At 41.6% G+C, this 58,126-nt stretch overlaps 2 protein-coding genes across 2 annotated transcripts; both read right to left on the bottom strand.

The window, feature by feature from the left end:
- Positions 1 to 3,002: 3,002 nt before the first annotated feature.
- LOC306971141 (uncharacterized protein) lies at positions 3,003 to 33,742 on the bottom strand. The gene is made up of 10 exons (XM_079567299.1): positions 33,611 to 33,742; positions 33,344 to 33,410; positions 22,228 to 22,470; positions 18,915 to 18,989; positions 15,824 to 16,126; positions 12,153 to 12,270; positions 10,946 to 11,216; positions 9,479 to 9,610; positions 6,023 to 6,135; positions 3,003 to 3,831 (listed from the first exon to the last, which is right to left on the bottom strand). The coding sequence occupies exons 2-10, from the start codon at positions 33,393 to 33,395 to the stop codon at positions 3,819 to 3,821; spliced, it is 1,320 nt and encodes a 439-aa protein (XP_079423425.1). The 5' UTR covers positions 33,396 to 33,410; positions 33,611 to 33,742; the 3' UTR covers positions 3,003 to 3,818.
- Positions 33,743 to 43,127: 9,385 nt separating this feature from the next.
- Positions 43,128 to 56,812, bottom strand: LOC306971493 (transmembrane and coiled-coil domain protein 3-like). The gene is made up of 4 exons (XM_079567780.1): positions 56,578 to 56,812; positions 46,524 to 47,515; positions 46,262 to 46,397; positions 43,128 to 43,915 (listed from the first exon to the last, which is right to left on the bottom strand). The coding sequence occupies exons 1-4, from the start codon at positions 56,641 to 56,643 to the stop codon at positions 43,610 to 43,612; spliced, it is 1,500 nt and encodes a 499-aa protein (XP_079423906.1). The 5' UTR covers positions 56,644 to 56,812; the 3' UTR covers positions 43,128 to 43,609.
- Between the last annotated feature and the right edge of the window lie 1,314 nt (positions 56,813 to 58,126).

Raw genomic sequence — 58,126 nt, 5'->3', positions numbered from 1 at the left:
GTATTACCTTGCTTTGTGCTATGGATATGAATATAGATTTTTGTAGGGTTTTTTTTTCTTCTCATCATGGGCATTTTGAAATATGTGGCAGATTGTGTATTCTTTGTCGGGAAGGCGCACTCAGCAGGATGATAGAAAGGCAACAGCAGCCTCTTTTTACGATCAAAGTTAACTTAAGGCCTGATGTGGATTAATACAATGTACCAGTTAGGAAAATATATATTGATTAATGAGCCAGGAAAGACGAGCTCCGTGTCACTCATCCTGGCCACTTTTAGACGATCACTGCATATCCTCGGTAAACCATGACTCTTGATGACGGAGTAATGAGATGTACTAGGAAGACCCCGTGACACCCCCAGTCTGTCTGTCAGTCGTAACCAAACTGTTTCTGTTAGCTTACATCATGTCTCCCTGCGCACTTAAAGTTATAAATATCGCTACAACCCCAGTAACGTGATGCCCGGCCGGGGACAACTCGGTCTTGTGAGGGGTTCATGAATGGGATTCCTAGACTTGAACTATGAGAGCACTGTCTAAGTAAAGAAGCGCCTCGGAAAGTCTTGCAAGGAAGGTGTTTTTATTTTATTTATTTTTTCCAAGTCATTTACAGTACAAAATAGACCTCCAGGTAACAAAATAGCCACGACTATAATATTGCAAACATCAATCCTACCACATGTAAGCAGCAAGCAGAGAGACACTGCGCCGTATAGAAGCGCTTAATGGTCTGCACTTAGATGAGAAAGAGGTGCAGTCAATGGGCAACAAACTGATATATGATGTTAGCAGTCTTTTGTGGCGTTTTGTTTGCTTTACTGAAGGAACAAAGAAAGATGTTGTGTCATGAGTTTTGAAGCTTAAAGGGATATTTCAGGATGTTTGACATAGGGCCTCATTTCCTAGTTATCCAGAATGTTGGTGATTTCTGGAGATACATATTTTTTTTAATTCATGCAGTCCTTATATTTGAAAAGTTTAGTGGTGCTAGGCTAGTGCTAGGCTAGCGCATGTCTATGGTAACTAGTAGCCTGCATTAAAAACCTCTTCAAAATCATCGGGTAATCCTCCAAACGTTGCCATATTGATTTGTAGAAAGCTCTTTTTATGAATTCCACGTGTAGTAATGCCGGCCGCAGGTAAACAAACTACTGTAGATCCGGTAACCCAGCAGATCACTCCGCCGCTGTGTAGCTAACAACCAGGAAGCTGATGCTGCTCAAATATAAGTTCTTTTAAATGCAAAATGATTATATTTCAAATATCATTTAGTCAACACAGACGTTTATATCAGTAGTCTGGTGTTATAAGTTATTTGCCTCAGGTGCACTGTGCTTGGGTCAGACTGTTTTTTAATGCAGGCTACTAGTTACCATAGACATGCACTAGCCTAGCACCACTAAACTCTTCAAATTTAAGGACTACATGAATTTAAAAAGAATCTCCAAAAATCAACAACACTCAGGATAACTAGGAAATGAGGCCCTATGTCAAAAATCCTGAAATCTCCCTTTAAGTAGAATAGGCTCGGTGTGTGTTGCGGCTGACTTCCATATGCTCATTTCTTGTTCCCTATTTTTTAACAGAAATTAAAATTGAAACAGGATTAAAAAAGGCAATACCAGTCAAGCCCAATGTTTTTTTCCAGCAAATTAGTTTAGATTTTGGCGCTAATGTTTTTTATGCATCAAATTAACGTTATAGCCATTAGATTCGAGAATGAACGCTAACGCAGTTCGTAAAGTTTTTACCTTATTATAAGGGATTACCCGCCAGCTGCAGGTCGTGCAAAGTGACAATGACAAAGTAGTACGTGCACAAGCCACTCCCGCAGCATTCTTACGTTTATATTTACATCCGATTTGGGGGCCTAATGCTGTACTTGAGGCCATTTCAAATTTGTAAATTAGTTACTAACATGCCCTCAAATAGCTAAATGCTATTTTCCAGCTTGCATTCAATATTTAGCACTTGTCGTTATAAATGACTCCAAGGACAGGAAACTGTTATGAGCACAGGAAGATACAGAGCCTGTTACTATGTGGAGCATGGACCAAGCAGGAATACAATAGAATGATTAAGTATTTCTAGATTGTCATTTGTATTGTAAAAAGAAGAAACTATTTCATTCTATATTGATTATTAGGATGCTATAGGTGAGAGTGATGCAATGTAAACATGTAAAATGTCATGCAATGATAGACTGACGCTTCTAACTACCTTTAACCAGCTTTACCTTTTTCAATAGATTTTTTTCAACTTTTTTTGATCCTTATAATAATATAATCTGCGCCACCGAAAGTGACTTTGTCTGAGTAACATCACCATAAATAAACATTTATAACATAGCATATCATCTAGATATCAAATATACATTGCTCTTCCAAAAAATAATAAACTTTCTACAAAGCAAGTACAAATGGGTTTAAGAAATACAGTATCTCTCCCATTCTAGGTCTGTACTGTTTATGTCACATCTATTTACATCAAATACAAAGCAACGAAACATAAATAGTAGATTGTGCCCCTCTAAGGATTACCGCATGCTTTTTTTTTTCACTTTTAAAAGAGATCACAAAAATAACATTTCACAACTGTAAACATATATTCACATATTCAGACAGAACCAACGCTTAAAATTTGGACGCTTAAAGGAACGATAGAATTGCTCAGATGCTTTGGCTCGCTGCTTCAGAAAGTATTACTTTTCAAGGTCTGCAATAACTTTGAGAAATAATAATCATTTGTACCACTGTGAGAGAGATGTCATGGGAGATCGACTCAAGTGTAATGTCTGCAGCATTTATCCCTAATCCAAATTATATCTCTGATTCGAGTTTGCACAGAATTACGAGATTGACTATTGCGAGATCGTGTACTTTCACCAGTCGTCACTCATGATTTTTTTTTTTTTTACAAATGTAGAGTAAAAATCACATTTTAAAGCTTTACAAATACCAAGAATAAAACATGCCGCTCTGTCGTCAATGTTAAGTTTCTGTCGTTGTGTGTGAAGAGCATTTATTTCCTTGGCGATATAACAATGTTTCAGCCAATGTTCAGTAAGAACACGCAGCATGTAACAGAAGAAAAAAAAAACATTTACTAAAGGTCAAAGGTCACCACAAGGCAGGAGTGACAGCTGCTCTTTGACCTATATTTGCTGCGCCCTGTGGGCTTTACAATGTACGAGTACGCTCGACTCCCGTTTAGTATTCTGAGGTAATTTCAAAAAATAAATTATAATGTTGCAAAAAAACTAAACTAAACAAAGCGGTCGTTTTTAAAGGGACTGTGTCTGTTCAGTGCATTCAAAGTGCAGACTCTATATTTGTCATTATTATCAAAGACAGCTAAACAAAACAACCAAATAAATAAATTAAATACGCTGAGAAGCACAACAGTAAAGACCTTCATTTGTATTTTGGGCCGAGAGAGTTATCCACGGACAATGACACAGCAATAGCATAACATTACGAGGAGGAGTCAGTTCAGGCCATCTTCATTTTCGCAAATTTCATCAGACGCCAGTCAAGCGAGGCCCGGGCTTTTTCCTCAGTCTGTCTGCATGAAGTACCTTCTCATTACCAGGGCGCCGTTTCCCCCCATTCGTTTATATTATATTTTACAGAGAAAGAAGAAAAAAACAACCTTGCAGTCTATACACATGGCAGGAGAGGTACAGGGGCGTGCGTGTGTCCTCCTCGTGCGGTGGTGGTTGTTGCCATCCAATCAGCAGCGGACAAGAGCTCTCAACAAACCAGTCATCATTATGAGCACCGCTGTGGCTGCAGTGACAGTCAAAATGGAGCCCCAACCTATCTCACCCCCCTGAGGGAAAGACAGCAGAGAGAAAGAGGCATTAGCTCTCACAATTGGGCCTGCGCTATTATTAAAACCAGAGGTATTCAGGGTAATGTGGCCTTTTGCCTTCTTGCAGAGAGAGAGAGTAAAATGGGGGGGGGGGTGGATTAGCATTTATTCTGTGTTTAAGTGTGAAGCTGCTGCTAAAAATAGGAGCGAAGCAAGGTCTGCTCTCAGTGCTGTAATTAGCGTGGGATATGTCGACTGTATTTTTTGCCACAGAAATGGGAAAGTGTAAATAATACTAACCAAATTAAAGCGTCGAATAAAGCCGAGTGTTTGTTTTTGCGTGAAGCGGCAATTAAATGAAACAGTCTTATCTCTGCAAGACGGCTAGACACGATTTCAAAGTATGAGGCTGTATATATTTGAGTCCCCCATTTATTACAATTTGCCAAACTGCCCAAACACCCCATGTCTACATAACAAGACAACATTATTCCGCTGTATTTGAGTTGAAATGTTTGGTTTGCTGAATTTTTGCTGCTTTCTAATGAGTCTTTTGGTGCTTACATGTGTTTTCCACTCGCAGCCTAATCTTGCGGTGGTATTAACAGCCGAAATAGTTCTTTTTCTATCAGTTTTATTACAAAACATCTGCCCCTTTCTGCAATTTAGTGTTTAGTCAGGTTTACTTTGATACATAGGGAATTCATGTCGACACCATAGAGATGGCAGTGGTGCTGAAAAACATGTAGTGGCAAGAAAAAGTAAGTTTGGAATTTCTCATATTTCTGCCTAAATTGGTCACTATGTGTGGTCTGATCTACATCAAAATCACAGGAATGAATAAACAGTGTCTGTCGGAAGTATTACCACCCAAACATTTACATTTGATCATATTTCTGTAGGCCTTAACATGTAAACATTCACAGGAGAGCGTGGAATAAGTGAGTACACCGCCTGAATCTCGCTGAACTGCAGCAGTTTTGTAACGAGGAATGGTCCGAGATTCATCCTGATCATTGTGAGCGTCTAATCTGCAACTACAGAAAAGAAGTTGTTGCTGCTAAAGACGGGTCAGCCAGCTATTTAATATGGGGGTTCACTTACTTGTTTCACGGCGTTGTGAATGTCTCAGGTCTATCAAATATCTAGTTAAACATGAATTAATTTTTGATGATCGCACGTTGTCCAGGCCCTGAGGCAACAAAACAGCCCCACACCATGATTCTCCCTGCACCATCTACTTCAAAGTGAGCATAGCGTTTTGATGTTGATGTGCTCTTCCATTTTTCTTCCTCACATGACATTGTGTGTTTCTGTCAAAAATGTTAACTTTGGGTTCATCAGTCCACTGAATATTTTGCCAGTAGTGCTGTGGAGCATCCAAGCGCTCTTCCGCAAAGAAAAGTTGAATATTTTGGGAGAATGGGAAAATGGAACAGCACATCAACATCAAAGTCAGATCATAAAGACCTGAGACATTCATAACAGCGTGGAATAAGTAGCAGCAATAATTCTGTAGTTGCAGATTAGACGAAGCACACAACGATCAGGATGAGTCTCGGACCATTCCTCTTTACAAAACTTACATACTTATTCCACGCTCTCCTGTGAATGCTTACATGTTGTGGCCAATAAAAATTTTATGAAATGTAAATGTTTGGGTGGTATTAGTTGAAGCAGACTCTGCTTAATCATTCATGTGATTTTCATGGAGATCAGACCACATTTAGTGACCAATTTAGGCAGAAATGTGAGAAATTCCAAAAGGTGCGCTTACTTATTCTTTCCACTGTAGGTCTAAATAAGATTCTAAGCAAACTTTGTGCACCATAGTTTCTCTGAATAGGTTTCTTTCTCTTATACATACTCAAATGGCAGCATTTTATTCTGAAAACTTACTTGAGCATGGTATCAACACTGTAAAATCTTTTAGAAAAATGTGTTCATTTTACAGCGCAGTGATAATGGTAATAGAACGGAAATAGCAGTTGTAACAAACTGTGTCTAATTAGTGTTGCCGTCCTGTGTCAATAATATTACCAAGAAAACACTGACAATGTTCCCTTGAAATAGTGATTAATCATGTTACCAAGGTATTCCACTATTTCCACTCTATTATCATGCAAGCTTTACAGTGAAGTGCTGCCCAGAAAATGTAGATAAGCATGTTTTCCTATGTGTGTGTAGAAGTTGGGGTCTCCTCCCATACCTTGCTCTCTGGGACGCCAGCTCGGACAACCAGCACCAGACCACAGCCACTATTACAATCATTCCTATGAAGGGGATGGAGAGAACAGGGTGCTCAGACGCATGGAGGAGTCTCTGAAGGGACAAGCACAAGGACGATGGGCATGAGGGGAATGGATGAGCGATGGATACAGGCAAATCATAAACACATACAGATAAAACATGGCAACACATGTATATATGACAACAGAAATCATAAATTATAACTGGGGATTATGGCTGTGGTTTAAAGAGAGGTGGAGATGGGGAGGAGGTGAGCAAAGTGAAAGAAAAAAAGCATAATACAGTCGCAATAAAATTAAATAAACGGGATCAGAGGTGGAACTGGACATCTCTATTTTGCATGTTTTGGTTGTAAGAAGCTACTCCAGAATAATGTGTGTTTGGCTGTAACTAGCACATGTCAACAAAACGATTCATTAATAAAAGAAAATCAAAGAATTTAATTAAGTTCGAATTACTTTGAGAGAGTTTTTATGTACAGTCTGGCTCCAATCCCAGAATTCATGTTTACAAGGCAATTTCTTCAACACGGCCCAAACAAATGGAATACTTATTATTTACTTTGAGGTAGAGATAAGTGAGTGAACGCAAAATGAAGCTACTGTTGGTCGTCGCAATAACACAACTTTTAGCCTGACAATGTGCAGACTAATGTAAACACTCTGCATTGTGTTCCACCTCTGAAAAAGACTCGGTTGTGCATACTAGCTGCATGTGATATGAGAAAAACATAAAAAGACAGTGACACACACACAAGCACACAAACACACACAAACACACACAGTGGTAAATTTGTCTCTCTATCCTCATTGAATTGAATTGTAATTGCTTTTAATCAGGATGTCGTGCAGTTCAGGCTGAAGGGTCATGGACACTCAGAGAACAAGGACAGGGACGTTTGAACAGTTTGACAACACAAAACACCCCAAAAAAGACACAAGACACGTTGTTTTTACTAGACTACACACAGAAGTAACTGAAGGCCCTAATGTTACCTTTCAATGCCTATTTTCCACCGTGTGTTACTTTCCAGACTAAATCTGGTTTGAAAATAGGCATTGCAAGTTTGCATGGCCTGCAGGTTAATGGACAGACATAGTGATATGAAGTGACAAGCTCCATCTCGTCATATCACAGTGTTCAGGAGAACAGGGAGTGAGACGCAGACACAACAGGTTCAGTGGACACAGATACAGCCGTGAAGAAATGTCAACAGACATCTGACTGTGTGTTCGCCAAGAAAATTGTATGAATAGATTTACTTATCACCAAACAAACATGAATCTGTTCAGTCAGGCACCATTTGTGAAAGGGTGCTAGACTCACTCATAGAACTTCCCTTGTATCAATTTGAATTCAATCAATATTTACTCATCAATATTTACTTGATTTGAATTGGTTTGTACAACATAATGCATTGATTCGATACAGCTGGACATTTGCTCGTCGTTCCCAAAGCCAAGGTTGGTGACTGGCATCCACATTTGCAAAGCAATCTTGAGGGAACTGTGTAATTGGTTTGTATATAACAGGGAACTTAAACTATTATTCAGTAATTGTAAATTAACTTGGATGTTAGAGATTTTAAACACCTGTGCACGGTGGTGTTTAGGGATGCACTGATCCGATACTGGCATTCAGATATTGGAGCCAATACTGGAAAAATATGATGCTGGGTATCGGCTACAAATGTCCGATACTGAAACAATCCTTTTTTTTTCGTCTCTCACTGCTTAACTAAACCTCAGTGAATATGAACATGCTTTTTTTTTTTGTCGCTGCGCAAAATGCTGCGGCTAGCAACAGCATGCTAAAGCTAGTGGAAACATGCTAATGCTAACGTCAACAGGCTGGGACAGATTGGATCACCTAAAGTAAAAAAACATGGATGCTGGAGTGGGCAAGTGTTTTTTATTTTAGTTTATGAAATGATGATTGTTTAGGCTAAATGTAATCTAATTTGCGTGTCATATACCCGACAATATCCAGTCATTCTTGTTTAATGTTTTTTCCATTACAGTTTATTAATAAATAGTCTATAATTTATCACATCTTGTTTGCAAGATAAGATCACACTGTATTGATATCACACTGGAGAAAAGAACTATTCACTTTTTATTTAGAGAAAGCATCTTTTAAGAAAGTCTCTTGGCATCAGTTAATATCGGATATCGGTAGATACTCAAACCCCCAGTATCGGTATCGGAAGCAGAAAAGCTGGATCAGTGCATCTCTGGCCTGGTTATAGTCATGAAACGTCGACTTTTAGGTCCAGCTGTTTCGGCCGATGAAAGTTTATTTTAATTTGTCATGCTTATTGGGTATTTCTCACTTACATTATTTATTTATTTATTTATTTATTTATTTATTTATTTATTTATTTATTTATTTATTTATTTATTTATTTATTTATTTATTTACTTGCACTGCTGATTTATTGTATCATGTCAATCAAAATTTGAAATGAAAACAAATTTGAAACACAAACGAAAGATTAATATTGTGGCAAGTTGTAGATATTCTGGTGACAGATGACAGCAGACTAGAGAGAAAAACGCCACATTAAGATGTGATGTAATGTGTCCTGACTGAACAATACAGAAATGCAAATTGCAAAAACGTTGAGAAACAACATCTCAGATCACCAGCAGATTCACAACATCGCTCATGAATACAAATTTGCTGCGTATTGTCTTTCAGAAGAGAAATTTGAAGCAGACGACATGTGCTGTGACAGCCTGTACGTAACTCAAAACAGATCAAACTCTGGAGTTCTATTAAAATTATGAAAACGCCTTGTGTAAAGTACTACAAAGCTGCACAATATGGCAGTACCAAAACAAATCTGCCTTGTCCGTCCGATTCAGATCGTCCCGTGCAAAACTCCAATTATTGCCTTGTAAAACAAATGTGCTCTTGCTCTACTTGAAATGAGTCAAAATAAGTGGAAAGTGGAAAGCCAATTACATCCACCTAAGATTACACTAAGGTTGGGTGATAGATCTTCCGCATCATATTACACTTTTTTATAGAGCCAACATGCATTCAGCTTTATATTGCTTTAGCACCGAGAGCTGTCTGCTGTGACTGAAAGCTTATACTTCCCTGTAATTGGTCAAATCGACAGAGTGGGGTAAAGTGTGTTGCATGAAACGTGTAACCATGGACTGAATATGACGATCTCTCCAAATTGGCAGGTTGTCACAGGGATGGGATCATGTCATATCTGTCCAGATTTTGAAAACCAGATCATTATAAGAAAGCTCTGCGACCTTTTCATGCTTCCAATTTCATGTTCAAATTTTCAAGACTTTCTCTGTACTGCCTGTTATGTGCAGCCGTATGTTGTGGAAAAAAATCTATCCTGAGAATGCCTGTGTTTTACAGCCGTCCCCTGTCCCGTGGCCGGATGTACCTGGGCCCCTCCGGAAAGTTTCTCGAGCTCGGCCTTGCAGCGCTGCAGCTCCTCCTCCAGCTCGGTCCGCTCCCTCTGACTGCTCTCGTAAAGCTCCTGCAGGTCCTTCAGCTCCAGCTTCAGACCGTCACACTGCGGACACAGGCCATCAACATGCGAATAAACCAAGCAACTCCTCAAGCAGGTGGATGCTTGTGTCAAACGGGGAATTGCAATGCACTTCTCTGGTCTTAAATCAGTATTCATGAGAGCATCAAATTAAAAGACATTAAAAAAACCACACGCTTATTTAACCCCCGCCTTAACTAAGCTTCCAGGCCAGCCTATAGGCCAGTGTGACGCCTCATTTGAGAGCTAAGACCTACATTACCGATTTAAACACATCTTTTTCCTCGTGTTGTTATGGGTTTTTTATGCTTTTTTTAGGCTAGTTTGTTTTCCTCTCTTGATCCTTGTTTACGTCTAATTTTTGTCGCTGTTTAGACGCTTTTTTTTTTAAGAGGCTTTGAGACACACTTGATCGTCTCTATTACTCATTAAGTCAGAAAACTAATAAGTGGTGAAGTGCTGTAAGCTACAAATTAAATTTAATAACTTACCAGTACTAAAATCTTCTATCTGTAAGCAATATCTATGGGCTTTAACCTTTTTCTCCACTGAGCTACTTTTAACAAAATATAAACTTTGTTAAGCTTATAATTCAAGGACATTAGTAACCAAGGTAATATTTCAGCAGTAAGACAGAGACTTTGAACTTAAACACAGTATTTACCTATATGTTTGTAGATTTGGTTCAATGTGTTCATAATTTACCTAGTTGGTGCACAAATGCTATCTATATAAAAGGACCTTGATACATATGGTAAGTTGTATCACTAATAAATCTAGGTTTAGTTGATCATTTTCAAAATAATTGGAGACACCCTCGAGGTATAAATGAGTGACTCACGGGGGTTCATTTATTAAGACAAGTGCTTCGTAGCAAGTGCAGGTTGGAAAATACTAGCATATATAGCGTTTTGTGGGAATGATGCATCAATTTTGCCATTTGAAAATGCATTAGGGGCCCAAACCTGATATGTAAAAGAGAGAATGCTGTGTGAGTAAAAAATGCATAAATGACTCCGCTGCTGATCCACTAAAGTACGTGGTGTTACTTGCTTTGTACATGAACAAACGCTTGGTAAATGACCCACAAGGAGTACGCGAGACCAAAAAGATTGGGAACCATTGGACCAGACAATTAACAAAACTGACTCAAGCTTTTGTAGAAACACGGGAAACATTTTGGGAGCTATTACTGTGAACATTTTCGAAGTTGTCAGCTGAACTGAGTTGTTTTGAGTTGAGGACCTTTCGCCTCCACATATGTTTGCCATACTCAACTTATGGAGGTAGTTGGAAAGGGCGGAAGAGAGATTGTTGGAGCACACTTAATCATTGTATTGGTTGCTTCCAGGTCCATACCTCCCTCTGAACCTGCAGCGCCTTCTCCTCTGCCTGTTTGAGCTGGTCCCGTAGGGAGAGGATCTCGCCCATGCCACCGCTCCAGCTGCCGGGGGTCATCGGTTTCCCGTCGAATGAGATGTTTTTCTGGATGGAGGCGTCCCGCAGGTGGCAGTTCTCCGAGTGGGCCATGGTCATGTAGCTCTCCGTCAGGACCTCCTCAGAGTCGGGCACTTTGCCCTCCGGGGCGTCGCCGCTGTCCTCCTCCTTCAGGGACAGGTACACACTGGAGCTGCCGGGACAGGTGTAGGGCCACAGGTCAGTAATGGAGTATTCAGAGGTCAGGCGCTTTACATTCAGCTGCATCTTTTTACATTTACTTAGTAGCTTGTGTGACTCTGTATATTCCTGTGAAAGTTTGTACTGGAACATTTACATTTCTTTATTTGGGTAACACTGGACCTCTGTATGTTTGTGGCCTTTAGTGCTGCATTTGTTGTAAACCCACTGTTTTTATTTGCTGCTTTTTTTGGTATTACACGTGACTTCGCTAGTTCCAGTCAGTTCTGGCTTCTTTGGCTTCCTTATCAAAGCCTTCTGTTCCCAAAACGAGCATATATTTTGAAAACTAAGTTCCCGTTTGATCACATCACACCATCTTCCTACACAGATGGAGGCTGCTTTAGTTCACCATCTGCTAAATCCTCCTTTAAAATGGACCTCATGGAGAGACTGTTGTGTCTTCAGCTGTTTCCAAGGTCAGTGACGAATTTTACCTCAAATATTGCCATTAATTATGAGACTAATGGAGTGTAATAATCTCTCACAAGGTATTAGCGGATCAACAGGTGGTTAAGCCGGTGAACACGCCGGAAAGATTCTACTTTTGATCTGAGGAACTGCAAACAAGACAAGATTATGGTCTGGACTGTGTCAAAACTGAAACGACTGGACTGAAAGGGATTAAACCGGACCTCGCCCAGCAGAACAAGATCAGGACTGGACTGAACAAGGTCTATGTCAGTGTTTGTGAAGCACAAATAAAGTGACAAGTAAAGGAGAAACAAAAGACGAAGCCAATGGGGTTCTTTTCTTCGTCAAAAATTAAAAACATACCGTAACTAGGGCCTGATTCAGTGGTTAAATGCAGCAGAAAACATCAATCTGTTGTTTACGGTGAAGCGCCTTTGACTGAATACATATGTTTATTTGTTGATGCAGCCCTCACCTGGTCCTCTGTCTCTGCAGCAGCTGGAGTTTCTCTGACAGTCGTCTGTTGTCCTCTTTCAGGGTCTGACACTCCTCCTTCAGCACACGGCACTCCTCCTTTAACAAGTCCACATCACCTACATGCAGAATGAAGCAACAGCCGGTGAGCAGAGGGGGAGATAAACAGTCTTTCTCAAGTGGCTCAACATCTTTCAAAATATTTTGTTTTTCTTTGACAGAAATAGTCAAATAACCGCAAAATTCAGACAGCGTGAAGCAAATGCCACCATGCCAGTGCGCAGAACGAGCTCTACAGGTGAGCATGTGCCCCTGTTACAACAAAGGTCGTGTTTGTTTATCACTGCCACCAAAACATCAGTGTTTGCTGCCGGAGAAGGAAGGGGAGCGACGCGATCTGAAAGTGGCTGCACTAATTACGGAGTAATAAGCCCCAGGGAGGGTATACCATGTTGACATCTTCAGGCTGGCGTCCTGCACAAGTTGCCAGCTCCTACAGCTACAATTAGTGTTAAAGTGATATTGGTTAACTGCGAGGCAAAGCTCCTCACTGAAGTATTCTGGGCTAGGATGCTCAAGAAAGTGTAGTAGCTGTACTTCAGTAAGGGCAGTATGGACTTTTGGAAAGCTACATGAGTGTAGATAATTCTCAATGTGCTGTATAGTGTAAAGAATACGTTTATTTTTTTATTTAACCTCTTAACTCCCGCCCTAACCAAGCCCATTTTCTCCAGTTCATCTTTACCCAAATCCATAAAGCCACAGCCTCTGGGCCAGTGTGACGCCTCATTTGACAGCTAAGACCTACAAAACTCATCTAAATGTAGCTTTTTCTTAGCGTCGCTGCCACGTTGTCGCAACTTCATGGACATTTTTATTCCATCGCTTTTTTGTTGGGTTTTCGTCACATTTTTGCCCCATTTTTATCTCTTTTTGTCACTTTTCTGTTGCTCTTTTCTGGCTTTTTTGTTGCGTTTTCGTCACACATTTTTGTCACTTTTTCATCGCTTTATTGTCTCTCTTTTGTTTCATTTTCATCCCTGTTTTCATCTCATTCTTGTCGCTATTTTGTCACTTCGTGAAGCTTTTAGATATGGGTAAAGCCATACTGGAGAAAACGTGCTTGGTTCAGGTGGGGGTTAAGAGGTTCAAAAACTGTACCAGCATACATATATACACATGTCCTCTACAGCAGTGTTTTTCAACCTTTTTTGAGCCAAGGCAGATTTTTTTCATTGAAAAAATCACGAGTCACACCACCAGCAGAAAATATTAAAAAACGTAACCTTGTAGCCTATTTTTAGTCATTCACATCAAAGTGTCTTGAATAGGAACAGCGTATAGTCTCGCAAGCCTCTGTGCCACAGTCACCGCCACCTGCCGCATCCATGCATCACTAATTCTCTTGTTTCAAAGAAATTAGCGACCTAATATGGAGTATTTATTACATGGTTACTCTACTCTAGACAGCACAGACACTCAAAAACGGTACATTATTTGCGGATAATAATGAATGGTGAAATTGAAGTGAAATGAAGGTGAAATTGGATAATTTTCCAAGGCACACCAGACAATATCTCACGGCACACTAGTGTGCCACGGCACAGTGGTTGAAAAACACTGCTCTACAGCTCCACTGCCTCCAACATGTGACTTTTTTTTCTTCTTTGTTTTTAATAAGGCCACTGGCTGCTGTGCTGAATACCATCACCCCTCCCCTCATTACCTCATCGCTCATAAATGTCTTAAATGGAGATTAACACACATTTGCAGCTGCACACAAACACACCACGCCCTTCGCGGCCCTCTGCGATCGTATTTGTACTCTGTAATATTCATCGCGCTGGATGAATGATTTATACAGAGGCCGTCATGTTGTGAGCGCCATCCAAGACATGGCGCTTTGTTTTGCTAATTAGACACAAAGCTTCTCTGTTTTCCGTCGTGTTACTGATGAGCAGCAGGCTTTGAGGCTCTTAACTCAATAATAGCCACTTTGTATTTGCTTTGACGGATTGATTATTTGTGAATGCCCTGTCTTTGCCTGTTTTTATGCTCCTCACACCTCGGACAAATGGGTCCATCTTAAAGTAACAGGCCACCGTTTTTCTATACTGAGATATGTTCTTACTTGAGCTTAGACGAGTTGATATGTACCTGTCTGGTCTTTACGCGTGCGCTCAGAACAAGTTGTTAGCATTTAGCCTCTCCTCCGCTCCTCTATGGACCCAAATGGTTAGAAGTGACCAAGCTCTTTCACATTTTCCCTACATAAATACGTTTACGTGAGTAGTTACACGATCCGAGTATAGCCACACAAAATTAAACATGTCGATTTTCTAAGTGGATAAAAAGGGGTACTATATTATGAGGCGTAATAATATCTCGAAATGCTCCTAAGGTGTTATTATGTCGTACAATATAGTACCCCTTTTTATCTGCTTAGAAAATCGACATGTTTAATTTTGAGTGACTATACTTGGATCGTGTAAATACTCATGTAATTGTATTTAAATAGAGAAAAGTGGAAGAGCTTGGTCACTTCTAAGTAACCCCGTTTGGGTCCATAGAGGAGAGGAGGAGAGGCTACATGCTAACAACATCTTTGGTGACTGAGCGCACGCACAAAGACCAGATAGTTACGCATCAACTCGTCTAAGCTCAGCTAAGAACATACCTCAGTATGCAAAAACGGTGGCCTATTCCTTAAAATGTACAATTTGATAAATATTTCTGACATGTTTTAACTTCTCATTTATGTCAAATTGTAGCTTTAGAAATCTAGAGTGTTGAACATTTCTTTAATGAAAAAAAAGGATCTGTCTTGTCTGTGCTTGTTGCAATGTGTCGTTCAATCAATGCATCTGGTGAATCTTGCTCTCAGTATGCGAATGATGTGGATAGAACAGCACAGTATTAAAAAAAAAACACATAAATATTAAAATATCCATAAACTATCCTGCATTTTTTGAAGTATGTGCAAGTATCAGACCCAGTCCAACTTTTACATTTCTACTCCAAAGCTTTTAACGCTGTCTATCACATATCATGGACTAAATCGGAGCTGTTAGTGCTTTGCTGCCTGTGTATTGTTTTATATTTTTGTACTATAGACCATTTGTGAAGAACTTTGGTCAACAACAGTTGTTTTTAAATGTGCTATATAAGTAAGTTTGGTTTGATTTGATTTGATATGTTACATCATAGGGCTGCACCTGAGGGGAGTGAATTCTAAATTGTTTGTTTGTTTGTTAGTTTCACCTTTTAAGTTGAATTACATAAATAAATGTAAAATTGAAATATCGTTCAAAAGTTCGAGTTTCACCTGTAGCTTGATTTAAATATATATATATATTTTGAAAATTCTAATTTATCTGTAGCAGGTTTTAATGAAAAAATCCTTGAGTATATTCTGTAGATAGAAAACAAGAACAGTAAAAAGGACTGTATGTAGTGTTTCCTAATATGGCTTTAGTGGTACTTTTACAATTGGAGTTATTCGCCAATAATTAAACAAAGGCATTGAAATTTAACTATATCAATTACTCAGGCTGGCACCTGTCTAATACGATAGATAAGTCTTTAAATTTGTCACGTTACACAGTTGAAACACAAACATAGATTGTTAGATTTTGTGTCTATAAAAGTGTATGATGTGCCCGTGCTCCTCACCCTCTCTCCTCTCTGCCTCCCTGCGCTGGCTCTTCATGTTGATCTCGGCTCGCAGGGTGGTTATCTCCAGCTCGTAGGCCTGCGTCTCCTCGCTCAGCCGCTGCAGCTCGGCCCGGCGCCGACACAGCTCCTCCTGCAGACTGGCGATGTCGTTCTCGCGCTCGGCCGCCGCCTCCTCCGCCGCCTGCTGGAGCAGAATCACCTCCTCGTGGGCCACTCGCAGCTCCTCCTGCGCCTCGGACAACTCGCTCTCCTTCTCCTCCTCCAGGCTGTTCATCTCCTCCTGCACCGACCGCAACTGGGCTGAAGACGGTAAAAGAGATGGGTTTTGTGGAGAGTATATTGGGTCAGATTAAAAGTTTCCCAGTATTTTGCCCACCTTTAATTGAATTTCATTGTGTTATTGAGCCAGACACTTTCCTAACCTTACATGTGTTTGTGTGACCATAAGATTGTTGGTATAGTGAGAGGGTTAGGCGCAAAATAAATCCAACTGATCTGTCTGCAGAAGCCACAGCCGACCCTCACGGAGTGTGACTGAGGAATTACTGAGTAATAAACAGAAGCTCGGAGAATTGTGCTTAAAACGCTGCAAAGCATGAATAATTATGGACAAAATGTTGCATTAAATCAATCATAAACAACAAAACACAAGTCAAAATTTAAAGGAGGAAAGCAAGGGAAGACAGGGGTAAATCGAAATAACAAACCGCGGTTTTAGAGGGATTTGCGGATTTGTCCACAGCGGCGTGTTTACCTGATGTTGGGAAACTGTTTGCTTTAGTGGGTGGCGCGTGTGTTGCATGAGTGGGCCGCTGTTTGAAGGAGGCTGATGTAACGCATTGTAACAGACGTCTCACCGAATGAAAAACTCTCTTCCACTCCATGAAATATCAACAGGAATGAAATATTAATACATTTTTCCCAAACATTTAGGAGCGCCACGTTGGGATGAACACGTCAAGCCTCCTAAAAAATAGCACCATTACTTAAGATTCAGCGCTGCATGCTGTTCGCCTCCATTTCATGTTAGAGGTTAGTGCAGGTTGTAAATCTCTGGGAGAAGAGAAGCTGCACATTTTTATGAACTTTTTGCCTCATTTTGCATTCAGCAACAGTCTTGTTCCTCTCATTTTTTTTGCATGTGGGATTAGAAAGCCTTTTGATCTTATAGTTTGCATTTGTAGGGGTCAATTTTCTCAGGAATTAAAAAAAACAATATTGGATTCACCGGTAGATTAAAATTCTCGATCACCGCCAGTTTTGCCAGTTGAGTTTAATGAGACCTAGATCTGATTTTGTATACCATGAGAACATTCATCTGGGTTCATCATCATGATAACCTTGTGAGACCATGTTTTATATATGAATCTACATACCGATAACCATTAAAGAGGGGGTATTATGCTTTTTTCAATCACATAGCACCAGTCTATAGCTCACTACAATGATGACGAAACCTGCTGTTGGTCTGTAAATGCAGTAAATTAGCATAACTGCCTTGTATAAAATTCTCTCTCAAAATGGCTGTAGTGAATGTCTTGAAATAGGCCTCTGTCTCTTTAAGAACCTCTGAACCTTTCCGACACGCCCCCTCCACATGCTGTCTGTGGCATCAGTGGGGAGGGGGTTCTGCTGAGGAGCAGTGGTTACTCGGCTGGTGACGAAAGGTCGGAGGCGTCTCCAGGAGGTGGGGGCGTTCCTAGGAGGACTCAGGCAAACCTATCCTTAAAATGGCTGCCATCAGAGTTTTTACAGATTACTCAAAAATATGTGAATGTGCCAAGGCAACACTTCAGGCATGTTTTTAATGAGGGAATGATATGATAACATGATGTAAAGCTTGAAAAAGTAGATTTTGCATAATACCCCCCCTTTAATAGGTTAAAAAATGTCCTTATGAGAGACATTATGAAAAACCAAGGCACTTTTCTCGTATTCCTTCTGGGTGTCCCTGAAAAATTCTGTCTTGGCTCGTGGGATAAAGAAACACCTAAAGGCTTCTTTGAGAAAATATAAAGAAAGAATTTTTGATGCTGAAAGAGGGCCTTGGTTTTTATTCATTTCTCTCATACGGTTTTGCTCCTGAGACACCAAAGCGCACCTTTATTCAACAAAAACTGCCAGGCACTTTGAAATGTGACTTTTCAAAAACGTCCTTCCTTGCCGAAATGCAGCTAATAAAAGATTTAGTGCCTCATAACAGTTAATGTCAAGCCTTGTTATATACAAGATATGCTTCAGATTTAGTAAGTAAATCTTAGCAGTGTCAGACTTCAGTACTTATGAACCTCGGCAGAAACAGTGAGTAGTATCAGTATTATGTCAGTAATGTAAAGAAGCAGCAACCTCCCTCTCTCTTGGTACAGCTGCGGGGTTTTTTTACCTTTTTTTGTGAACAGCATTGGTTTCTGTCTTCCACATTGTTTTGCTGGATGCTTTTGTATGTCTTTGCAGTGTTTTGTGGGGTTCGGCTGATGTTGTTACTGCAGAGAGTTGGGCCTGAAGAAAGCAGCTTTTTAAAAGCAAATAAACCGCTAGCTTTTGCGCTAAAGACATTTGAGACCTGCAGATTTCTTCTTCTGAAACACTGAAGAGGCACAAGGAGCCCCCACACCTGCAGCACAGTGGAGGCGTCACAAGAGGCGCTACTGGAAACAAGGGAGGGACAAACAGGGTGGTATCCGGGCAAGACTCACCCCTCAGCCACACATGCCTTCTGTTGTTCTGGCTAATGGACGTTCACTAGAGAATAAAACACATTAACTGCTAAGATCGTGTCGGAAGATGATGAAAGACTGTTGTGGAGCGGAGGGAGCTGCTCAGGAGGAGGTGGAGCTGACCAGTGCAGGACACTACGCTCTGAAACAGGGACAAACCCAGGAGGTGCTGCACTGAGGATCAGAGGAGCACTGAATACAGCCAACTACGTTTCTCCATCTTTTTATTGATGTTTTTATTTTTTCATGGAGGTTATCTATCTGACTTTGAATTGACCTACTAAAATAAATGATGTTTCCACGTTATGTTGAAGCATTCCCACACCATGGGGTACTGTTTACAAACCAGTGTTATCTTGACTTTCCATTACCTTGTAGGTTCTGGATTTGGCGCGTGAAGGCCTCCGCTTGATGGGCACTGGCCAGACGTTCATCTTCCAGCAGTCCTGACAGACAGAGAGAGAAGGATGGGAGCGAGAGGAGGGGAAAGGGGGTGAGAAAATGAATCACAGGTTCCCCGAGATAAGAGAAAAATGTCAGTTCAGTCCGCCAATGGAAAGATGACAATTTGATAAGCGCTTCAACCTTGAAGCGGAGACGTGAATGACACAAGCAGGTTTGTATCTTTGTGCGTGAAGCCAAGTCTAGAGGCTGCTGTGTTCCGTCGTTGCTAAAAGGGCTTTGAGAGTCCCCTAATGACCTGTTTTGGAAGTGAAATGCCAAAGCGCCTTCGGATAAGTGTGTTTTGTGTTGTGATGTGATTAGTTGCACTAGATGGCTTCACGGGGTTTTTTCCCTCTTAAGTTGCACCCACGCAAATGCCACCAGCGCTTTACGTAAGTTTTGGATTACAGAAATAAGCCCAAAAGCAGCGCTCAAATAAATTCTGGCCACGGGGAAAAGCCTAAAAGTATATTTAGTAAAGGTCAGGATGAGAATAGAAATACAAAAGTGTAGCAGGCTTTGAAGATGTGTGGATCTAACAGCTCAAGAAACTATTACATGTTTTTTCTGTTTATTGTAAGATTTTCGCAAAATTATGGTCAAAAATGACTATATATTGTAATTAAGGCTATACCGTACATATTCAATACCAACCAAATCAAACTGTGTCCACTTTGTGCCTGAAAACATGACGTAAAGGCAGTTTAATGGACAAAACACTCAGTGAATACAACTCCTTAGTATTTATATTAGAGTGGCTTCTATTCAGTATACATTTATTTTTTCCTCGTGTGCCCTGGGATCTCAGTAACCTGACCAGCTGCTGTGTCTTCTTACTTACTCTCATATTGGTCGGTGATGCACTATCTTTATCACAGTCTGGAAACTGTTCTTGACATGTGATGACAAATGTTTAGACCAGTGACTTGACAAAAGCTGCTTGACCGGATCTAGTCATGGATTCCCATATTAAGTGTGTTTCTCAGGCAGCAGAAGATCAAATACAGCTCTCCTTTTATTGCACATCTTTCCTTCTACACACGTTTTACCGTGGCTACACATGTTTCTTTCGCTTTACATGTCAGTCTGGAGTCTTATCAAGAGCACTGCAGCCATTCCAAACAGCTGGCGTTAAGAGCGGTTGTATCCGATGCTTCTCTCTCATTCCCACAGTCTGGAAGCTTCTCTCCGCATGTGCACAGTTGTCTGAGGAATGCCGCACAAACAGCTGAGGCCCAGGCCGCCATGACACACACACAGTTGGCCGCGGCCTCATACCCAAGGCCTTACTCACTGTCCCGAACATTAGGTACATCAATTCTAAGACATGACGTGATGGTGCGTTCAGCGGCCCATGGGGAAGGGAGCGTGTCACCAGCTCCGTATAAACATTGACACAAGCGGCTCGGTCTCTCTGTTTATCTGCAGCTTTTATTTTGAAGATGACTGAGGAGCTTATGTGTTAAATGTTACAAGGATGCGGTCACGCTTCCTGTCTCGGCTGTAATTTGCATGTGATCTGACTGTCATGTCGCCTTTAGATTTTCTCTCCACGGGACGTGCGCTTCTGGTTTTTGCAGTGACTTGAAAATTAATTTGCCAAAGGTTAGATATACTTTCCGATTTGAGACTAAATTGGCGCTCCGGGGCTTGTTTTCATGACCACCTACGGCTGGACGGGCTCCGACTCTGATGGTGATTTGCCCAGTTTCACTGTTTTCTTAGTGAAAGAAGAACCAATAAAAATGTACACGTTTGAGAGAAAGTAATCACTTCCCTGGAGCAATTCTTCAGCTGAAATTAAAAAGAACAGTCGATTGCCCCGGAGATGAAATGATTTCTTATTAGATGTTCTTAAAAAGTCAAAAAGTTAATACTTAAGATACAAAATCTAACCCAGGGAACAATGATTACATTTTTATGGCCCGAAGCTTGTGTCTTAAAAATAATTCATCACGTAGAATTGCAAGGCATCTAAATATAAATTGAAACAGCCCTGTGTTTCTTTGGAAAAGTAGCTGTTGGCCAATCCATATGGCCACTTTTTGGGATGCCAAGACCAAAAGTTATGTTTTTAAAGATAAAAAAGACACTCAGAGTGATACGGTACAAACTGTTGGAAACTGGAGGCAAAATCATATATAACTGATAAGTCCTTACAAAATCCTAATCCACTTTATTTATATATTATATAAATATCGACCGCTTCATAACTGCTGCAGATGTAATTGATATAAAATACAGTATTTAAACTGGACATTTCTCTATTTAGCTTCTCCAGCATTGCAGTTTGGGACTGAATTGGGAAAGATATGTTTGAGATCAGAATCAAAGTCTCTTGTACTTCTGATGTAGGGTGTGTGCAGTTGTGTGGTTCTTTAAAGGCACACTGCGTAACATTTTGGACTATACTATTGCTATCAATACAAAAACATGCTCCTAATGACCAGCTCAACACAGAATATACTTTTACTGCAGTGGGTTATCAGAGAATGGCTTTGAATGAGCACATAACCTGTTCAAATCTCGGCTGACTTTAGTGAACATCTTCTCCATGGAGATGAGCTGGAGACGTACCCACTCCCAGTAAAGTTCTTACTAAGCTGAGCCGCTCTCTTAAGAGGTATTTTTCAATGATAAAAACATCTGTCATAAAATAAATGGTTGTATTTCCATTGTATTTACTGGATTAGAATTCTATGCGTGTGGCTTTAAGTAGTCCTGCTGGGGCTTGTTGACCAGGTCATGTCTGTAAACGAGGGCCTGTTGAGTGTTACTGTTGAACTCCATTAGTACAAGACAAGTGTGTCTAAACGCAACAGAAAGTCAGTCGCCCATACTGTTAGAGTTAAATATACAATAATGGTTTAGATGTTTTATGATTTCCTGTTGAGAAACAGCAGGTCTAAGGAAGATAAACTGAGAGCAATGGCCTGTGATCAGCAGGCATTTACTGTACCCTCATAATCATTCTCTGGAGCCATTTAAAAGCATCAATTCAAAATGTTTTTGCTCATGTCAAACCTAGATACAATGCATGCTTCACATTTGACCCTATATTTTTAGTTTATGAGAGAACATTGCTCCTATGAATCAGAAATCAGAGAATTGCAATATGACCCTCAAGAGAGATACATGGCTTTGGTTTTATTTTGAAGGATCTATCAAATACAATAAAAAGATGTATAGTGATTGTCAATAGGTGTACCTCATCTAATTAAACTGAACTGCTCTCCTCACCTTGCAGTTCATGAAAGCTCTCCTGGTGTTTGTTGGAAGTCTCCCGCGCCTCGTCGAGCTCCAGCAGCAGCTGCACTACCTGTGCCCTGAGCTCCTCCAGCTCCAGCTCCTCCTCCTCCTCCGGACTTCCCTCTCCCCGAGACACCTCCTCCTTCTCATTGTCCTCCAGCACGCCGCGCTCTTTGGCTGTCATCTCATTGTCCATGGTGGGGCTGCAGTCGGCTTTCAGATCGCACAGGTCATCTGGCAAACAGCGACAAAAGGTAAGTTAAGCAGACAGATCCACAGGTTGTAGACGAGTCTTATGAGCCACGATTCAGCAGCTACGTTGAGTCAACAGCACCATCTTGTGATTAGTTTGGTCAGATTTAACATATGGACATTTATAGCACAAACACACAATGGGATGAGAGATTTCAACTTCAGTGATAAATAACTAATTTCCTTCTTTTTTTTTTCTTGCTAAAGTCACCACACATGAATCCTATGCTTGTACACTTAATGAGTCTAGATTGTCCAATTTAAGGTCACAAATTCTTATTCTATCTATATCTTAATATTATTGGATGATTATTCACACACAGAAAACATATTGATTACTTATAAACCAAGTAGTAGAAAGTTCGTATATCATAATCTCTGCATCCCTAATGGGGACAGGGGCAAACCAGAAGAATAGTAGAACTTAAGTTTCTTTGGGGGGAGCCGAAATATTGTCAATTAAAAAAGCAAATAGTAACACAGTTAACTGCTATTTGAAATGTGATCCTATGTCCCCTGACTTGAACTCTTAAACCTCAGCATCCTTCTTTTGTCCATCCCTTTGTTATCCATTCCACACACTACATGTTTCTTGCCAGTAGGGGGAGTGCGTTAGCCAGGCAAAATGCGCAGAGAATAAAGGGGGGGAGAAAGGGCCACTGTGCTGAGGCAATCATATGAGTCACCACTCAGCAATGCACCTCTAAGGCCATAAAAACATGAGCTACTATTCATCCTAAGAGGGCCATGACAAAACATAATTGTAGCACATTGTGGCAGCAGGTGAAATGTAGGACTTTTTTTTTTTTTGCGGATTGCAGAAAGCTGTACCTCCCATTGACTGCACGGCTATTTGAATAAATTTGAGTCAACAGTACAATAGCTGTGAGGAGAGGCTGAGAGCGGGTCAGGAGGCAGTGAAAGACGTCATTTATTACGTGGTTATTATCAGATCAAATTGCTGTCTCATGGCGGCGAACACACATTTGCCATTACTCAGGCAATTGCAATGGGGCCCTGGTCAAGAGCAGAGGTGGGTGGAGTAAATATTGCGCAAAAGAAAGACTCTGGTGGCTTATAAACGTGATTTAGAGAGGTAAAAAAAAAAAGTGTGTACAGAAAGGTTTTCATCTTCATAAAACAACAAATGAAAGTCTTTTGAAATGAAGAAAAAAAATAAGCAATTCATCTCCGTCTCTCTCTAAATAGACTGTAACAGACTGAATATAACTTGATTTCATTCCCCTCTGATATAGATTAGTTTGATTAAAAGCGGCTTCTGTTTTGATTTCACAAGCCTTTACAGGGTCAAGTCCTCCAACAATCAAGCCGTAAAACCACAAATCATGTTGATTTGTACCGAAGTGCCCTAAAATGTCTGGTGCAGTCCTTCAGTTTAGAAACAAGTGTTCTCGCTGTGATGAGCAAGACAAGACCAGGAAGCGATAAGACGTGGCAGCAGAGAGGGAAGGTGCAGCAGGAGACCTCGCTAAGCATTAACTAAAGATCCAGCTAATTAGGACTGATTCTCACAAGTGTAATCTTTGCTCAAGGGAGGCGTACGCTTGTGCGGTTAATTATTTTTTCAGCCTCTGTCTCTCATGATATTTCCATCAGGGTTCAAACTGTTTTTCATCGCATTATAGTACAGTAGTTTCTTTCCCCCACAGCGAGAAGTGAAACAATGCACGGCCCAGAGAGGCGCGTGCGAGCAGTTTCATAAGCACGAGGCTATTTTGTCGTTAAACTTTGATGTCGGGGTAATGAGTTTGTCATAAAGAAAATAGGGAGAGAGTGGATTGTATGGCCAGCGGCGGCTTAAGACCAACGAGAGAACAGAAGCTTCATTGGAAATAACTCATGTTGAACTCATACACAATTAAGGATATAGAGGGATTTATAATAGAAAGGAAACAGAGCTCCCGTTAGATGTAAGTAGGTTAAAACAATATGAAGTGTGGAGGGGATAATACGGAGCTTGTGAGTTCAAACAAATGTTACAATCTACAAAAATAGAAATGCAAATACAGTCACAGCCAGACCTTCGCTGCTGCCATTTTCAGCTTTTCTATCTGAGGTTATATTGTGCTGGTGCATAGCTATGGATTACAGAATTTAAATCCTGATCATTTAAATCCAGGCAATGAATTGATGTTTATAGTATTGATGGTTTCTTGCAACATTGTGAATTGCGCCAATATGAAATTTTGAAAAAGGTGTATGATGACTGTATGATGCAGCTAATCATGTTGGCTATTATTTATCTTCAAACTTTATGAAGGGCGACAGTGGTGCAGATGGTAGAGCGGGTCGTCTCATGATTGGAAGGTTGGGGGTTTGAATCCCGCCTCCTGAAGATGTCGTTGTGTCCTTGGGGAAGACACTTCACTGGCCTTTCCTCACATTACATTGGTGTATGAATGGGTGACTGCTTCCTTGTTGTAAAGCGTTTTGAGTGCCTAATGTATGTAGAAAAGCGCTATATAAGTTGAGACCATTTACCGTTTTACCATGAACACTACCATTTATTCCCAATGTTCGGTCACCTGCCTTGACTCGCTTAGAAACTTAAGTGGCCATCCATTCCTAATCCATAGCGTTTATAGATTATGCTAGTAGAGGACTTATTATTACTATAAAACTCCCTATTCATCACTATGTGGTATGTCCACACTCATATCTGCTGCTAATACTTAATGCACCTGCACATCTGTAAAATACACTCACACTGTTGTTCTGTGTCAAATTGTTGTTGCCTTTATCATAGTTTAAATTTAACCTTCTTATGCATGCCCTTATAGTCTTTTTTAATAGTTTTTATAGTTTATTATTTATCTAAAGTGTTACATGTTACATGTTTTATGTTGCATGTTGCACGACTGAACCAAAAAAAATTTAGTTGTGAATCTGTTCATAACAATAAGACAGTTCTGATTCTGATTCTGGTTTGACATACAGTGCAGCTGGAATATATTTGCACCTCAACACTTCCCCCACATTTTGTTATGTCACAGTCTCATTCCAAAATGTATTAGTGTTAGAAAGTTGCCCTGCTGTAGCGCTGGATGAAGAATGGGTCAAATGCAGAAAAGGAAAAAGATTCACGACAAATACAAACTGTAGAACTACCGGACGATAAGTCACACCAGCCAGAAAATGCATAATGAAGAAGAAAATAATATATATATAAGTCGCACCCGCCTTGCTCTACCTGGACATGGAGGCGTAACTGCACCGTTGACAAGCCTCTCCCGGCAGCATGTTGTTCAAGCACTCATTGGCAAACTTGTTCCTTTAGCTGTGACCATCTAGCTTTTAGCGCGCAATTAGCTTTTATGTTTTCTTCATTGCAGAAAGAATAACCGCTGCTTTTCGCCAGTCCCTCACAAGTTTCTCGCTCACTCCACACTTCACTGTTTTTCAGTGGTACAGTAAGTAAGTGCTTTAATTGTCATTGTCCAACCGTACAGGAGTAGCAGATCCTAGAGCCTAGAGCCAAGCCTAGAGCGCCCTCTAGCGGCTGTCAGTGTGAAAATAACAAACATGAAATGATATATTTTGATATATAAGTCGCACCCATCGCCAAACTATGAAAAAAAAGTTGTAATCAAGTTGTAATCAATAACAATTGTAATAACTCTTCATGTGTGCAAGTATGGGTATATTTTCTGTCAAATTTCCCTTGACTGTGTGGAAGAAAACTCCATATCTCATTGTTATTCAAAATTCAAAATATTATTCTTTGCCAATCATCTCCGCTCAGAACCCCCTGGGGAGCGGAGCTGTCAGTTTTACCCCGACAACGCTTTCACAAACATTTATCATCTTCACCTCGCGAGTCACCAGCGCATGTCAACCACATAGTTTTGTCCAATCAGCTGTTGCGACACCTATATCCACTCTGCTATGAGCCAGCGTCACTCTTTGGTCCTTTCTGGAAGCTGGATTACATTAGATATGGCTGCTCCGTGCGTACACAAGAGAGGGGTGCGTGCTGGGGTAATCATCTCAGGAGCAGCGCTAGCTTTAGGCAGACGATGGCTTTATCTGGACACAGCACATTCCTCCATAATCACGTTGCAGCACAACACATTGAGAATGCCATAGTGAACCTTGTTCTATGGCGAGCAGGAGCCAAGCTGCAGGAAGGAGAGCTGTCTGAGATTAAATTTAAACATTAATGTGACAACACCAGCCTCTTTGTTACAGCCTTTGATTGGGAGCTCATCCGCGGAGCACGGGCACTGATGAAAAATGCACTTTGCCAAATTGAGGAGAGGATTTTGAACAAACAATAGGGGGGGAAAAAAGTCACAGGAAGAGAGAGGCAGGAATGTGGGACAGAGTTTTGGCACAGAAGAACAACCTATCAAACTATCCAAGTGTCATCAACATTGGCAAAGTTTCAGATCTGGTGGTCATACCGCCTTTGCTCTGCCCAATCCCGTCAGACCTTGGAAGCTAAGCAGGGAAGGGCCTGGTCGGTACTTGGATGGGAGACCGTTTGGTAACACCAGGAAGCCTAGCGAATGTAGTGAGTGAGTGAGTGGTTGGTGGTGGTCGGAGGGGCCGATGGCGCAGACTGGTTGCCTCGCTTCCGTCAGTCTACCCCAGGGCAGCTGTGGCTACAATAGTAGCTTACCACCACCGAGTATGGAGTGAACGAATAGTGCAATGTAAAGCATCTTTGAGTGTCCAGACAAGCGCTATATAAAACCAATGCATCATTAGATCTGCTGTATGTGGGACAGTGCAAAAAGTAAAATCATCAAGTAGTGCTTGATCTGCAGAGAAAATATCACTTTATATAGTATTACTGTAGATCCAGGACAGTTTTAAGACAGTGGTACCCCTATGGTAACCCATAGAGTCCCCACGCAGTCCCCCACATTTTGTAGCTTCAGTATCATAAGAAGATTTTTCTTTGGCGAGGTTGATTTATTAGGCATTAGGCATTTGTTTCTGCGATGTCTAAGCAAATAAATCTACTGGAACACACAAAAGCTGGGGTACTCTACATACACAAGGCAAAAAGTACACAAGCACTTTGGGGGAGCTACTATTTTAACCAAAGATACTGACTTCCCCTACGTCCAGAAGTAAGTAATTTTCTGGTTTAATGGAAAGCGCGTCTTTAGATCCCCGCACTGAATCTTTACTTTCTTTGTTCTTGTTCGAAAACTTCTGCACTGTACTATATTTATCACCGCAAACCAGATTTTACCCGGTGATGCAACGCTTAATTCTCCACAGTGCCTGCCAGTCTTCTATCTAATCTCTTCCGACTTCATTCAAATAATACAATCAAGTTTCGTGTGAAGATGAAAGAGACGAACAAAACACGGAGTCTTCCCTTCCCGGTGCCGGCTGGATCCATCCAATCAAATATCTCATGTGGGGGAGAAAAAAGGAGCATCTGGACTCAAATCAGCTGTGTAAAGCGCTTACAGCTGGAGGTGAAGCGAGAAGAGGGACAGGTGTTGTTTTGAACTACCGCTTTGACAAACATGCGTATACGTAGACGTACCTGTCTGCTTGCAAACGCGAATGTCAACAAGCTGTGCGGCCCACGTGTGTCCATATAGTTCAGAAGTGTGCCACGCTTTGTAACTACATGAATATATGGCCTAAATTGGTTCAGCTGTGTGGGAGTCCATGCATAATGTACACCAACCCTCCTCCTCCTCCTCGTCTTACCCCCAGAACAGCTTTGAAGCCAGGCCCAGCGCTGATGTTGTAGCTTTTCCCTCCGCTATGGCACATTCCCAGCCTCTCAAAGCACACAGCAGTGGAGAGGAGTCAGGAAATTGAGGCTGAAAGTGATGGAAAAGGGAAGGAAAGGTATCTCATGACATCGGTGTCGGTCGGCAATGTCAAGTTCCCTCTCAAGGGTCTCACAAATCCCATGTACTGAAACTATTAACAAGAGCTCAAGAACAAACGTTAGGGTTAGTTCTTGTCAATGATCAGAAATATACAGTACAGGTCCTAAGTTATTTCTATTATCAGTTTAAAGCCCCCTGTTGTAGTGGTTTGTTTGCACTCCTGACCCAAAGCACAAAACCTTTCGCTCAATTCTGGCACTTTGGCGCAACTAGTTCTCAGGAGTTTTCCTCTATTATCATGAGAGCCGAATCGATGTGTCTGCATAATTTATCGTAAAAAATGTGAGAGCGAGAACTGCTTTTTTATTGGCGCTGGTGTTGCTGTAATGCATGCTGTGAGCCTGGTGAGTGCCAGTCGTCTAGGCCGGGGTGTAGTGCAGGTCTTAATGCACGGAAAAGCTGAGAGAGGCTACTTTCAGTCCATTAAAGACAGGAAGAAATCGTGGACAATTTCGCATCCCTTGGCACAAAAAGACAACATCATGAGGGTGGTTGAATTTGCGATAATAATATAATAATAACAACAACAACGCAGTTTTGGTTCCCTGTCTCGCTGCTGCCTTGCTTTGACAGCAGGTTGTGAACATGAAGTTTAAATTCATCCCATCGTCTTACAAATGATTTATTTTGATAACCGCTGCAAAAATGTAGCTGTCTGTATCTGTGTCTGTATCTGTGTTGTCGGAGCACGTTTGACATTACTGGCATGTTTATCTATTTAACAATTGTTTAGCTGCACATGTTACATAGCAGCATACGATCAAGAATGTTCTGCAGTGGGACTTTTACAATGGACAAAACTAGTCATCTGGTGAATTTGCCAAGACCATACAATAAGCTCATGCTACAGAATTGTTTGTTTTAATTCCAGTTTGTCCCTTTTCAAAACTCTGGACACAGCACAGACCTCGATCTGTCCTGAACGAACTCAAACCTACTCTTTACTCATCGCCATGGGAACCAGCTCCGGACCATATGGACATGAGCCCTGTAATAGACCTGGGCTTGGTCCAGGGTTTTCTTAGCTACGGAAACCCTCTGTCTGCGGTTTCCCCCCCATAGACAATGATGTTATCAGATGCCCTCCCGCTCGCAGGAGGTCACCCTTAAACGTGCTGATCAATAGGGCTCCATCTGTAAAAGTCTCATAGGGAAATCAGAGTTTACGCTTCTCATCTGCGATATCAAAGCTCCCGGGACAAAGGCCGAAAGAATGGGGGAGAACAAAGGGTCCACAAGCACCTCGGAGCTGGGGCTTGAGCTAATGAGGCCCTCTGTTCCTGAAATGGAAAATCCATGTTTGCGTTTTGAAATCAGAGGAAGTGGGTCAGCAGCGCCGTGAAGATGCATGGCAGAACGTTGCAATAATTCGGCCTGATTACCGTGCTAAAGATGAGCGTGCAGGGAAAAAGTGTGTCAGTGGGCGCATCCCATAGGTGACTTGATTTAAGTTGATTACGAGAGCGTTCGTCAACAGCAATTGCGTAGGGAGATGTGAGTTGCTACAAAGCGTGATAACAGGTGATGCGGTAATAAGCCGTTTGATTACACACCTGAAAGTCTTTTACATGTCAAAATCACAGAGAAAATGTTGGAGAGAGCACAGTTTAGTGAGTGGCTGCCAAATCCCAAAGAATAAAAGCTGAACAAATGGAAGGGAGTGGGGGGGGGGGGGGGTTTGTAATTATAGGCTTCTTATGCTGTACTGTGTGTGAATGGAAGAAAAGTTATGGCCAATCCATATGATTTTGTACAGAAGTTCACAGAGCGTCCTGTTTTTATCCGAGGCGCACAGACTGTTTCATTTCGAGTGTGAAGAGAGGGGCATATGGTGCTCTGTGCCTGTCAGGTATACCCACTGAGAGTCTGGGGGCGGGGCCAGGACACATGTCTCACTGTGGGAGGCATAGGCTCAAAAAAGACTGATCAAAAACACGTTGAGCTCCCTGGGTTGGGCACTAATGAGCATTACCTTAAACAGATTGCTGAGTAGAACATTTTCACCAAAACAGTTATATGGGGGGGGTGTATTATTTATCCTTGGGCACGAGGAGTGGCACACATAGAGGTACAGTATTTCTTGACACCGGGTTTTTTATGTGATTCATGTGGATAATGGAATTTTTGGAATATTCTGTCAATGTGACCTGGTCACTGGAGTTGTTTACTGGTTTCCAAGCACTTGGAAAAACCAGGGGGCCCAATGGGAGTATCACTGCAGATGCTGTTCCAACGTGAGGGAACAAACAGAGGAGGAGGATGGGAAAGAGCGGAGAACACAGGAGAGGGCAGGTAGGCAGGTGCTTAGCTTTATGAGCTCTATGCGTGCTCTTGGATCAGTGTGTGGGTGTCGAAAGCAAAGGGTGTCAAAACAGAGAGAAAACGCTGTTTTGTGTCTGTTGCCAGTGGGAGTTACAATATGAGAAGGCTACAGATTGTTAACTAATGGAAAATTGTGCACGGGGGAGGAAGGAGCATCACATTAACTATGAGGTTTCACCATAAATGTAAAAAAAAAAAAACACAATTCAAAAAGAGATTAAAAAAAATCTATAAAGTTGGTAACAGGAAAATTAAAGGTGGATTATGCAACTCTCTTTTAAAAAAAGAGAAAGTTGATATTTGTGCGGATTTGCCCTTGTAGTGACCCAGCGGCTGTATAAGTGGTCAGCATGACGCCTTAACTTTCCATCACCGTGGTCTCTGGAACGCTCCAGGATCAGCTGTTTGGAAGGTTTTCTCTGCTGACAGACCCTCTCACCAGAAAACCTACAAAACAATTGATCCTGGAGCGTTGTAGAGAACACTGCGATCAAAAGTAAGGGTGGCATGCTGACCACTCATACAGCCACTGGGTCACTACAACGTCAAAGATGCACAAATATCAATTTTAATTTTCACATAGAAAGTTGCATAATACACCTTTAAGTTGATATTAAATTCATATTTTGTTTTAATCCACATTTAGTATAGTGGGCATTTCTAATTCAGTGGTTCAGATCCACATTAAGATTACACTTGGCTTTCCATATTTCCTATTGGTATGTTGGACGAACAAAATCTTAATTCTCATCTAATCTTTCGGACAGGTAAGAGCAGAACGTGGAAGTAACACATGGCAAGGATACACATTGTTAACGAATTACAAATAGCATAGATGTTGCTATTGTGGCTTCAGGGAGTGAGAAGCATCTGTATTTCCAAGAGATCGATGGTGAGAAAGTTTGTAACGATTTGCACCAGCCAGAAGACAGAAAGCCGCACACAAAAGCCCCCATTTGCAAACAATCGCGTCTCGCCAGATCTGACCTCAACCAGGACAATTGACTCTAATCCATTTATATCCCTGTGTGAGTGTGTGTAATTCACTATCCGTGGCTCAATCTCCATCCTTCTACTGTTGTTATGGGCAATCAGGTAGTCAGGATTCACACTGCATTTAGCCACACACTTCCATGACCGTGTTGTTCTGTCTTGAAAAAAGCATATGCCCAGTGTTATGATGAAAGAGGAGAGCTCCCATGGGTCAACATAACAGGAACTGGCTTGTTAGATCGGAAGAATATGCCTCCTGGGATAGTGTGTGAGTTGTCATGGTCATCGGAGGGGAAAACAGAGAAAAACAGCTGTCTTTGAAATGAAGTACCGTATTTTCCGGACTAAAAGTCGCTCTGGAGTTTAAGCCAAAAAAATGCATAACGAAGAAGAAAAAAAACATATATAGGTCACTCCGGAGTATAAGTCGCACCAGCCTTGGCAACTACCTGCGCATGGAGGCGTAGCTGCTCCATTGACAAGCCTCTCCCGCCATCACGTTGTCCAAGCACCCATTTGCAAACTCTTTCCTCTAGCTGTGGCTATGTCCGCGATTAGCTTTTTTTTTGTTCCTTCAGTTAGAGTAAGAGTAACATCCAAACTATGAAAAAAGTGCGACTTATAGTTTGAAAAATACGGCAAAGTCTGCAAATGAGTTTCAGAGAGCTACAATGATTACGATAATTAATGTTTTATGATCAAATAAATGTCGGAAAATACTAAAGAGGCTCAAATCAGGTCTAACTCAGACTAAAGTGACAGAATTAGTGCTATTTTCAAGCATATCTTAAGCAAAATAATACCATGCTAAAACCAGCTCATCACTTGAAACGCAAAAGACACTGACTGCGCATTAGTGGTACCACAGTTTTAGAACTATTGCACGGGTTGTAGCTGAACTTAGTTGGTACATCAACCCCATTATTGCAATATTCAACCATTGCTCATCCTGTGTTTTCTGCAGTCTCCGTTTTAATCTACTTGAGAAGTTCATTTTCAGGACAACAGGAAGTCCCGTTCTGGCAACCTGCGCGGGCCGGTCATAGGGCAGCTGACCCTCCGTCCCTCCACGGCCATAAACATCCTCCTCCCAGCAGCATGTCCCGCGCACGCCCATTCAAAAACACGAACAAAATGAAGAAAGCATTCCGAACATTCCTCCCTCCGACACACTACTGACTATGTATGAGGCTAAGCATCGGGGGCAAATACAAAATACATGCCACATATGTTAGTAATCATAGCTGCACAGTCAAGATGCAAAGTCATTCACTCACTGAGAAAGTATAACACAACTGAGTATGGAATGAATGATAGCAGCTAAAAGCAGCACAGCCCACTAATATCCACATTGTTTTGCGAATGTGGCAGACATCCATGTCCATTACCTGGCAGCTTGCAGGCTCCATCAAACACGCGCAGATGCCATAGATGACTGTAAAGCCCACTCGTCTGTCAGCTTCTAATAGAGCAGCTTCAATATACACACGCACACACAAAAAAACTGCCCACCTCCCCGCGCCACCTGACTAGCACTCTCCTCCCATCCGAGCGCTGCAAGAGTTTTCCCTCAACGCTAGAAAAAGCTCTCCAGTGATCATATCAGTGCAGTAGTGCGGGGCTAAAAATAGACATAGCATAACAACGTGACAGACCTGTAGAGTCCAGAGCCTCCTCGATGAGTGGAGGTAAACGCAGTCCATCCATAGCCCCCAAAAGAAGCTGCAGCCAAACACACACACACAGTGAGAGAGAGAGAAAGAAACAAGAAACAAAGTGGGCGATCGAGGGTCAGAAGCTCGCACGCCCACCGCAGCTGCAGGGGAGAGAGAGACACGCACACACAAACACACACACACACAAAAACAAACAGATCCACAGCAAGGACAACCACAGAGCAGGCACTATAGCAGGCTGGATACCTCAGGAGGGTTGGGGAGGGTCCTGGAGCGTGGGAGCGATTGCCGAGAGGGAAGAGGGGAGGAGCGGATCGTAGGATAGAGAGAGAGAGAGAGAGATGCTATATTCCAGCGGAGAAGCACACACACGCACACACACACACACACAGACCGCCCTCTCGCACCGCCTCTCTCTCCTCAACGCTCCCTCACCACCGCCTCTGAGCAACTTTTCACCTTTATGTGACGCGGCTATATACGGGAGGTTATTATAGGCAGAAATTGGACTAGGGATAGCATCATCATGGAGTAATGGTTTGTGTTGGGTATGCAGCAACGGTCAAGCATATAGCAGACCAAGTCATATTCAAAGACACAGCCGAAGGATATGTGAAATATGCAGCCTGAAGGTCATTTTGGTGGTTCCTTGCCATGGAAAGCATGGAAAAAGAATACTAGATCTGGAAAATGTTGTGTGTTGCAGTGAGAAATGGTGGGGCAAACTTGAGAACTTCAACTATTTTGCATGTACAGTAGTTTACTTAACAAAATGCAAACAGCGATTAAGTATTGTTGGAGGTGTAGTGGTTGCAGACTAAAATGTTGCATAATATGAAGACTTTCAAGACTGATTTAAAGAAGCCGGCTTTTTGCCACCAATCAGGGCTTGTAATTGTAATTGTAATTTGAATGAATAGATTTAGTGCGGTTTTAACTTTTAGCAACTAAATGGGTCTGTTTTTAATATAAAGCCGACGACTGAAGGGACTATTCCCCAATTCTTGAATCGCTGATATAAAAACACAGTAAGTCTCTGAATAACTGTGAATTTAACTTATAAAAAGGCCCTATAGTAAGGCGTAGGTACACTTAGCATGCAGGCCCCTACTGAATATGGACATCCTTACATAACCCATAAAGCACATGAGAAAGAGTTGTAGGTGGGTGGCAAGTGAGTAAACAGCAGAGTAGTAGTAAACACAGCAGCCTCGATTTGTTGATGTTAGAAAATCACACCTTATTTTTAATCAGGCCCATTTGTTATTGCGAGAAGCCTTTTTGGATGTAATATAATGAATTATTGGCACCAGTGATCACAATGCTTTCTACTGTCATCATCTTTCACGATCTGTTCCAATGGAAGGAAGCAGCTGCTTGTATAGCCTTGCATTAGCTTTAGCACTTGGGATGGGGGAAGCTCTCAGACAGGGTGAGTGTGTGTACATCACTAAAATCAATAGTTGCTTTTCAGAACAAGGTCAAAACTTGATTACAGCAACAAAAACAACACGGCCAATGCCACCTTGTCTAGCAAATCCATTCTATCTCTGGCGGTCTCCGGGCCCAAATGAATTTGGCCGTAATGAGATCCAGACAGGCTTTTGCAGATTACTGATCACATCTCGTCCATTGTTAACACCCTCCCCTAAGCTGCCGTCTATTCTGTCTGTTTATCACAAATGTAAACAGATTTGGCTGTAAAAAGCAACACATTCCTTAAAGTGTTTTGTTTTTTTCTGTTTACATGTTTTGTTTCTCTCTCACCGTTTTAGCTGTTGCCACTTTTGGCCACTCCGCTGACGTCTGAGGAAAGGTGGACCAGATTTGCAGAGGATATTCCTATCATAGCACTGTCAGAGACCAGGAAGTGCACTGCAGACTCATACAAACAATATGGTCACACACATTTTCATATGGAAACTGTCTATAGTGCAAAGAGGAAGCAGATGAAAGGCGGAAGTCTGTGCTACGGAAATAGTAACCCTGACATGCATGTATTTTTTCAAGGTACTTTATGTTAAAAGGCTGTCACATGGCTTGGTTGTAAATAATCGGGAAAGTGCAAAAAGCATTCATCCCTCACCATTCCTAGTTACTATGCAATTTCCACCCATTACTATGCTATTGCTATATATACTGTATATACAATACATAAAAGAAACTAATTAACTAACTAATATATGATATAGACTCATTGCATGCAAAGTGACATTTGTGAAGCCTTTGTTTGTTAGAATTTTGAGGATTTTGGCTTACAGCTTGTACAAAGAAAAAAAAAAAAAATCCAGCTTTTTGCACGTTAGGCAGGGTGGGCAGGTGCCAAGTCCTGCTGGAAAATGAAGTCCGCATCTCCATAAAGCTTGTCTGCTGAAGGAAGCAGGAAGTACTTAAAAATCTCCTGATAGACGGCTGCATTGACACCGGCTCCCCAAATCATCACAGACTGTGGAAACTTGACACTGGACTTCAGGCATCTTGGATTGTGTGCTTCTCCATTCTTCCTCCAGACTCTGGGACCGTGGTTTCCAAATGAGATGTGCAATTTGCTCTCCTCCGAAAAGAGAACTGTGGACCACTGAGCAACAGACTAGTTCTTTAGTTCTTTAGCCCACGTAAGACGCTTCTGACGTTGTTTGTAGTTCAGGAGTGGCTTAACAAGAGGAATTTGAAATTTGAAGCCCATGTCCAGGATCCGTCTGTGTGTGGAGGCTCTTGATGCACTGACTCCAGCCTCAGTCCACTCCTTGTGAAGGTCCCTCACACTTTTGAATGGCCTTTTCCTGACGATCCTCTCCAGACTGCGCTCATCCCTGCGGCTTGTGCACCTTTTTCTTCCACACTTTTCCTTCCACTTCACTTTATTTTAATGTGCTTTGATACAGCACTTTGAGAACATCCAGCTTCTTTTGCTATTACCTTTAGAGGCTTTTGTCAATGATGGTTTTCTACACAACTGTCAGGTCAGCAGTCTTCGTCATGATGGTGAACTACTTTACCAGACTGAGAGACCATCTAAAGTCTCAGGGACCCTTTGCAGGAGTTTTTGATTAATTTGCGGATGAAAGGATGACATTTTGAGCTGACAATATAGTCCCTTTGCACAATATTCTAATGGTCTGATATTTTGAATTTGGAGTTTGTGAGCCAAAATCATCAACATCATAACAAACAAATGCAATGAGTCTTCATCATATCATCCGTCTCACATTTTAGGTTGAATTACAGAAATAAATGAACTTTTCCTCGATATTCTAATTTTCCGAGTTTCACCTGTATTTCCAACACAATCAAAACTCCTTTATCTCAAATAAATCACAATGGTTCCATTAGAAAGGGCATCTGATGTTTTAAAGCAACCTGTGCGAGTATAGCTGGAGCAGTAATCCCTCAGACCGGCTGAGCGTTAAATTAGAGCAACAGCGGTTTCAGAACAACCGACACAAACACTGATTTTCTTTCTTTGCTTTCAAAAAACTTTTCTTGTGTTTTTCTGGATGCCGCAATCCCCAGACAATTGCAGTCAACCAGGCGCTGAGGCAAGTCAAAGTTGTCATACTCACAGACACACGCTTCATGCAGATAGCTGTGAGAGCGAATGACAAGGTGCTGATAATGAGCTGACAATGTCTGGCTGCATCCCATCAGTCGAAAGTGGAGCCTGGTTACTCACGCACCAAACCTGGAATGTGGAAAGATAGCATCAAACCAATCAGAGGAAGATTATTCTTAGTATTTGCTCAACTTCGAAAAGGGGAATGATCACTTCAGCTCAGGTAGTTTTACTGAACCTGCGTATCATGGGAATATTCCATCAACTTTTTTTCTTAACCATAAACAGGACTGTGGCTCTTCAAACTATATTAGCCAATTAGTGTTCTGTTCGCACAAGGTTATAAAGATGGATTCATAACACACACAGCCGAGATGAAATCCAATGGTCCAAGTCAAAGAGACCCTCGCTCAAACAGAAATCTGTCAGGCTTTGAGTGGTTGGTTTGTGTGGATGTAAAGTGATTCCCACCTACTTAAAAAGGAAAATGTAGATTTTCTAATATGTTGCATTCACAGCTGTCATAATATCAGCAGAAGAGTGTCAGCCTAAAACTGTGGGTGATTTAAAGTTTTTGAAGAAAAAAACAGGCCAGGTCACTCTTGTAAAAGAGATTGTAAATCTCAGTGAGTTTTTTTTACCTGGTTAAAAAAAGGAATAAAGGGAAAAAAATGGATATAACCAAACAGAAAATTTGCACATGTTGAAAATCTGGATTGTTAAATGTCATTTTTTTTGTTTAGTATTGGATCCACAAATTTGCCATATTGATCTCATGACTTCAAGTTCAACTGGGAACAATCGTGCCTGTGTGTTAAAACAGAGATATATATTTCACTGTAGGTCATTTTTGAAGATCAAAGATCAAAAATTATGCCGGATTTTGTTTCATGTGAATAGATTATAAACATAAATCAGGTGGCCTGCATTTGGACAAGTAAAAGGCAAATTCTACAGTTGAATTCTGCCCTATCCTCCACTTCAGTATTTTTTTAGAATGTTATGATGTGACATGAATGCAACATATTGTTCCTCTAAAGCAAGTTCTTCCTCAACACAAGCATGACTAGCACGTGAGGTCATAGATGGGGATCTGTAACTCCGCCCTCTTCTCAAAGTGAACTCTTTGTTTTGGACAAATTCAGCTCTTGGTACACAAGACGCTCTCTGACTGAGGAATGCTACTCTAGCTGAGCACGCACTAAACCACACAATGGTCTTATAGTTACTCTAATATTTGCCATGTAGATCACAATCTAGGTCGAGTCGGACAGAGAATATTTGAATAATGAAAATAAATAATGAAAAAAAGAAAGATGAGATGAATGTAGATGTCATATTGAAGCTGTTGAAGCCATCTGCAGATGTGCTTTTACAAATAACTGATTAGAATAAATGAAGCACACCTAATGAAGATGCTCGCAATGTATTCAAAGAAACGAATGAATAGATCAAAGCAGACCTCAGGACCACTGAGCCTCAGCTGAGAGGTCAGTTCATTAAATCTGAGCAGCTTCTGAATCAAGTCATAGAAAACATGACACATGTTGGTCGTAGACTTTTATAGGCCTGAATGCTTACTGTTCCTGCATCACAGCAAGAAGGTCCCAGGTTTGAATCCCTTACCGGACAGGGTTTTTCTGTGTTGAGTTTGCAGGTTGTCCCTGCCTCTGTGTAGGTTTTATTCGGATGCTCCAAAAACATATGCTCTGCATAATTTTGAATAATGACCATTGAAGTACTTTGCATTTAAGTGTACGGCGATGCCGCCACAGAGAGAAGGGTAGATTTGTTAATGATTTGGGGCATTTTTTATTATCTTAATGGTTTTCATGATGATGATTGGTTGATGAAGATCCTGTCAGTATTGTGGACTGGTCCGATTGCAGAGGTGGTACTAGAGTTGACATCATTTGCCCTCAGACGCAGAGTGGGTAATTACTCCACATAGACAGAGTATCATTGTCACAATCAGTTGGCTGGAGCAGACCCTCTGCACAAATGGATCCAGCTCCGTATTACAGCCTAGTCCTGAACTCGGAGCATTGCGCTGCTGCTCTATCGTTGCTTAGCAACTAACGGAAATTGGAGGTGCCTTTGAATTAGGGCATTTTAAGACTTGATTTACTCTCAGGCCTTGATGATAAATGAGGTTATAAACGTGTAACATTTTACTGGCTGTTTTCCTGTGTACGTCATGAGAACTTCTAATTCTGGGCACACACTCTGTCTCCACCATGTGTGCTGTTTATGTCTGAGCGCTGTCATCCTGCTGTATCCACACTGCATTTTTATGTCCTAGTGCTAAAGCAGGGAGGAACGTGGTGTGTTTCCATGACACCACAAACAGGAAATGGGAAGGGCCCATTGCTGCCCCATTGCTGCGACAGGGTCTATAGGCTGTAGAAGTTTTCAGAAAGGTCATATACTATTCCCATGCGAAAATATACATTCAACATTAAAAATGCACTGGTTTACCAAAACAACCCACGGATGAGTTTAGTTGCAGTAATACTATACTGTTGGCTGTTCTTCTGCTTAATTAAGTGTCGTGTCCTTTCTTCACAGAGCCTTGAGGCTGCAGTGGTGCCTTTGGTGTCCGGCTCTTGCAGGTCCCATCAGTAGTCACCATGCCAACCTGTGAGAAGAGGGCCGGCCCAAAGGGACTGATGAGGTCCTGGGATAATTAGCAGCTCATTATGGAGCCAGTGAATGGGCCAACTTGCTCCCAAAGCCTCATGGGAGAGTTGAGTGGAAAATAGTGGATCAAAGGGAAGTGCTCACTTTATAGATCACTTAATCAACCCAAGGAAGAGAGAACCAGGGAGAAAACGCTGTGTCTTCTGTTGACACCTACAAAAATAGCTTATAATCCCAATTTTAAGCTTTTGTGTGTGCAAATGTGTAGGTGGCAGTATGTGCATAATGTTGCGCACGCCAAGATCTCTGTCACACTGATTGGAGCTTGTTCTCTCCCTCCCAGGGGCTTCAGAATCCACAAATGTACAAACGCTGCCAGTCCTCCCACACAAACACTCCAGCATATGTGCACACCGGACCAGTTGCACCAGTTCTTTTTTTAATGAATTTGCGCAATTCTCCTAAAGTACAGGGACACAGTGTGAGTGCCAGAGATCCGCAGTTAAGCTATCTGTCTATCATACCCACCTCTGCTGTGCACGGAGGCAGGCACAAGTCACGCAGTGCCAGCCGTGCGCGTCGAGCTGTGCCAGGTGACCCACATCGGTGTCTGAAGGCTTAAACCAAGCACAGCCTGTGCGAGTGTGAAGTGTCAGTGTGTGCGCAGCCTGCTGCAGGAAAGCAATAGAAATGGTGCTTTTAATTATATATATATAAGCTTTTAATTAAGACACTTGAAAGAGTGTGCCTTCTTCATTTGCAATTGAGAGTAGAAATGAGTCCTTTGTGCTAATACAGAAATTAAATATGCAAATAATTGTCCTAATCTGGCCAAATCTTATGTGACAGTGTTCATAACTGATGAAAATGGACACAAAATACAGTACAGAGAAAGAATGGGATTGAAAAGGCTAGAGAAAAGGCGGCAGGATTCTTTTTCTGCTGTTGCTAGACTTGAACAGAAGATGGCGCAATTTCTACAGTAAATACATTTCGCATGTTGACGTTCCCAGGACTCTGCGAGCGTGCATTTAAAATTAAATTCATTTAGAGGGGATTTGAAGAATGACTTATGTGCTTACAATATTTAAATACTTTGTAGTTCTTCATTCTTTTTTTTATGCCTGAGCTTGTTCTTTCAAACCTGATACAACTCCTCCCCCTAGTGGTTGTGCAAGAATCCTTTTGTGCTTGACCATTTTCTAACAAAACACTGGAAGGCAATGCTGTATTACATACTTTGAAAATGTAGGCCATCATAGATATTTAACTGCTCAGCTCCCCCATTTAAATAATAAAAGCACATTGTGGTGTGACCTAACATTTGTTGTTTGCTTTTGGCAATTCCATATAGTTCTACATTCCGTTTTAGCAAAGTATGAAATATGTTTACTACTAATTAAATCTGTATTTTTAATTTCAGGAAGGGGCAGTTATTGGGAGTAAATGGACAATCCAGTCTTGATTTCAACCTCTTGACCCCCACCTGAACTGAGCAGAGCACACTGTCAACAGTTCGGCTTTACCTAAATCTTGAACTGTCTTAAAATTTCGTCATTGTAATCTCTGTAATGATAATGTTGTCAGCGATGAGTTTCATCTACTGTTTGAATGTTCAAATGCGGAACTTGTCATTAATAGAGAAAAATAATTGCCAAAATGTTATGTAAGACACCCTTCAATGTTTACATTTATTTCACTTATGCAAAATCAAAGTCAAAATGTAATCAGTAAATTTGGTACCTTTTTGAAAAAGGTTCTTTGTTATTACTTTGTTCTTTTTTGTTTTGTGAACTTGTGCTCTATACCATGGGTATGGTCGTGAGCACTGAAATAAAGAAAGAAAAAAGCGCCAAAAACAAGATGTAAACGAGGATGAAAGCGCAACAAAGAAACATCACAAAATCAACAAAAACGTGACAAAAATGAAAAAGCATCAAAAATACAATGATGCAAAGTGACGACGTGGTCATAGTCGGTCTGAGCTTTCAAATTAGGCATTACACTGGCTCTACAGGCTCTAGAGGCAAGAAGCTTTTCAGAGTAAAGTTAAAAAGGGCGAAGAAGTTAAAAAGGTGAAGAAGTTAAAAAGGGCGACAAAAAAACGGGGGGGAAATTATGAAAACGCCACAAAAATACGACAAAAATGTCACGACAACGCAAGGAAAAAAATCTTAGATCAGTTTTGTAGGTCTTTCAGAGCCATTACTCTGGCTTGTAGTCTGTGAGCTTTTAGATTTGGGTAAAACTGAAATGGAGAAAATGGGCTTGGTGAAGGCTAAGAGGTTAAAGGGACTATATGGAGTATAAAAATCCAACAATGAAGTATTTTCATATAGAAGCTTCACACAGAACCTGCAGTTCCGTGAAAGACCTGAGGTGGCAGCAGTGAGTATGAAAATCACCAACTTGCATCTAGTCTTGAGTGAAATGAATGTACACGTCAAGGTCTCCGCACCTGTAGCCGAGTGTGTATATTTTAGTACTTTGCAGCAGATTTGTACTTCTTGAAAATACTAAGACAGTACTGCACCAAGAATCACTTTCAGTCAAAGCTTGATTAAAAATTATGGTTTAATTTAACAGACAAAGGCACGTAAATGCTTGAAATCGTATGAGTGATTGGTCATCGTAAACCAGTGTAAACCATTCTCACTGTCCCACAGGTCAAACTTCTGGAAACGTTTACAAGAACAAAAGCATGATACGTACAATCAGTAGACAAACAACACATTAAGATCATTAACGAACAAAAAAAGAAAAACATGTTATGGCGGACATGTATTTAAAGTGTCTGTAGTATCTTCATGTAACATCTTCATAGACAGTGTTCATGAAATTGGTCAGTCCATAGTAGGTTCTCCTTTGTCAGAGCTGTTGGGAAAGAAACAGCTCGTCTTTCATCATTGGAGCAAAAAAAAAAAGGCCATAAAAAAGGAATTGCATTTTCCTCAAAAGGCCTTGTATCACAGTATCAAAGCTAAATCACATTACGAAGACATTTGAATCGAATGTTTAGGGCCGCACAATTCTGCAGTAACGTTGCAGCAAGATGAATATGCAAACACCGTACCCACATGGAATAAATTATTGATAAAATCGTCCATGTGATAAAAAATACATACATTAAAAACACTGTTTGGAGTGTATGTATAAACCTATTTTGAATATGCTTAACTATTAAAAAAGGTAAATCCAAGCACCGCGAATACCATTTTTTCCATATTCAGCATACACGCTAACACATACATATTGTGCAGCCCTAAATGCAATCCACTTGAACGTTACATTACTTTGTATTGGCTGGGGGTGTGTGCATATGCGAGAGCCAGTGAAGTGTGTCTGGCAGTGATATGGACATGGTAGCAGCGCTGTAATGGGGTTGGATTGATTTTTGGCCCTTGAGAGAGGAGACAGCTGGCCTTATCATCGCCCAGCAGTGGCTTCTGTGGTTATGGACCCATCATGCCAACATTAATGACAACCTCACACGCACCCCCCCCCAAAGCAACACCCTGTCACTCCGCTCGCTTCTGGAGGAATCATTATCAAAACTAGTGCTTTTTTCAATCAATCAATCAAATACTGTATATTGCACTTAAAAAATAAACTTTGAAGTCTTGGAGAAGGACATGGAAAAATAATGAATTTCCTTTTATTCTGTGCTTTAGGTTGTTTCCTTATTGGTAAAATGAGAAGCAACAACTGAATGTTTTGTGCAATAAAATATAGTGGAAAGTATGTGCCATCTTTTTCTTTCTTCATAGGTCATTTTGTTAATTTGGTAACGTCCCAGTTACTGTAAAATTCAATTCAGCCTTTTAATCCTTGCATTGAAATTCGAGTGGAACCGCTCAAACGATTCAATGTACTACACTGTTATTGTTCTAGAAAACTGTTAGCTGTACAGATTCAAGTTCTAGGCGAGGAATCTTAAAAACAATGGGATTTGTAAAAATGCTTGGTGATCGTGTCTTTGACGATTGTACAACCAATCCTCTTGGACACTCCTATCCCAGTCTGTGTATTAGGTCATTGTTGTGCATTTATTATTAGGCAGGAAGCAGCATTCGGTCGATGACATGCTGCAAACGCTCCCAGTTTTTCCAGAAAAAGGTCAAAAAGCAGACTCCTAAAATAGTGGCTACGACATGGTGCCTACTCCTCATCAGGGGAGCGGCGAACTTGGCGGCGGTGGAGACACACACCAGGATGACGGTAATGATGGCCAGCATGATGTTTATGGTTTTTCCCAAAAGGACTCGTGCATCGTGGCTCTCCAGCTGCACGGTCTGCTGTTGCTGCTGCTGCTGCAGCTCCAGCTTGGACACGCGTGTCTGACACGACTCCAGGGCTTCCTGTGTCAAGAGAGGGGACAAAGAGAGAGTGAGTTAGGGAGAGAGCAGTTCAGGGTTTGCTTCAAGGCACTGGCTGACATTTTACCAGATAATTACTCGAACTGCTCACAAATCACTGGGGATGAAGTAGAAGGCACAAAAGGGCACTTGAGTTGTCTGATTTGGGTAATTGTGTTGAACTTATATAACACAATTAAGCATGAAATGGATCTCATAAAATAAAATAAATAATACAACAGCAAATCCGTTGGGGTCAAGGTATTACAAAAGTAACTTGCTACAAAAATATATACTTTTTCTGTAACTAAGGAATATAACATATTACTTACACAAAATACGGGAATATATTACATTTGAAGTAACTTCAGTTACAAGTGCACTTATATGTATGAACAAAAAATGCCAAATTCCCCCCAAATAAAATGCAGCAAAACAAATCAAGTTGGACACTGGTGCATAAGATCTGCAGTCTGTAGTTAATGTTGTCAAAACAAAACAGGAGGGAATGGGGGAAAACAAATTAAAAAGAAATCTTTGGCTGCACTTTTGGTTGGTGGCTTTATTACTATTTTCAATTTAAATTTTGCCAAATTTTACTCAAAAGTAATTCAAAGTAGTGTAACTCAGCTACATGTTTTAAACAGTAATATGTAATACAAACATATTACAGGTCCTCAAACTACAGCCTGAGATGATTTAACCTGGCCCCTGAAAAAAAGTAAGCAAGTCTCTAGTAAAGTAAGTCTCTCGCCCATTCCTGTGCAGAGTTATGATTTTGTTTTAACTAAAAAAACAGTATACTAATTCCAGCCACTAAGGGGCAACTTAAACTAGAAATGCAATGGCTGCGCCATTGCGATTGACTGCGGATTGCTTAATTTGCATAATCTGATTTGCATAAACTGGTAAAATGCATAAAATGTCATGTTGCATAAACTGTATAAACTGCATAAAGTGGTAAAATGCATGAATGGGTTAATTTGCATAAATTATGTAAATTGCATAAGCTCTTTAAAATTCATAAATTCTAAATGGCATAAACTCTTAAGTTGCAAACTGGTTAAATCCCATAAAGTGGTTACTTTGCATAAATTATTAATGTTGCATAAACTTTTATATTCCATAAACTGGTCAAACGGTTGAAATGGCCTCAGTGCTTGATTGGCAGAAGCTGCACAAATGGCTGAAAGTCCTGGAGTCTCCCCATTGGCTGGATTCCCCTATACACACCAATGCAAAAATTTCAAACTCTCGTATAAAAAAACTGGAAATCTGCAGAAGGCCAATTTTTTCTCAAAACCCACAAGTTGCAGAAGCTGAACATGCACAAAGTGCAGAAATTGCAGAAAATGCAGAAAAAAGTGCAGAAAAGCATGGATTTGCGGCAGCCCCATTATAAGTCAATGGGAAAAATCTCCGACATTTTGGCCGATTGCGGAAAAACCGTAAATTGCAGAAGTCCCAAAAGTGCGGAAGAATTCCGCAGTCAATCAATAAATACAAAATAATTCCACACGTGTCCAGCAGAGGCACTGAGTGTGGAGTGAATGAATGACCACAGTGTACTTTGAGAAACTAGTGACACAGGCTTGTAAAGCACAGTGTAAACAGTTATTACTTTGGTCACATTACACGATGATGTTTTATTTGAAAATAAAAATAAGCGGAATACCTGTGGTATTTCAAATTAAACAAAGTGTGAAGACTTGATTACTATTTTTGCAAACCATTAAAGTTAAACAAATATGTGCCTGTAATCAAGTGTTGATCTTGTGGATATAGTAGTGGGGACGACTGTGCCAGGGTAGTCATCTCTACTTCACAATGAGGCCTGCACCATTTTGGTCTGGGTCATACAATTCTATGTTTTTGCCAACACGGCCCCCCATCACAGTCAGGAACGATAATGTGGCCCCCAGAGAAAAAAAGTTTGAGGACCCCTGATGTAGGGGGAGGAAAATACATAATTTTAACATTTTTAAACTCCGTGTAGTGCCTTTAAGTAATTTGCCCAACACTGGTGAAAATAAGGATCAATTTCGGTCAAAAACTCTGGTAATGGTATGATGAGAAAAGTTTTATCACACACTTTACTATTGCTATTTTAAATATTTGCTATTCATTCTGCTTTTTTTTATTACCCTGTTCAAATGTGTTTATTATTCAGTTGTTTACTTTGTTGATAATAAGACTGTTTAAAGGATATTACTGAGCTACTGTGAAATGCATTTCCCTTCGTGGATCAATATAGTTTGTCTAAGTGTATATAGTATTATAATAAAATTCAAATCTGTCTATTGTATCTTCCTTCATCTTGTGCTTTCTGCATAAATCACATGAATGCACCTGTATGTCCCGGGCCCGTTCGTGAGCCTGATAGGCCACTCGCTCTTCAATGCTTGCCAGCTCCTGCTTCAGATTGGCCATCTCATTCTGGTGCAGCTCTGTCATATCATTGAGCTGGTCCTCCAGTTGCTCGTACCTAATGGAAAAAACAGTGGTATTTTTAAATAACACTTCATTTGAATAGGTAAAAGCAAACAGATTTGAATGAGATAAACACAGCAATAACAATAATATGGCGTAAAAAGAAGATCATAACCCTAACCTGAACTTCTCCTCTTGCAGCAGGCCATTGAGAACTTGATACTCCCTCTTGAACTGCGCCTTCAGCTCATCCAGGTCCTCCTCCAGCTGGTTCTGGGCCTCTTTGACCTCCTTCACCTCCTCCAGACACAGCGCCAGCCCGCCGTGTCCCTCAGCCCCACTAGCCTGCTCCTGTCCTGGGCCGTGACCGCGCACCTGCGCCTCTGTAGTAGCACCACCACCTCCTCCTGCCGCCACTGCTGGTGTGTTCCCATTACTGTCAGAAATAGAGGCACTGCCCGAGGAGCACTCATCATCACTGGGATATTTGGGCTTGCCGACCATGGAGGTGCTGCTGCTCAGGCCTTTGGAGGTGCAGTCGGTGGGAAGCGGAGAGGTAGAGTCTGCTTGTGACTTGAGGTGGTCAATGTTGTCAGCACTGCCGAATTTGTTTCTGATGAGATTGGCAAACTCTCTCGGCTTACTGAAAAAGAAAGGTGGAGACAGAGAGACACCAGGTCCTATGGTCTTGACTTTGTCCATGGTGGGGTGTCTTCCGCTGCCCGTAATGTCCCTCAGCAGCTCCCTGGACGACTCCCTCGGTATAGTGCTGTGTTTGACTTTAAGGGGCTGTGGAGGCGTGGTCACTTCACTACCTTTCATCTTTTTGTGGTACTGTTCTAGCTTCTTCTGCATCTGTGCAATGTTTTGAGACGACTTCTGGTTCTTCTTCTCGAAAACCTGTTTAATTCTTCCCATTTGTTGTTTATCGGCGCTGTTGACCAGCTTTAAATACTCGGCCACGTTCTCGTCCCGCGCCGTCTGCTCGATCTTCAGCTGCTCCGTAACTTTGAGGATCTTCTGTTGCAGGTTGTCCAAACAAGAGCGGCTGCGCTGGACCTCGCAGCCAAACGTCGACCCCCCGCCGTCGAAATCCAAGTCCAGGTTGTTCTCAGAGGAGCCGCGGCGCAATGCAGGTATGTCCAGAAGACTGGATTCAGAGCTCCGGTCCATCTGCAGAGACAAGATATTTGTTTACCTTTATGAACCTTTATTTCAATGAAAATGGTGTATACACATTTAAAATAATGAATGCCAAAGCTGCTATTGACAAAAGAGTTCTGAGCATTGTTCATTCGATAAACAATCCTGGGACAGAGTGATGGAGATGTGGCTGCCTCCAGGAGGTTCTTTGTTGCTTTGTGTGCTTTGAGTGCACAGTGAAGGTGGGAAATATGTGACCTCACGCTTCAATCTCATTTTTTGGTTCAAAGTCCAATACCAATTGTTTTATAATTGTTGTTAGCATTATACAACAGTTCAAAACTAGCTCTGCAGCCAATACTGACACATTAACGGACATGTTCGTTATGTGTGCCGTCCCTGTCAAATACATTCAGTACAATAGAGTTTTGTTACTGCCACTGGATTGGCTGCAGACCCATTGATAAAAAGCAAATAAGAAAAAGCTCCATTAATTATGAACAACCGTGTTCTTGTTCATCTAATATGTTTGTCCTGACACTCACTGACCATCTGCATATCAGTGTAATGCTCTTAAGCCGCGCATCTGTTTCATATTTAATCCTGTTTGTTTACACAGAATTGAGCACGGGTGATTACATTCAGATAGCCACTGTTAACGGCGTATGAAAGAAGTGAGGCGTGCGCGTGTAAAGTAGGTCATTTCGAATAACTCAAGCCCAGGAAATCCCTCTTCCAGACAATGTCTCCGTTTTTTACAGTTAATTGCCTCATGTTGGCTTCATGTCACTGTCAGTCGGTCTGATGAGTTGAATTAAGTCTTGGTGTCTGGACAATTTTAGGGAAGTGAAATGCCCCGACTAGGCAAAAGTGTCTCTAAAGAAAAACACTAAGTAGGCGGAATAAGCAAAGAAGAAGATTACAGGGCCCAAATTCTACTGTATGTCATCTCTTTTGTTTCCTTTGTAATCAAGGTGTAAAAAATGTGTTTTATTTTCATGAGTAATTCAGCATGAACCTATCTCTTCCTCAAAATGTCAAACAACTGCCTGCACCGAATGATGTCACGAGGTGGTGCTCCTCTGTATTTGATTGCCCTGACAGATTTCAGATTTGAGTTTGATTTAAACTCTCCTCTGCGTCAGCACAAGATAAACTCATGACCAGTGTGTTCTTTGCTCACGAACAAGTAACAATGTGAAATGTCAAGAGCCAGGTGTCCAGACATACTTACAAAACCTACATAGCCCACATTAGAGGACTTTATAGAACAAATAAGAGAGATTTGAGCCCCTAAAGCCTGATAAAACAACATGTCGAACTGCAGACATGAAGGCGCTAATCCTGAACAAACGCAACACTGTGAGTTTTGGGTAAAAAGGCCCCAGTCTCAATCCTGCTTAGTATTATGGCAAAGTCTGTTACCGCACAATAGACGAGCACAAGAACACGTACAGTTTCCTCTGACATAAGCAGGGAAAATGCATACCTGTGAACTTATGGCAGATCGCATTAGAGGCTGGTGTTGAGCACACAATGCAGTTTCAGTTGGGTTTAGTAATCTAATTTCACAAGCAGCTCCGTAATGTTTGCTGCCGCGATGGTGACATCACACCCAACGAGTCAAACTTGTTTCTGTGGCAGACAAAGGGAACACGAAGAACAAAATGCTGCTCTTGGCACTTCAAATCATTCATCTCCCTTCTTAATATACAAGCCACATGTATAATTTTCCTATGCTAAGTGTGAAAAGACAATTCCACTTTTCTTCCTAGGAGTGTCCCCAAGGATCTTTGAGGCCACTGTCCCCTGCCCACCCGCTCCGGCAGCAACGCAGGCTGTCCATCTTCAGCACAGTGGTCTTTCTGTGCGGAGAAGAAGGCACACTTTGTGATCATAGCCTACCTCTGCTCCGTCCCCGGCTCAGCGCTGATGAAACACTACGCACTCGCCGGACTCATGTGTAAAGCTGTTGAGCCAAGCGTCCCATCACAATCCCATTCTCCCTGAGCTGCGAACAATATCTGTCAAAGTAACTGGGGTTAAACATAAGCCGGTCTTTGTCAAACCTGTTTACCGTCACGGGCAGTCTAGCATCCATCTACTTCCACGAGAAAAGCGCTTGCTCATATTTCCAGTTCTTTAAGCGAAACAAACCATCTGCGTCCTGTTGAGCGAGACGTCTTGGACCTCGGGGCGATTTCTCGTCACAGCACGGGAAACGAAACAAGTTCCCCAGGGCGCAATATCCTCTGTGTAGCATTAGGGGCCCGAATGGAGGGTGCAGCGAATGTTTGTAGCTACAAGGTGCTGATACAGAGCAAAAAATTCTGACATGACAGGGAGATTGTAGTGAAAGGATTTAATAAAGATAGATTATATTTTCAAAGTTGCGCAGCTGGAGAAGTTGATGTTGGGCCACGATGTTTTGCGCAGCTGATAAAATGGGGAGTAAGCCTTCGCTGAGAGGAACCTGATTCATGAGACAGGCTCACATAACTCAATAACCCAGTCCAGATGTTGCACATGCACACAGCGCACTGAAATGGGGAAAAGAAGAAAAAAAAAAAAAACATTTCCGGCATTGTGAACTTTTTCCTTCTCTTGCAACATCCTCAGATTCTTTTGCCGCAGAGCGAAAACTGCTGGAGCAATCTGATGATTTGCTTTCGGTCGAGTGAGTCTAGGAGCCTAAATTAATTTGCCCCGCGCTGATGAAAATGTCCGTCCGAATCTGCTGAAGAACTGCCCTACTTTTCCAGGTCATTTCTCCCGCTCTTTCTCAGGCGGGCGGGAGGGGGGGGCGCAGACTCGCGAGCACAGGTGGAGACTGGGGTGAATCGGGCAGAGGGCTCAAGGTCTTTAGGGATGAAAGACCCTGAAGACCAGTGAAAACGGAGCAGGAACACGGCAGATGGAAGAGAGGGAGCATCTTTAACAGAGGTCATGATACTGACAGGTGTGTGTTCATGCTTGTTTAGTGCCGAATATCAACAAGACAAGACCGTGTGCAGATAAAGCACCGTGCCGGGTCAAACAGTTTATATAGTTTCCATCTGCAACAACTGGTGCATAAGTTTAAAAGAAGGACAAAAATAAATCCACTTATAATGAAAAAAAAAAAAGATATGTACTGTTCAGTATACAGTTGTGCTCAAAAGTTTACACACCCTGGCAGAATTGATTTTCACTCATAGTTAAGTCATTGTGTGAAGCCAAAAACAACTGAGTTTGCTATTTTTAAATGATAATGAAAAAAGAAAGCATACCCCAGTTCTTAATGCAGTGTATTGACCCCTTTAACATCAATGACAGCTTAGAGTCTTTTGTGGTGTCAATCAGTGATGCGCGGGTTGATCCGAAATGAGCGGGTGCCTGAGGTCACCCACGGTTACCCGCGGTTACGAGTCATCCAAAAATATCTTTATGATATTTGGGTCGCGGCCGGTCGGGTCATTTGAAATAAGTTGAAAATGTCGCTCGGGTGCAGCTTGTTTATGACCTGCGCATCACTGGTATCAATCAGTCAATCAAAGTTCATTTATATTGCACTTTACAGCACCACCAGGAGGACCAAAGTGCTTCACAAAAAGGTAAAAACATTTAAAAACACAAAATGATTGAATCCTAGACACAATTCAGTGTGTTCCAAGTTTGAAAAGATGAGTCTTTAATCTGGATTTAAGATAAGATAAGCCTTTATTGATCTCACAATGGAGAAAAGGGACAGAACATACAGACTGAGGGACGGGCTGTCACGGAGCCATGGTGCACTTTTCATCATAGGGCTTGTTGACAACAAAAAGTGCACCCTACCTACTGTGAAATACGGAGGTGTTTCGCTGATGCCACTGGCCTTCAGCAGAATAAAGTGTGTCCATCTCAGTCTCTTCAATATCACTGAACCACTGTGGGGAGAGCTCAAACGTGGGTATGTATGTATGTAAACTTTTGATCAGGGTCAATTTGGTACTTTCTTTATTCATGATGGTTTAAAAATATCAAACCCAGTTGTTTTAATTTTGTTGTAATTGGCTTCACACAACCACTAACTATGAGTGAAAAAAACGTTCTGTGTTATCTTTCATATATAAAAATCTTCAGTTCTGCCAGGGTATGTACATTTTTGAGCACAAATGTATAAAACAACATGATAAATTGAGCAGATATCCTCCTGAGACTGTCATGATCTTCGGGGTGCACCTCCTCTCAGTGTGAGCCCTGTCCTGTCCCCCACGCTGGCCTACATAACACACAGCGTCTGTCCAGGACTGTGACCCATTTTAAAAAGCTCTGATCCTCGCGATACAGCATTATAAAATACACAGAAATTAAACTGCCTCAGCCTCAATTTCAAACTAAAACGGGGGGGTTTGTGCAGTCCAAGTGAAAGGGGGAGATGAGAGAAACTGCAGAAGTTGCTTATCTTGGCTCTACAGTCTCCGAGGTCGGATCAATGATCTAGTTAGCAATTCAATTTCTTATGCAAAACGCTGCTCAAAGCACCGCTAGGAATAACAAATGCACCAGGGCGGCTCTTCTGACTGGTGTGAGAAGAAGAAACCACACAAACCCTGGGTGGGTGCGGCCCTAACAAACAGTATTAGCGCTATAAGGATGTACTGTTGCCGCACAGACTGTTCCAATGTAAATGCTGAGTCAAATATAAATTTAACTATAAAAAGCATTTCCAGTTACACACACGGCATATTTAAAGTCAGACAATAGGGGCTGTGTAATCAGATGAAGCCTGGTTTCGGTGACATATGGCCAGATCAGACACAGACGTCTGAGGAATCTAGATCATAACGGCGTAGATTTGTATTTGTATTTGTATGCAATTTGTCATCTGCATAACAAAAGAAAAAGTCTTAGAAATTCTGCTTGCAACACTGAACCTAAAACTGAGCATTCAATAAAAAACAACCTACCATTATCAAAAAAGAAAAACATAACAGTAAAGATGTCCTAGGCGCATTGAGTTGCCTTGTGTACGAAATGCGTGGTATAAATAAAGTTGCCTTGCCTGTTTTTCTTATTTAGCTTGACCATTTAACCCACCGAAATAACGCTTGAGACGACTGCTTTAAATATATATGACTAATCCAAACAAGGCTCAGATCTACAGCTTTATATAGCGCAAATGGTTCCAACCAACTCCAAGTCTGAGGCCCAGCCCTCCAAACATATACTTTATAACAAAAAGGCTGCTTAGATTTCATTAGTACCATATTTTGACAGGAAAAGGGTAAATATTTGTCGCAAGCGAGACCTTTTGCAGCACAGGCCGTTCCTTCGTTTGGCAGATATTGTTTTAGCCTCTCAAATAAACACACACACGGGGCAACAGCGCTGGCACCGTCATCATCACTGAACAAACCATCCCCTTCATTGGTTTCTTTCGGGGGGCAGAAGAAGCCTGCAGAGCTCCTGATTGGTATTCCTTCCAGACCGTCCGGAGATGGATACAGACACTGTCCCACTCAGAGTGCACACAGGAGGACGGGAGGAACACTAGCCAAGAGGGAACAAAGAGGGGGAGAGCATCTCTGGTCGGCCCCGCCAAATCTCTGAGGAGATAGGCAGATCATCATCTCCATGGAGATGATGAGAGCCATTGGAGACAGGATTTAGGCGATCATTTGTATAGTATATTGTTCCTGCTTAGATACTGAAGATACTATTTTGGTCTTGTACTAACTCGGAAGGGTGTTCAGCATCAAATGACTTCTCCCAGTTGTCGACCAATGATAGAAAAGTTTGTGTGACTTCAGTTAAAGGTATAGCCTGCGAGATTGCAAAATGAGGAGGGAGAAATTCCAGAAGTATACGATCTAGCTCCCTCTCCTCCTGATTGGGCGTGAACGCCACTCCTCATTCGCCAGTGCACAGGAAAGCTGTCATTGGTCAACGCACAATCCTGCCAGACTCTGATTTGTTGCTGAGATCAGCAAAGAGATAGAAAAACATTATTATTATGAATATTTTCATAAATATGATTTCATGTTACTTACTTTACATCAAAATTCAGGCCTTGAAGGACAATTATATGCTATCAATCAAATCTGCAATACATTTAGAATATCACTTTAAAGCCTTTTTGGTCTTTTTCTGGTGGGAAACACGAATCTCCAGCTTACCTAGCACGCCATTGCTCCAGGTTTCCCTCTCAATCTTTCAATCCTGGGCTGGCTTAGTTCTGCAGAGTCCTCCTTATACGTATTTCAATAGTTTAGCCAAGGTTTAGTCTTGTTTCAGGCCAGGTTTAGCTGTGTTTTACTCCTGGTTTGTTCCTGGTTTAGTTCAGTCCAGGCCTTAACCGTGCAAACTAAATTGCAAATAAATACAAAATTCCAACGACACTGGAACAAACAAGTTGCTAAAGACTTCTTGAGTTTCCTAAAAGACGCCCCAAGAGGTCGGGTGAATGAATTGCTTAAGATGTTTTACCTCCCCATTATCTTATGGCCTGACAGAGCGCCAGGACTAAATCAATAGCCCATTAACACTCACTGCATCTGCTTGGCCCCAGTGGACTCTTGGTGCTACAAAAGGGGATTCAATTAAGATAAATATGCAGCCAAGTAGTGATTCAATGTGCTATAGGTGAATAGAGAGATAGTGACGTAACAGCAAAAAAGCTCATTAGCCATGGTAAACATCGAGAAACAACAAGATGTGGAAGTGGCTCACAAAATATTGAGGTCCCTGATAATAAAACAAAAGTAGTGGGGGGGGATGCATGGTTAAAAGAGTCATTAATCTCTATGGAGGATAAGTCTCCAACTTTATAAAGCAGTACAGCATATGCAAAATAGGGACAGAACAGTTTAATAAAGGTTAGATCTGCCAGGCTGAAAAGAGAAGTAAAATGTATGTATAGAGTTGCAAAAATGCGTTGTTTGCCGTTTTACTTCCCTTATCGCAAAAGTCATGAACTGATCATTCTTTTTTAAAAGAGTGTTTCCCATATACGGTTGAAGACTCAAGTCAAATTGCATGCAGCTTTATGTCGGCTCGGAACAGCCCCACACACAATGTTTTTAAAGATTTTAATTAACCAGCCCCACAAAATGAAGGCTTTTTAGCAAATGTCGAAAACCTTCACGCTGGAAGAGAGCCTTGGTTATTCCTTTCTTTTATAAGTATCTGTTCCCTAAACACCAAAGTGCACCTCCAGTCCAGAACAATTAGCACTTTGATTTTATTTTTTGCACTGCTCTCAAAAATCAGTTGCGACTTTTGTCTCTCATAACAGCGAAAAGGCCACAGTGGAACCTCATTTCTGTATCAGATTTGACCCACTAATTACATAAACTGTTTTCTAATGATAAAACAGGTGCAACAACAGCCCTTGGTATCGATTAGTGTTTTTTTTTTTAACTCTCTCCGCCGAGGGTTAAAAGCATAACCCCTGTAGCTTAGCCTCACAGTTGGAGGTGTTGCGTCATCTCTGGCCTCTGACCCGACATGTCCGTCGCACAATGGCTTTCTGACGACCCAAAGCGGAATGTGCCTTGTTCGCCAAGAAAAAGAACGAGAAGAAATGCACCGAAACTGCCATCGACGGAGCCCGATCACAATAGCTGCCTCATCCTGTGTGTGTGTGAGTGTGTGTGTGTGTGAGTAATGGGGAATAATTGGTTTGAGTGCCACCGGTTCACAGGAAATATTTCATTAATTCTGAGTGAGTAATACTTGAGTAACAAAGAGGTGGTACAGGTTTTGCAAAACAGGCCAGTTTAGAAGAAATTCAGGAAAGGCTACTACTTACAAGGATGCTGGAAAAGTACCTGTTCACCTGGGACTTTCTGATTACATAAGAACAACATAAGAACAGGCCATTTTCTTATGCCTCCAATGAAAACATTGGAGGCAGTTCAAATGACATGAAAGCAACAAGGATACAATGATAATAGATTTAAACAACGGCAACTGAGAAAAATAATTTGACTTTATAAAGAAACTCTGTGTTGGTATTGGTGTCTGTCATTGAAGGCAAAATCCAATTAAAATGTATCCTCAAATCTACTCTTTTAGCAGGTTTTGAATAAGATCATCAACGCGTAACTTGATTTATGATTCAATCTACTCAACACTTTCTCACAGAATCCATAAACGACAGCGTAAAATGATCGATCCACAGTGAAAACAGACTGGGTCATATCAGGTCCTCAGCCCACAAAAGCAGAGGCAGTTGTCAGGGAGTAAGTGCGGATGACAAAAGCCCAGTAATACATTATTTACAAATTCAGTTTCTGTTTGCTCAGCTGAGGGACTGCTGTATTGGCTGCTCACTGTACACAACGTAAGGGAAAAGGGTTTACAGATAATAATAAAAAATCAGGCTTTTCCGAGCACTACAAAGTGAAATGTATAAAAAGCTGGACTTCAAAACAACAATCTCCTCAGTGTAAAGTAGGCCTTCAGTCAAAAACATACAGGCCTTCATATAGGCTAGTTACAGATTAACCAAAGCAACTACAGCAAGATAACAGTAAAGTACAATGCCCCCCTTTCACAAATATACAAGCTTAAATCTGCTTGCTTAACTCTATTGTGGGGAAGGATTGACTGAGTTCATTCTTGCCTGGCTCTCTGCTCTGAATTAGCAGCAAAAAAAATAAAAAGAAAGTGATCATAATTTGGCAGAAACGGTGTAGAGAGCAAGACCATCAATTTGTCACACCGGCACAAAGAGGTGTTTGTCAGGAGGGAGCGAGGTCAAGCCCTGAGAGATGTTTTCTTACAGGAGGATATAGTTCCACATTTTGTAGAAGCCTTTACTGGACGCATCACACACGGCTAATCATGATCTAGCGCGTTATGCTTTTGAGATCATAGAAAAAAATGGCTGGTTTTTACATTAGGTGAAGCGCTTCTACTCCAAAAATGGATGTAGGTTTGATCAGTGTAGTAAAGGCTGGCGCGTGCACTGCCAAAATGGTCCGTGCGGATCGGGGGAACCCTCGTATTGATGTTGATGGGGTTTCAGACAGCTGTTACTTTTACTACCATTCACATTGCGGGCTAATGCGAGACAACAATGCCGCCTCTCTCTCTCTCACACACACGGTGCACGCGCTACTCACCGTCCTGCTGCTGCTGCTGAGGTATTTCTCCACTTCGCATAAACTTCGGACCGTAGCGCTGGGCATACCTCCCCGACTGTCCCTCCCGGTTTAGGTCTCCGCCGGCGCTGCACCGGGTTTACGACACGGGGCCGGTCGTGAGCTCATGTTTTTAGGCTCTTTCTCTATGCGCCCCCCCACACACACACACAAACACGCGCACTGCCCTCTCCTTCTTCTTCTTCTTCTTCTTCTTCTTCTCCTCCTCAACAAAAACTCAAGCAGAGTCTCTGGCCCCGCCCCCTGCCCCTCCGCAGTTCAGACACGCCCCCAAGAAGCAACAGGGGAGGCGAAAACCGTCAGAAACACGTGCCTGTCAGTGCCAGATAAAAGTGCTCCTCGATGTTTGTATTTACTTTCCTTAGATTGTTTTTAGATTACTGACACCGTGACCTTTGTCCTTGTAGTGGCAAGAATTTGTGAGGTAGAAAAGACCTTTGTTTGCTGTGCGTCCATCACGGCATTACGTCTATGTTTCTTGTTGTGTACGACGAGAATAAAAGCTCCTCTTTGCGTTAAAGCTGTGAAACTTTGGTCAACACTGTGTTCCCCGGGTTTCGTATTCCGCCAAAGTGAAAGAATAAACATATCAGACATGACGCAGGGCTCAAGATTACAAATGCCATTCACAAAGAGTAGTTTTAGCCAGTGTTTGTAGGGTTTCAGCCTTTTGGTTTGGCGCATGTGGTTTTGCTTCTGTTCGCAGGACCTAATGGAAATGATAGCCTAATTGTAGTTCTAAAAGTCTAGGCCCATCAATAGAAGAGGGGGAACATATGACCCGGAGAACATAGTTACGCACCCCTTATAAACTCATCCCACCCTGTCCAAAATTGGATGTCAGAAATGTTTAGGAGGTAAGAACTGAGCCACAAATTAACACACTAAACAAAAAAAATCTATTTCAGCACAGTAGTAAGTGTAAGAAGACCTGATCATCGAGATGGGCAAGATTAGGCAGCTGTTGACAGTAGATTCTGCAGACTTCATTACCTTTATAGAAGGTTGGGTTAAGGTGTTAATTGCCCCATAGGCAAATTTGGGTTAATGTTCAAGCATCAAAACTTCATGACATCATGAATCACGTGGGCAGAAGAAGCTTCTTTAATGCAATCATCTATGTGTGCTGTGTTTAATTGTCTCTTCTTGTAATGTGTTTGCATTACACTCCCACTCCAGGTCAAATTCCCCCCTCATGAGACAAATTAAGAAGAATAAAAACTTAACTTGCACCTTTAAAGGCGGGTATTATGCAAAATTGACTTTTTCAAGCTTTACATCATGTTATTATGTCAATTCTTCATTAAAAACATGGCTGAAGTGTTGCCTTGGCACATATTTTTGAGTAATCTGTAAAAACTCTGATGGCGGCCATTTTAGGGGTGGGTTTGCCTGAGTCCTCCTAGGAACGCCCCCACCTCCTGGAGACGCCTCCGAGCTTTCATCACCAGCCGAGTAACCAACCACTGCGGAAAGAGTCAGAGGTTCTTAAAGAGACTGAGGCCTATTT

Source organism: Gobius niger (assembly GCF_951799975.1).
Source record: "Gobius niger genome assembly, chromosome: 12".
Lineage (NCBI taxonomy): Eukaryota > Metazoa > Chordata > Actinopteri > Gobiiformes > Gobiidae > Gobius > Gobius niger.
This window is presented reverse-complemented; position numbering and strand designations above follow the sequence as displayed.

Coding starts and splice junctions, on each gene's coding strand:
- LOC306971141 (XM_079567299.1), bottom strand. CDS start 33,395: ATGGATGGACTGCGTTTACCTCCACTCATCGAGGAGGCTCTGGACTCT. Junction 22,471..33,343: donor GGAGGCTCTGGACTCTACAG/GTCTGTCACGTT, acceptor GCTGTTTGCCAG/ATGACCTGTGCGATCTGAAA. Junction 12,271..15,823: donor GGAGGCAGAGAGGAGAGAGG/GTGAGGAGCACG, acceptor TTCTGCATGTAG/GTGATGTGGACTTGTTAAAG.
- LOC306971493 (XM_079567780.1), bottom strand. CDS start 56,643: ATGCCCAGCGCTACGGTCCGAAGTTTATGCGAAGTGGAGAAATACCTC. Junction 46,398..46,523: donor CTGCAAGAGGAGAAGTTCAG/GTTAGGGTTATG, acceptor TTTTTCCATTAG/GTACGAGCAACTGGAGGACC. Junction 43,916..46,261: donor AACGGGCCCGGGACATACAG/GTGCATTCATGT, acceptor CTCTTGACACAG/GAAGCCCTGGAGTCGTGTCA.